At 34.1% G+C, this 72089-nt stretch overlaps 1 protein-coding gene across 1 annotated transcript; it reads right to left on the bottom strand.

Annotated features, from left to right (window-relative positions):
- Positions 1 to 57458: 57458 nt before the first annotated feature.
- LOC123667421 lies at positions 57459 to 58994 on the bottom strand. Its single transcript, XM_045601324.1, has one exon. It carries the CDS (start codon positions 58992 to 58994, stop codon positions 57459 to 57461), a length of 1536 nt encoding a protein of 511 aa, XP_045457280.1.
- Positions 58995 to 72089: the final 13095 nt, after the last annotated feature.

Genomic DNA, 72089 nt, shown 5'->3' with positions numbered 1-72089 from the left:
TTCGTTTCAAGCTAATAAGGCATCACAATTTCATACGATGTCAAATAGCGGCTTCCCGTAATAAAGATGTGTAGCATTCAAGGCACGTGCAAACAGATCCCGAGAGGCACGTGTTTGACTCATGCTTGACGTTTTGAAACTAGGTTAACTTTGATTTCGGAACCTTCGGGGATGAGAGATGTGCCAAGGTTGCGTTTGATGTAAATACTATTTATTTAATCTATCGATTTTTCTTACAATAGAAAATTTTATAAGTTTATATAAAACAATTTTAAATTAATAGTATTTAGTATTATTTGATTGTAAAAAAAATCTAAATTGGCCTAAAGTCTCGTCCTTGTCACCAGGAAGAGGATTATTCCCAACAGTTTTTTTTAATATAAATTAAAAATTCGGGGGTTTAAGACAGACTGAAATTTTGAAGCAATATGTTAAGCAGTACTCATATCATTAAAAGAGTATATTTTATTCACGAAAAATATTAAATACAAAGTACCCTATAACTAATAGCACGACTCAGGTATATGCATAGATCAGATAAGATATTCAGGTCGGAGTGAATGCCAGGCACATGCTGAATACGTGAACCTATAGAACTAACGATGATACTTGCAGTTCTCGTATAAAGTTCGTTGTTGATGAAAGGGAATTCCAAATATTCAATGGTTTCCTATCATATCTTAGTTTCTGAAAACAAGTTGAGAGTTCCGTATAATTCAACGTATAGAGATATATAACTTTATTCTTCTTCAGCTGTACTTCGTGTATCAAGATTAACAAAATTACTATTATTTATTTGTAGTAACTTATTCTTAGAAGATGATACTAAAATAATAGTGTAAAAGAACACAACCTAGCAAGATATTACATAAGCAAGGATTCCTACTATAAACCTCATCGCTCTTGCCACTAAATTAAACTTAAACAATTTTTCTTCATACTCCACGTTATCTCCGGAAATATCTCAGCTGGAATAATATATTACTGAGTTGCTCGCCAGGTCGCGGCTTAGGTAAATGTACTTATATTATTTAAAAAAATAACTAATATTTAATTGCATAGAATAAGTAGAACATAAGGAACGTAATATGTCAAGTCGCCTATTATTATATTATCTTTTCATCTATACAAATAAATAAAAATTGGAGCGTCTGTTTGTAATATTAAAATAACCGTTTTTTACTTAATTAATAAATATACTTATATATCTAACATAATTTATAATGTTTTGTCTGTCTGTCTGTCTGTTTGTACTGGCTAATCTCTGAAATGGCTGGACCGATTTTGACTGGACTTTCACTGGCAGATAGCTGATGTAAAAAGGAGTAACTTAGGCTACTTTTATTGTAGAAATTATTTATTTTATAACTCTGCAAACTGAACAGTAACTTTTTTGTAAAGTTCCAGGCGGACGAAGTCGCGGGACAGCTAGCCTTATTATATAAAATTCTCGTGTCGCGGTGTGTTTGCGCTTACATGAATATGAATAATTGATTAAATTACTGCTAGATTATTTCGACCTCCATTTTGTTGGCTTCGATTTTCTCTTGCAAGTAAAGTGACGCCCTGGGCAGGAACGGTGTTACCAGTTGAAAAAAACTAATTTCCTGTGTTGCAACTTTGTATAATAAAACTTTTAACTTAAAATATGTATAATAAAAATCTTTATATTAGTGACAGCCTAAACACGGTGTTTGTTGCCAAACTCCTCCGAAATGGCTGGACCGATTTTTATGAAATTTTGTGTTCATATATAGTAGGTCTGAGAATAGGCTAATATCGATTTTTAACCCCTAAGTGATAAGGGGGGGAGGGATTAAGGAGGTTAATAACATATATGGCAAAAAAAACGTTTGCATGGTCAGCTAGTTTTTTAGAAAATTTAGAAGATTCATTCTATCTAACACTTTCAAGATGCACTCAATATTATAGGTTAGCTGCAGAAGATATTAAAGCATAGTGAAATATCTGTGGTCGATGTCTCGTTAAAATATCTGTGGTAGCTGGATCATATGTGGATCATAACTATGTTAACATCAATGTAATAATAATAATACACTTTATTGTACACCAAAAACAGAAATAATACATAGCAAAGATAGAAAAATATTAACAATATATTCATTAGGTACAAAGCACTCAATAGCACTCAATATAAGTAAATACAATAAAATCCATATCTATTTTATTAAAGATTTATTAATATTAAGCTATTACCTACTTACTTTAAAGGAACTCTGTCTTTATAAAGATTGGACGTTCAATGCGGTTTAATGTAGAAATAGAACTTTGATGAAAACTATATAGTATTAGCCTTTTTAATGAAATCAATATTGTGAACTGTTTGTGACGTAGTTCAAAATTGGTATTTTCCTTAGAAATATTATCGTCTAGTTTACCCTCAAAACAATACACATCCTTAAGTTACTGTAAATTCCTTTGTATAAATAAATATACATTTTCTTTATCCAGTTTGTACTTACCGTCAATGCAGGTGCAGCAGCGACTCAACTTTACTCGTATACGGCTTACGATAAACGGGACCTCGGGGCGTCGTTCACAACTGTCGGTAGCCAGTAAACCATCTTCTGTAGATTTATTTACCCACCGAACACAAACTTTAATATACCTTTATATGCCTACATATTATATTGGAAGCAAACACATGCATAACTTTACGAATTAAAAAAGAAAACAGTATAATCATTTTTTGTTATACATTGCAATTGTAGACTAACTCAGCGCATCTTTGGAAATGTATTTATAAATAAGATAAAAAGAAACAGTACGTTTTGGATAATTAGTATTTTTATTTCTGTAAATACGATAACTGGATTCCTTTATATTTTCTCTCAGTGGTTATTCATTAATTACGTAAGGATGATTTTGGCAATTTTGACACCATCCAATCCAATGGAGCGATATGTTCACAGCGCATATTTCCACAAAGTGAATCCGTTCTTATCTCATCGACAGTGTGTTCAAACAATCATTTTACAAATTCCAACAAAACTAAAACTTGATTAGAAGGATATCGCTCTTATCATCTCACTGAGGATAAATGTGTATTAAAGTATTGAAATCTTAGGTCTTGATGACAAATAGAAGCAACTTTATCTATAAAAGTATTTAAGCGTTGGAGTATGACACTCCGGGAAAAATGATCAGATCTGATCAGATATGAACATGCATGAGTCTTCAGTCTGGTCAGATGTGAAAAATTACCGGTTCTGACCACAACTGGCCAGGCATGAACAGATCTGATCAGACATGAACATGTCTGGTCATATCTGATTAGATCTGATAATTTTTTCCCGATACTGTAGCAGTAACATAATTAATGTTCTAGTAATCTTTCGTAAAATTGTTAAACCAAACTCATTGTCGTTATATTTCTCCATATCGAAATATAATATCTTTTCAATTACTGTTTACTTATTTATACAACAATGTACAGTTAAAAAAATATACAGCCTATTTCGTCGACTATAATTGTATTTGACAAATAATAAAATATTCGTAATAAAAATTAAAATATATTTCTCGGCTACAGTTTACATTTGGTCTTAAAAATACAAGAGCAGTTTATTTTACAAAGTGTTGTACTTACATAAACATTTTAACATTAAATTAAAATGTTCCGTTAATTCGATGAAATCTTTTTTCATACAAATTAAATCAAAACCGTTTATGCCGTATAAAAAATTGTAACTATTCGAAATATAAAATCAAAATCAATTTAATTCAAATAGGCCCAAGAGCACCTTATAATCGACATTTTACAAATTATAATTTTGAAGTCATTATTATTATTAAAAACAAGTATATAATATGTTTCTGACCATTATATTTATAACAGTCTTATATTTAATGTAGATAATTTCTTAAGAATATTAGTAACAATAAAAAAAGAAAAGTTTTCCTTTAGTATACGGTTGAATATTTGTATTTTAAGTGACTTCAAAAAAGATGGAGCATCTCAATTCCAATATTTTTTTTTATGTCTGTTAACTCAGAACTTTTGACTGGGTGGACCGATTTCGATATATTTTTTTAATCTAAAGGCGGTTCATGTCATTTGCTCCCATTTAAATTTAATTGAAATCTGACAGGTACTTTAAAATTATACATATTTACTTGATAATGTATTCATCGATCTACGTTGTATTATAATACCTCATAACTTTTTACTAAGTGGATCGATTTCGATAATTCTTAGTTTCATCGAAAGCTGATGCTTTTCATGTAGTCCAATTTAAATTTGATAGAGATTTGCTTCATAATTTTTGAGTTATCGCTAATAATGAGGATTTATTTGACTATTTTTTCGTCGACCTACGTCATATTTAGTAGTCGATGTAATTGAAGTCCATCTTTTTTCGTTTGCGAAGAAACACAATATATTATCCATATAACAATCTTTTAACTAAAACGATACACAATATAGTCTAAAATAATGCACCGGATTCATAGTAAAACCATAAACAAAGTATCATATAAAATATGATATAATAATAATAATAAATAAAAACTTTATTAAAATTTAAAACCAAATTTAATAACCAAACACTTTTTCGAAGAAAAGTTCTTAAATTCAGAGAATGGTTAATAAGATCGTTAATGAGCCGAGTTTTACTATATTAAAAAAAAAAATACTAATTTTCCCTCGAGAATATAATCCGTCGAGCGTGACTTAGTGTTATCACTCCGACTTAGACGGTGTCCTCGTCGACACCTCCGACGAGAACATAAATCTCTCACACGGTAATTAGATCACGTTGCCTCTGATGATCTTTTAAAATTAAATTACCGTATTCTAAATAGAATTTGTATGTCTACTACTTATAAAGTTACTTTCAATTTCTAGTATTGTAATATTATCAAGTTGTACAGAAATTAAAGTTGTTGTTGTTGTTTGTTGTTTGTTGTTTGTTGTTTTTTGTTGTTGTTGTCGTTGTTTAACAACACAACGTCGTGTTAACACACGGGGTATTTTCCGCAACTCGAAGTCTTCGTGCGCCTATTTTGCGTGACTGGCTGTAAACACTATTCGTGCCAGCCCAGGCCGACGCCTTCCTGGAGCGACCTCGGTGTCCCGAGGTGTAGTGCCCTAAAATTAAAGTTTCTCAGTAACATTTATTTTAATCAAGACAGTAAAAACTACTTACGAACTGTCTCCTTTGAAAGTTTCCTGTCCTGTTATCTTCGAAGTTAGGTTTCAGATAAGTAGTTCTTACTTTTCTATCTGATAAACTAAATAAAAGCCATCAAATAAGATATAAAAATCACTTTTGACAATGAGTATTTTTCTTAGTACTACAATGATTTCGTCGTTGGTCACAGCCTTTCATTTTATCAATTTTCTTGTGTGGGTGAAACTTAAGGCATTCAAATCTATGTAATACGAGTCATATGTACGCATTCATTAACGCACGTGTCGTCAAAAAGAACGATAGCTTTTAAGTCGATAAGCGTGGAACTGTCAGAACATTAGCTACAAGTAGTAGCTATGATCAATTACGAGTATGTAAATAAATGATATAACTTAGACCAATTATATAGACCGATATATATTGTATGTATGTATGTATATGTTTATGTATGTAATGTTATATGTAGTTTCATGCATGTAATTATATATATTTAAGTGTATGTATATTTATATTATACATATATTATTTTAAAGTACACCTCTTTGCCGTTTTATTTTTATTCATGTCCTTTTTCAAAAGGTTGTCTGGAAGAAATCGCTCTTTAGCGATAAGACCGCCTTTTGTACATTCCTTTTTTTTGTTATTATTATTATGTCTCGCTTGTTTCTTTATATATATATATATATATATATATATATATATACACACACGTAGATACACATACGTACATCATTATATATATATATATATATATATAATATAATGATGCAAAATACCTGTACGAATACACAGCCACACTAATCTACTCCCCGCATCTAGTTCACACGTAATAATGATACTTTTAGTGGAGCAAATGATCACTATTTCGAGTGATCCGTTACGTGCAGCTGCTGTTGCCACGCTGAGTTTAATGCGATTAATTTAACAATGTATTTAATCTTCTTTTTCCTTTGATTATTTTATGTTTTTTAATAATTAGAAATGAGTTTATTTCAGACATTAATACTGACCAGGATTATAACAATGATTAAAATTAGCCATCAAATGAAAGATGTAAATTTATCCTTGTGCGCGTTATTAAATTGGTTGCTCTGTTTGAATCCAAAATAAGAGATTTAAAGTATAATTCTTTCATTGTTTATTTATGAATCGAAGTTACTGCGTGAATGTAAAGACAATATTTTCAATTAGTTAAATTGTTAAAAGTTGTTTTATGCAATGTGCGTGTAGCTCATACATTCCAACTAGTAACGGATAAATTACACAAAGACACAAATGATCTTGATACTTGCGTGATAAAAACGGAATGTTAAAAAAATAATCCTCATGACTAATATCAAAAAAAAAATTTAATACTAGTGATGAAATTCTTTACAAATTTATCTTCTATAACAAATTTAGTATTTTTTATCTTAAATATGAAAACTTCGTTAAGATTTAAAGTTTCACAATTTACAGAAATTATTTTTTTTTATTTCTTTTTTTTTTGGGACTTTTGTCTACAGAAATTATAATGAACGTCGGTTATGAATTTCGAATAAAACTGACTTTTTATTTAAAATTGATAATCATACATAGCACAAATAACACAGACTATAGCATATAACTATAGCCACAGACAAAATATTAATTTTATCATGATAACTTTATTTTGATATAATTACAACAGACATATTAATACAATTTTTCAAAAAAAAATCCACAGAAAATATTTTAAGATTTTGAAATATCTCTCTAGCTCTGTGAAAGACTAGTAAATGGATACTAATGTTAGTTGTCGATGCTTAGATATCACACAAAAGTACCATTACCTATTTGTATAAAAACGTTGATGAAAGTGGTGCTAAGATATATGGCAGGATATCATCGGCAAAATCGCAATCATATTATGTATAAAAATATCAAAATAGTCACTAAAGTCAAGTAATACAACTGTGAATTTCATGAGCATCTTTCACAATATTTTGACGTCTACCTAATTATTTATTTAAAGAGAAAAATGATGAAAAACTAGTACAAGTATATAGTGATGTTAAATATTTATTTTATTATTTATTTGTACAAAAATCCACAACTACATTTTATGTTTCTTAAAACAATACATTGTTAGTGTTTTCTTTGTATTGCATTAAATATTTTTCAAGCAACACAAATAAAATATAATATTTGGATACTCGAGTGAGTATATGGAATATTTTAAAACTTATAACATTATATGAAACCAAAAAAGCTAAATGATCCTTTCCAAGATTTTTTAAAGCAACAACCATTGATCTGTATATAAAGGAATATATTCCTTTGAGTTTGTATATTTACCTTTTTTATAGCAGTAGTAATATGTATTGTTTTATAAAGAGATTTTTGACATTCCATAATAGTCACATATAAAAGAAATATTTAATTTTAATTTTATGTATATGAATTGGTAAATAACTTTAAATGTCGTTTCGTCGTCTTTTAATGTATATAACATAACCTCATAAACTTTTGTTTTCTTTTGTTTTCTTAAAGGATCGTATTCAGTAACATTCAAGTACGAAATTAAGTTAAAGTTTTCAGACAATTTGTTGCAGTTTCTTGTCGGCGTCAAAAACTTCTTCGTCGCACAATTAACGAAGTGCAACAATGTATACGTTTAACGTTACGCCAACTTTATTTGGCGTAATATTTGTTGGTAATTTGTAGTTAGGAATAAAAAATCGTTGATATTTTTTTTCTTTTATTTATCCATCCTTTGTGATGATAAAGAAATGATTTTGTTTGTTTGAACAAAGTTTCACAAATATTTATCGACGAGCTAATTTTTCAACTCAGATAACATCTAGGTATTTGACGTTTCTCATGGGGAACCGTTTCGCGTAAAATATATTATCTATAAAACACCGAAAGTGCTGAAACGGGAATGACCGAATTTTATAAGAAGTATCGTAAAATTAAATTCTTGCGGGCTGCTCACAAAACTTGGATAATACCGATTTTATAGATTCCTGTTCAACTTTAACGAACACTGAAAATCTTGGAATTACAAAACTCACGTTTATATGAGTCGTTATTCTATACAACTATGACAGATTTATACTACGTTTCAAAACAAAAGCAAAAATTTATAACTAAGTGTTGGTGCTGAGTTTCGGACGTTAAGGTCTTATCCATGCAATATCAATTATTTTCAGTAATGTAAACGCTTGCGTATTTTTAAGAGCGTTTGTTTGTATGTTTGTATAAAACAACTGAGGTAGGGCACAGATGGAAATCTCCTTCTCAAAATATGGAGCAGCCTGACTGACGTAGTAACTCGACCTTATATAGATCACAGCTAAATAATACTGTTATCAAGCAGCGTTATGTTTCTGTTGGTGAGAAGGTGGCCAGAGCTTCTGGGCGGATTTGGGGATAGGGTCGGCAACGCGCTTGCGATGCTTCTACTGTTGCGGACGTCTACTCGTATAAGCTACGCTAATCGCTTACTATCGGACGTCTATAAGCTACGGAAATCGCTTACCAACGGGTGAGCCGTACGCTGGTTTTCCGACATCGTTATGAAAAAAAAACGCCATGACACAAAACAAAAATATTTAGTCTATATATTACAAATTTCTTCTGTTATTATTTGTTGTCAAATCGATAAACCGACAACGAAAACATGCAATGGTATTAGCTCCGTTTATAATTGCATCTCTGACACGCAGCTGGTTTAAGTTTTAGCACAACACAAATATACAATGCAGGCAGAATTTACTGAAAAATGTTCTCTTTGACGTTCGCGGTATTCTATCAACCGCGCTTGTTACGCTGGATTTAGAAACAACTAAAATTGTGTTTTTAATTGTTTCATGCTTCAGTTGGTAAATTGAGAATCTTCTGAATTACCTAATTGAATTAAATTCACAATTTTTGTATGTTTAATTTAAATTCTTAACTTTAAAACATAACGTATGTAGTACGTTTCAAATATTTACCCTGACTATAATTTAAACAAGACATTTTTTTTTATTAATTTCAAGTTAAGTTTTGAAGAATCTGTGAGTGGAAAAGTGGGAGTAGATTTATTGCACACTTAATTAAAACAAATATTAATTTTAGAAACACAATATAATTAAACATAATAATGATCAAATAACACAAATTTACGCTTTACATTGTTTTTAATAAATACTACACAAACATTTCCCCATAGAATATATAACCCTATATTTGTAGTAATTTTACTACTTTATTTTATAAAACACAAAATTATATATTAAACTGAAACAAAATTAAATTTCATTTAAAAACAATTTATTCAAACAACTTATTGAAGCCCTGCTTAATTAGTTTACGTACATAAATAATTTTATATTTGTTGTACATATTGTTGACAAATAAGCACCAATTTGTCAATTAACATAACTACGTACACATTTACATATTTTACTTAAACGAGATATTTTAGTATTCCTCGGATTTTTTTTTAAAACACACCAAAACATTTATAGTAACTTTTATTGTAATAATTGTTAATATTTAGTGTAATTTTTACGCGAATTTCACTAATTATAATGAAACGACTTTTTACAAACATGAAAACATGTGACCATGGTAAAAGTATCCTAAACGTCGGACATGTAAAAAACCTAATATACCGCGATAAAATTCGAAATAGTTGTTACATTATAATGTAGGTATAGCTACAACACAACAGGAACTCGTAAAATAAAAGGATGCTACAGCGATGTAAATCTCTTAAGTAACAAACGTGATCGTCTCTCCCGAACGAGCACATACTAACATACAAAACAAATATTGAACACCCTCGTACGAGGCACCAATTCATTTCCGATTGTTCTCAAAAGTACCTCTGTCCGAATATTTCAGTCAGTAGCGCGTCGAGTTGGACCTCAGTGTCGTTGTTCGCGCGAGGAATTTCAATTAGAAATACATACCTGTGACGAGGACAACGACGGGTGGGAAATGTTTACAGGAATAAATTACAAGCTTGTAAATTAACCAGTGGGAAAGAAGAGAAGAACAGATTGGTAGCTGGTTTGTATTTTAAGTGCATAAAGAACTGTAGTGCCATTTGCAAAATAATTTTAATCCGACAAATTTTAAGCCTATTTCTTAGACAGGCTGTTGCAAACAGCGATTAAAAACAATCCTAATTATACCTATATTAATTGGTTACAAAAAGAAGTAGTCTAACCTGGCTGTGATTAATATTTGATAATTTCCATTTAATTTTTCACGCATTAGTTTGGGTTTTAGTCAATCTGACAATCAAAAATAAACAAAAGCACTTCATCTACGTTTTACAAATTAAAAATTTAAAATGATTATTATATTAAAACAATATTATAAATAAAATTATACTCCAACAACGTACATTTATCCATTTTAAATCGTGACAATATAATCGGCTAATTGTCACAAAAAAAATACATCCTAGAAACTCTTTCAACAATATCAATAAAACAATACTAAATAGGATATATTATAGTTAAATGGAATATCACATTAAATTGACACATTCCAAAAAAAAAGAAAGTAGGTGCAGATAAATTTAAAAAATCTGATTAATAGTAACAAACACAATACCGAACTAATTTAAAATGGGATCAAAACAATATAAATATTTAAAAAAAAATACAGCTGTTTAATTCATATCAACCCCATAAATTAGTTTCCAGGATTGTACATAATAGTCGATATTTATTTATTATTTATTTACATCCCACCTTTAATTGAACTCACCTAAGTCCCATTCACAACATTTTGAACTATAGTTATAAAGATACATAAATAACAAAAAAAAATCGATTTTTCACATAAATTGTCTTTAAAATGACAATATAAAGTTCGTAACATTACGATATAGACACGATCAAAACATTTACACAGTCACTACGATAAACGTCGGCGCGAAACTGACGCGTCAAGCCAAGCGAGCAGCGTTCGCTAGCGTTCGAATTTTAAAATTAAAAATCGAAAAACTTTTCGTTCTGAAAAAAAAAATCCTAGAATTTTATTACGCTAGATAAGTGATTATAAATAATATATTTTATGCTAAAACTACTTACTTAAGAACACCTTTAGATAAAACATACTTCAACTATACTGAACCTATTTAGATGTAGATTACATAAACAACAATACTTTTTTTACAATAATACAATAAAACGATTATTAAGAGACATAAAGTGATGACTTAATTACCAGATAGGAGACAGGATTCTAACACCTCTGTTTTTATCCATCCCCTATTTTTAATTTTATTAAGTTATATTAATTTAAGTTAAGGAATAATAAGGTACTAATAACTATGTTATTATACCAACCCGCCTGCCCAGCGTGGTGACTATGGGCAAAACACATGAGTTCACGTTATTTTTGGCGTAAACTTGTGGAGGCCTATGTCCAGCAGTGGACTGTATAGGCTGTAATGATGAACTATGTTATAGTTTAACTATATAATAGTTTTTTTAATGAGAAGTCCCAAAATTTCTACAGCGACAGAATCCTGTCACTACCTACGAGATGGCGGCAAGATGTTAAACAAAATGGTGCATAATAAACTAATGTAAAGAAATTTCTTAAATAATTATACCTTGAATTTCTATATAAAATACGAAGAAACTTCTTTCCCGACCTAATATTAAACCTGTCTTCAAGAAAAACATACCATACTAATTCCCGTTTCGTGCTAACGAATGTAATTCCTCCTCGGTGAGCACATAATTATAACCCCATTTATAAATATTTAATAGCTGTTTCAGCAAATTCGGTCGCATTATGTCACATTGTGATATAAGAGCCGTATGTTGTGCTTAATTGACATTATCGCGACATGCAGCGTGTTTTTATTTCCATATAATACCATTTAGTTGAAAAAAGTTTTAACGGAAATACGTGACAGCAAATTGTCCCATCTGGTTGTAACCAGACCTTTTTTAATTATTAAAATAACTTCCATGCTGTTGCGGACCTACTCTCTGGTCACTTCAATAAATGCGGAACTCTCTTTGGTCATGTCAATTATGTAGGAAGTAATCAATAACGATGACACTTGGATGTAAAAAATTGTAAAGATTAGTTTTTGGGTTATTTTTTATTTTATTTTCAAACAAAATCATATCATATTTAAATATAATCAAATCATAATATAACATTAATTTTTATTTTTATTTATACAAAATATTATACATATTTACAATTCACAACTTAAGAACTAAATATTTACAGATAGTTTTGGTATAAATCATGTCCGCGTGGAATTGTGGCAAGAATGCTGGCAGCATTTCCCCGTTGAATCGCTATGCCGATTCTCTGGGCAAAAAATGCACCAGCCCTCTTGTCACCAGTGGTGGCAATAAGGCGAGGTGTTATCTCATTTAAAAATTTTTTAGCGCTGCTACTCCAAGGTCCAAGTGTTTCGACTGCAAACGGCACAAAGATGTAATTTGGAATTAGTGACGAATATTTGTGCCATTTAGTCGTTTCAGCTTTTTCCGCTGCGGCTCCCGCTTTTAAGGCTGTTTCCCTGACATGAGACGGAGCAAGTGTGTCAACGCAGGTTGCGTCCCACAAAAGCGCCCGTCCCCTTTCCCAGGGAACCAACGTCAATCCATCAGGTCTCTTGCCATCATTGCGACTAATTCCAGTTGGCTCGATAAGAGCAGGAACGTCGATGGTGGCAAGAGCTCTTTTTATGGTATCGTTTAGGGAACCGTGGCGGGAAAACCTACCTGAACTCTTGTTACAGGAAAGGCCGTGTAGTCCGAAAGAATCGACCTCTTTTCCGCACGGACATCTGTGTTCAAAGCACAGTGGAGCTCCCAACCGGAGACCGAGAGCAATTCTAAAACTTTCATTGTCTAAAAGTGTCCCAAGAGTTTTTGACGGCATTGCGTGTAACCAGTGACCTGACTCTTTATTTGACACAGCTAGAAGCCTGGCACGGTTTTTGTCACTTGTAAGATTTTGCGTCAAACTTATATGAGTATTGTGAACTATTGGTATATCCCAAAGTTTTTGTTTTGTAACGTCCTTCGGGATATCGCCATTAGGACACATTAACTTTCAGTTTTCTATTGCATCTGTAGCATCTGTAATTTGGACTGAATTAGATTTTAAGATGTCAGAACATAAACCCTTGATACTATGCACAGAAGCAAGAAACGCAGGAAGAGCGACACTAGAAATTTTTCTCACGCCGATGCCACCATCTCTAATTGGTAAAGTAGCTTGGGTCCATGAATTTTCATCAAAAGATAAATTTAGAATTTTTTCTAATGAATTTTTTAAAGTGGCATCAAGTTTTTCGGTCATTCCAGGAAATTTCCAAATTGGGCTTGCGCGTAAAATATACATTAATTTTGGGACAAATAGACAATATTTTAATATAGTGTAGGCAATATGAGAATTTAGAGTGCCCAATTTGTCAGTGTTTTCAACAAATATTTTAATTTTATTATCCAAAATTGGCTGTATGCCTTCATCAAAAAGTGGTGCACCAGAAGACAAAGTGTACTTCTTTGAAGTATTTTTAAATTAGGAGCAATTTTATTAAATAATTCCGTTGCCAAATTAATTTTGGAAAGTGATAGAAGATCTGTGAAAAAAAATTCACATTTTGAAAAATTTAATTTGAGACCAATTTTATCAAACTCGTTTTTAATTTTGATTAAGTCTTCAACGACATCGTCCACTTTACCTCCTATGGTTCCATCATCTAGGTACCATATGTTCAATTTTGATTTTAAATTTGAGATACATCTGTGGATACCTAGACTAAAAAGAGCCAGACCTAGTGGGTCTCCTTGCTGAACGCCGACATTAGAAAAAATTGTATTTTCGCCAAAAAGTAGTTTAGATGGTGAACTGTAACATTGCCAAACATAAGGATAAATTTCAGGAAGATGTAATGAAACTTCGTTAAGCAAGGTTGCTCTGTCTAAAGAATTAAAAGCATTCTTTACATCAACTTTCAGCAGAACTTCAGCCTCATTACTTTTTAAAAAATACGAGCCGCGTGAACTGCTGCTTCACAGCCTCCTTTGCTTCCAAAGCCCAATTGTATTGGTTGAAATTTTGTTTTTAGGCTGGAGACTATGTGTCTACATGCCAATTTAGACGCCAGACGGCGAAATGTGGTCCCAATAGCAATCGGACGGATACTACCGTCTTTTTTGTTAAAGGCACATAGTCTTGCACCGTAAATATGAGACAAAAAAGATGAAGATACCTTGCCGGATAACATGAAATTACAAAGATTGGTTATGTCATTCAAGAGAGCCCTGCCAGCGTCACCGGCTGAGACACTCACAAGATCTTTAAGATGTTGTGGTGTGATGCCGTCTATGCCGCTAGCAGAGCCACTTGTGAACGACATAATTGCAGCATAGGTGTCTTCATCTTTAACCTGTAAAACATTATTGAAAATAGGTGGACTTGGAAGCAAGGTCACCGGATTCGGTAAGGGATGCTTTTCGCGTAAGGCTTCTAGCGTTTTATTATCAAAAGGTGCGAGGGTATCACTAGAGAAAAGAATGCGAGCTGCATTCTTAAGATCTCCATCCATTGCTTTATTTTCAATAATTTTACTAGAATCAGAATATAAAGGTCGTGGGTTTTTAGGAATGATAATCGGAATGTCTAACAAGCTATTCTGTTTTAATTTACTTGATAAAGAACCATTTTTGGTTTTATCAACATGTAAAAATTTGTAGGAAAACAAAAAAAGATTTTGCCAGGCCGAATCAGTGTCCGAAATACAATTTTTAATCACAGATGATAGTGATCTAGCTAGAGACATCCTCGCTCCTCTAGGAACTCGTTTAACAAGTGGGATATTTTGGTGACATTTAAAATAAATTTTTCAAATGGAACCGAATTATTATCACTGGTTACGGTTGATGAAGTATCAGTTAAAATAGGTAATGAATGCACTAATGGATCGCTGTGGCAACGGCTGGTGTGAATTTTTAAGCCTTTGCGGCCCCTAAACAACTTTCTGTTAGTGCATTCTGGACAAGTGAAAAGTTCCGGTTGAGATACATTGGTTGTTTTAAAACTAATTGACATAATATCGCACTAAACAATGTACACTTAAATACACACACATAAAGTCACTATAATGGCGTTGCTGCGGCGTCGGCAGCACGGAGACCCGCTGCAGGGGCACCCGGCTGCTTGCCTCAGGCCGCCGTCATCGCTCGGCAACGCCACGCTCAGGAAATCTGAAAAAGAAAAAACGTTAAAGCGGAATCTTGTAATTTATATATAATTCCGATATTGTCGGAATTATTTTATGCAATTTGATGTCAATTTAATAAAGAAATATGATCGAAATAATAAAATATAAAAATAAAATTTAGAGAGAATATTTTTGAAGTTGACATCAAATTGAGACCCTGATAAGTACTTTTACTTTTTTTATAACTATAATCAAATCATATTTTGTAACTGTTTTACTGAAAGGATGAAAGTTTTTTACTACATAATTTCTTCCGTAGTTTCCAAAATTTGGACGTATAGTACACACATACATACACAACACACCAACACACGCACATACGCCCGCATACACGCATCGGGCGTACGAATGCACACATACTCAGCCTAACACACGCTGAATTTGGAATACTGAGCTGCCTAGGTCAGTATTCTTTTACCTAGTTTACCTATTCCTATTTGTCACGAAAAACGTGTTGCAAAAAAATCTTTTTGTTTCAAGAATATTTAAACATTCGGAAACAATCCTTTTTACCCTACCCCCAACAAACCTCCGCTTTTTGACTTTGTGGTTTCACTTTTATTTTAAGGTTAGGCTTTATATTTGAACATCATACATTGGTGCAGTAATATTTATTATTAAAAACATTATTTACATGAATAATTACAGTTTTACAATGAATGTTTACAGCATAGTAGTAAATTTTTAAAAATATGTCAAAACGCGTATGTGAACGCGGTGTTAACGTTATTAAAATGTAAATACATTATTATTTATTACTAGCTGTGCTCGTGACTTCGTCCGTGTGGAATTTAACAAAAAAGTTTTTCACTTCCCAGAATCACAAAATAAATAAATTTTGCTAAAATAAAAGTAGCATAAGTTACTCCTTATTACATCAACTATCAGCCAGTGAAAGTTCCGTCAAAATTGGCCTAGCCGTTTCAGAGATTAGCTGGAACAAACAGAGAGACAGACAGATAGACAAACAGACGGACAAAATTTTTAAATAAATGATATTTTGGTACATGTACCGTGTATACATCCATCTGCATTAATGAAATGCTTGAGACTATGATAGGGCAAAAGATCTGCCCGTGAGATTACGTAACTGCTTCGCGGTAGCATTTACGATAACGAGAAAATATATTTAGAAACGCTTCACTGATAAAAGGTAATGGTATCGTAAATTATTCTAAGTATAAAATCCGGCTGGATAGTGAATATACACTGCTGAACCAATAACTACTTATCAACTGTACCGAGAAATGTTATGTTGGAACCTACATCATATAGCTCCTTTTTAACCTGTTTTGGTAAATCGAAATTCACTTCAGCCTATCGCAGTCCACTGCTGGACATAGGCCTCCCCAAGTTCGCGCCACACATCCCGGTCTTCCGCAATCCTCATCCAGCCTACACCGGCAATCTTACTCGGTCCAACGGGCCGGAGGACGTCCCACACTGCGTTTGCCAAGACGCGGTCTCCACATTAGGACCCCTCTACTCCAACGGCCATCGGTCCTGCGACACAGATGACCAGCCCACTGCCACTTCAACTTGCTAATTCTGTGGGCTATGTCGGTTACTTTCGTTCTCTCGCGGATAGTCTCATTTCTAATCCTGTCTTTGAGAGAGACCCCAAGCATAGCCCGTTCCATTGCACGTTGAGCGACTTTAAACTTGTGGACCAGTCCCTTGGTCAGTGTCCACGTCTCGGCTCCGTATGTTAACACAGGCAGGACGCATTGCTCGAAAACTTTTGTCTTCAAGCATTGCGGAATCTTCGAAGTGAAGACTCGACGGAGTCTGCCAAACGCCGCCCAGCCCAACCGAATCCTCCTATCGGCCTCCTTCTCGAAATCGAAATTGCTTGAGTACAAAGCGACAGCTTTGAATCGCTATAGCATCATTCAGTTGAAAACTTCAAACAACATAAGACGCGTCGAAAACGAGAGGTGAAGAAAAATGGATATCTCAAAACTTATTTCCCTTTATCCCTAAACGTGACATAAATAACGTTACAACAGCCTGTATTTACAAGAGGTTGAAAATAAATGGCTTTCTGAGACACTATTATGTTAGAAAAAATGCAAAGGAAGTTAATAATTATTGAGAATTGACGATGGCAATCGTTATAGCAAAATAACCTCTATGTATATAATATCTAGAATCGCTGCATATTGCTGTTCACGATGATTGGATTTTTAAATATTGGTTGTTAGGACGAAATTTAAATATTTTTGTATATTTTTTAACTTAAGCATGCATGAGATGTACCTGCACTTTATAAAAGAAAATTTGTGTGAATGTCTCGATGTAAAATATTGTCTCTTCAATTTTACAAAACGGATTCATTTTATGTCACATATACGTTAATATGCATCAATATGCTCCTATTGGCGTAAGAAATATGCGTGAATACATTGAAATTTAATTAATCTAGAAAAAAAAACAATTATTTAACTGTAAACATAAACAGCGTTCAAAAAGCAAAACTTTTTTATAATGAGATATTTATGTACGAGACTTCGATTCTGTTATTCAACCAACAAATAAAACATAATTAAGCAATTATCACTGATTAGATACCAACGTAACGTAACTGCTCCATTTTTAATTGAAGTCTCCATCGCTACTCCATTTTTAATTGCAGTCTCCATCGGTATTGACTCCGTAGGGTAATCAAAAAGCGTTCCTGTCGAATGGCTTTGATTTGCGATTCAAAGAGATCTTTTGACTTCAAACTTTTGTTGTTCCATGTTTAAAGCAAATTAAAAGTTAATGAATGTCATTATTATGCCTGTCAAATGACGGATACCAGTCAGATTTAAGCCTTAAACATCAAGTTTTATTTGATAAAATAAAATAAGTTTTAAAGCCAATTAATAAGCCATTCGTTTTTTACCGGGGTTTTATCTAAAAATTGATTATTAAGAAGTAAACTCCAAAAGTCAAGTGTATAATACAGCTATCACTTATACAGCAGGCACAGCAGGAATTTCCTGCTCAAAATATGGAGCAGCCCGACCTAAATAATACTGTTTTCAAGCAGTATTGTGTTCCTGTTGGTGAGTAAGGTGACCAGAGCTCCTTGGGGGTTTGGGATTTGGTCGGCAACGCGCTTGCGATGCTTCTGGTGTTACAGGCGTCTATAAGCTACGGTAATCTCTTACCATCAGGTGAGCCGTACGCTTGTTTGCCAACCTAGTGATAAAAAAAAATTAAAAAATTTTAACTACCATAACATGTATTATATACTTGTTTTGCAGAAGCATAAACAACGACAATATTATGTTAATACTAAAATACATAGTGGCGTGAGGTGTTAAGATAAAGCGTGAAACGATAAAATCCATCGTAAAGTGGCACGAACCTTTAAAAAAAATATGAATGTTACGCTGATATAGTACGGTCATGAAGTAAGAAATTTATGTAAAATCACAAAATAAACCTTCGATTAACCTGGAAATGTAATCCTGAAATTGCCAATGATAAAAAATCCCAATAGTCAACCAATCAAAGCTAGAAAATAAGCAAAAATAAGGAAACCCATCGGTATGTAAATAACAGTCAAGACCTTGTAGAAGTCGAGCGTGTCAGAGAGTTTGTTGTGTCAGTGAGCCAATGAGATCCCTTTCCATAAAACACGGGGACATTACAGTAACAGCACTTGAAACTCCAATAAAAACTCAATAACCGTTGTGCGGAAGAACCTGACTCCACCACACGTGGTCAGGGAAGTTAGACAGTTATCTGACACGGATACTGCACTTTTAGTGTACTTTAATTGTTATTGTTATAGTGATATTATATTCATTAGAGCAATTTAATTAAGCTAATTGAAGTTTCTAGCATTTGAATCCGTAGTAATGGGATCAAATATTTAGTTACATCAGTCTTACAAGGAATTCTATAACAACGTTGTTTATTTGATTTGAAACATTCTATAAGAATATATTATAAAACATTTGAACACTACACTGTACTGTTAACACCACCATACACCACAATAATTGTGTTTACTCACAAACGAAAAAAACCGACTTAAATAACAAAAGTAGTCATCAGATCTCGTTCAAATTTAAATGGACAAGACATACGTCAGCTTTCGATTAAAACAAGAATCATCAGAATTATGTATAAAGAATAAACTGCATGTGTATAATACAGCTCACTACGTTATAGAAGATCTGGCTGTGTAACATTATTTGATCGATAGTTCGAACCGAAGTAGTATTATTGGGTTCCGATAGATGGCGTCACGACAGCGACGCGTACGCTCCGTCACATATATTCACGTCATCAAATATTACTCAAAAAGTACTCATTATATCTCAATAAAATTTAAATAGAACTACAAAACAAACATCAGCTTTCGATTAAAATAAGAATCATCAAAATCGGTATACCCTGTGTAAAGTTATACGGTATAATACAACGTAGATCGACAAAAAAATAGCCAAGCCAATACGCATTATTAGATATAACTCTAAAAGTAATTGTTAAATCTCCGAAAAAGAATCATCGAAATCGGTCCACCCAGTAAAAAGTTCTGAAAAAACTAACACACAAAAAAAAAACAGAGAACCTCCTCCTATTTTGGAAGTTGGTTAAAACATTTCGTATTTTAAAAAAATATCAGAAAAGTGTTACTGTATAATTTTAAGCGTAAGTAGTAATAAAAATTATTTCAACAAAACGAGATAGACGAAAACGTTATAAAACATTTTTGGATATCAAAGAGTCAGAGAATAACGTACAATCTTTCCTCCTCCATCGTTTGAAATAAGAAATATTATCTTATCTTAAATGAGTCTTATATCTTAATTATGTTAAACTTCTCATAGAAACAATTTAAACTTCACTAACAAGCGAACTGGTTTCGATGTTAATGAAAATAAAACACGCATCAGACTACAGCTTCAGAGTTTCATCAAGGACGTGACCCGACACTGTGTAGGACAACAACCTCTCTAATGACTTTGTGAGAGTTTAAACCTTATTAGTATTTATTAATAAGAGCTTTATTCGTATAAAGATTGTGTGATAAAACAATAAAATTTAAATACTAAATTTACAAACAATATGTGATGTGAACCTCTTTAAAATATAACGTCCAGTGGGCAATATAACTGAACTTATCTGGTCAGCGAATATAAAATTTTGAATTATAATCTCCACATCAGTGTCCCCAGTGCAATAAATGCTTCCAACTTGTATGCAACTAGATGGAATAAGAAATAGTTTTGCATGCCTCAGATGGCCTTTACGAGGAACTGATGCAGGTATCGGAGGCATGTCCGTGTACGTATTGTAATAATAATATGTAAATGAAAATACTATATTGCATTTTTACTTATAGCGTATAACGTATTTATTACGTACACAAGTCCTTTTTACAAGATATAAAATTTAAATTGACTTTTTTATTATGTTCTTAATTCGAAGTCACACGTTTTCTCCTTGTCAGTTAAGTACATTATTATATATATGTTATATAATATTATTATTATTAGGATGTTAATCCTGGTGCCGGTCCAAGATCCAACTTCTATTGCGTATTCCTTCACACTCTTCCAATTTTCATTCTAATTCCTATACCGTCTCGCAGCTAGGCTGTGGAATTCATTGTCGTTATCAATTCGCACTTGTACGACTTTATATACTTGAAAAAACTTATCACTCACTATGTGTAACTATCACAATATATTGCCCAGTCCACTTACGTGTATAACAGAGTTTGGACAGAGGTTGGACACTTTTGTTGAGGTTGAAAACCTTTAGCAATAAGCCTTTTCGCCTTTCCGCCATTTCCTTACTGCTGCTATTGGTAATATACTACTCATACGACGCACAATCATCCCCTACTTAAGCTTTACTTAAAAATCATAGATAAAATCGCACGCAATCACATGTGTATTCACACACACACACACAACACACACTCACACACACATACATACACTCACACAAACTCACACACACAACACTTACACTTAGATTTAATTTTAAAGTTTAAAATGCTAAGTCTACTATAGTCTTAGTCATCCGTAAGGGAGGTCATTCCCAATACAAGTGTCTCTGACTACTTACTGGGAAGACTCGGTGATAAATTGTAACAAAGATTATAGAAATAAATTATTTTTATTATTATCATACTGAATGTCACTCCGCCCGCCCAATACATAATAGATACATATATTATAATAACTACTTATATAAATAATATAGTAAATTTACTTATACTTACATATATAAATATAAGCGGGTGGAGGAATACGCCCCGACAGGGAGATCAAACAGCCGGGGGTTAGGGCTGTAGGCTGAGAAACCGGCGGACAATCCTAGCCGAGTCAAGTAACACCGCCTTCTGCATCCTGACTGCGAGCGAACCGTCCCGGATCCCCAGTTGCCTCAGATGGTGAGCGAGGCTAACCGGGATCAAAACATTGGCAGATATTACGATAGGGATTATTTCAGCAGACCCCATACCCCACATGTCGACAATCTCGTGCGCCAGATCCAGATATTTACGTTTTTTCTCAGTCTCGGCTTTCACGAGGTTCTCGTCATGCGGGACGGTGATGTCCACTAAAAATACCCTCGACCGTGCCCTGTCCATCACCACGATATCAGGCTTGTTCGCCAGTATCGTCCTGTCTGTGGCGATAGGCAGGTCCCAGTAGAGCCGGACTCCGTCGCGTTCGAGTACTGGCACCGGTAAGTATTACGGCATATATGGCATATACGGCATATACGGCATCCTCTGTTCCAGGAGACCGTACATAAGAGCAAGCTCTTGGTGGAGAATCTTGGCCACTTGGTTGTGTCTGTGCAAGTACTCAGTATTAGCAAGCGCGGAACAACCCGAAAGCACATGCCTGAGTGACTCACCGGGATGACGACAGGCTCGACAGAAGTCGGGAGTGCCATCCTTCAAGACGTGCTTTCAGTAGTTGTTCGTCTTGACCACCTGATCTTGTATTGCACAGACAAAACCTTCGGTTTCCCCAAAGAGGTCGCCGAATCGCAGCCACTGCACGGAGGCCTTACTGTCCACGTGAGGCGTGTGAAGCGCCTTGTAGAACCGTCCATGCAGTTCCTTCTCCATCCATACGGTCTCCCGGTCAGAGGTGCTCAGTACGACCGGTTTCTGCCAGTTCTCTTTGGCCAAGGCTAGGGGGGTTAGTCCTTTGTCACACATTGAAACGTCGCCATGCAAAGCGCTGTCCCGTCTCGTTTCAAAGTAGGCCCTGAGGCTGCACACCTCGCGGTTATGCATAGTCTTAGCGCTTAACATGCCTCGACCACCACACTTCCGCGGGATGTACAGTCTCATGACCGACGACTTAGGGTGATGCACGCGGTGGTACGTCATAGTTGTGCGGACTCTTCTGTCCAGGGCGTCAAGTTCGGTCTGAGTCCATCTGCGTATGCCAAAGGTGTACAAGAGAGTGGGCATGACCCAAGCGTTATAGGCTCGGACGTTGTTAGCTCCAGACAAGTAGCTCCGAAGAACTTTTGTCAGCCGTCCAAAAAAGATTTCACAAACTGCCTGTTTCATGTCCACTTCCTTCACCCCTATGCATTGTGACATGCCCAGATACCGGTAAGATTCAGCTTCGGAAAGGGTCTTGAATGATGTTAATTCGAGACTAAGCTGCGACGATTGAGTCACCCGCCCCTGTCCACATGCACGACCGCACACTTATCCACTCCAAGCTGCATCCTGATGGAACTGCTGAACTCCGTAGTGATTTTCAGCAGTTCCTGCAGGCGTGCAGCGTTAGGTGCCAGCAATTTGAGGTCGTCCATGTAGAGAAGGTAGGAGACTTTAGTACCTCCTCTCCGAAACTGAAAGCCTGTCCCCGAACGCTCCAGCAGGGTGCTTAGAGTGTTCAAGGACAAGCAGAACCATAGCGAACTCAGGCAATCACCCTGGAAAATACCCCTCCGTATCCTGATTGGGTCATCCGCACCCGTCAGTCGCTCGCCCTGGAGACATAGGATCGTGCTCCATTGCCCCATACATACTCCGAGGAAGTCTCGAACTGCCTGGTCAATCTTGTACAGCTCGAGGACCCTCAGGAGCCATGATTTTTATATCATAATATTATTATCATTATTATTATTAATTGGTAAATTGATAAATAAAAATAGCTTGCAGCGCTAAGTTAGCGTTGTTCGAGTGCGGTCCTCATGCGACAGCGCCCCCGGACGGCATTCGAAACAATTTAGCACTATAGAGCTAGATTTATATTGGTAACCAAGTCTCTAAAAACACAATGCTCTACTTATACTTTTTACAAGCTTTATATTGGTTAAAATAACTTTTCACTGTTTTGTTTCTGTAAAGTAAAAAGAGATTAATGCTAAGCATGGGGGATAACTGAAAGTAACAAAAGATGAAAAGACAAATTTATACCAGTCGGCTTTAAATATTTAGGTTATATTAACAAGGAGAGAAAGAGAAAAAAGTTTGTATTCATTATTTCTTTAACATCAGTTAAATTTTTAAAAAGTTTACATAGTTAATTTTGGACATATCAATAAAAACAATATTTACATGTAGCGTCTGAATTGATTTTTATTTCATTTGGTATATTTTCGAACGTAAACCGCGACGTGTGGTTTGAGAATAAATTAAAAATATGGTCATGTGGCTACACTGGAATTGAAAAACGAATCCATAACAAAAAGAACAGAAACACTTCTAAATCCTACTCTGTATATTTGAGCCGCTGTGTCACTTATAGAATAAATGTGGATACATATAATTCTATAAGTAATGAAAGAATTGTTGATGTTTCTTTTAATTCACACAAAACAATGCAATATCGTTCAATAGTATGGGAATACATCTATACAAATAAATAAAAGTGGAGTGTCTGTTTGTAATATTAAAATAACTATATATACCAAAATAGCATTTTTTTTCAATTTTTGTCTTCCTGTCTGTTTGTTTGTTCCGACTGATCTCTGAAATGGCTGGACCGATTTTGGTGGGGCTTCCACTGGTAGATAATTATTTTTATTCATCAAAAATCATAAGTACAATAAATGAAAAGTACGTGCGTACAAAGTATACATGTCTTAAATGAAACTTCTTTGGCAAACTAATTTTTAAGTCGGACATAAACGTTTCATCCGTAAAAATTTTACCCTCGTGCGCCTTAATAAGTTTCACTTCAATAGCAATAAACGCCTTATTAACAAGTAGAGCGAATATACAGTATCGCACAGCCGTATCTAAATCGAACACCATTTGAAGCAGGCATTTGTGGTTATACAAGTAATTGGTTTTGGTCTGAGTATTTGTCCTTGTAGGTCACACGAAAAGCTATTAATCTCAGTTGCTATGACAAACAGCTGGTAATGATCGTTAGTAGGTGGAGAAATTATCCACTTAAACGAGCGAGGTGGATTTAGTTTTAACCCTTTAACCTACATCAAGAAGATGCCTTTTCCTCGTAGTCTTGACCTTTAGGTGATTTTCTAGTGAAATCAAGTGAATAAACATTGATCAAAATTACATACATAAATATTGATTTTTATATAGAATTTTGTCTGGCCGCATCTAGTTAAACATTTGAAGATCTATGTATTTATTTGTGTTTCGTCGCTTGTCGTTTTTGGTCACTTTTTTTCCGCAGTTACCGATGTTACCATCGATGTAATGCGTTTCTACCCACTTTTTTGCTTTTTGCGACGATATCGTATAATGAACTATTGTATACTACTACTATTGTATATTACTGGCTCGCTTGGCGACAATTATTGTAAACTTATAGCTTTTTAAAAATGTATTCTTTTTAATGTATTTCTTATATAAGTGAATTGTTAATTTTGATGAGAATAAATATCTTTGAACTGAATTATAACCATAATTAACTTGCATTTTGACGCTATTTCTAAAACAGACAGAGCAAGCGAATTAAAGAGTATTGAATGTCAAAGAAAATGCCCTGAGCTATTTAAGGAGTCTCAAATTAAAGTCTGCGAATATAAAGAAAACGGTAGACATTTTTAAATCCAGCGCAGAATATAATACCTACACGACTCTCTTCACCAGATAAATCCGTTTTAGTTTCGTCAACAATGTATTGAAGAATTTTATTAGAAATTCCGCAATAAAATTTGATCATACTATCACTGGAGCGATATTCGTCTTATCGTCTTACAAGCGACCGATATGTGACTATATTCGTACATAAAAATAGTAATATAAGAAGCTAATATCAACTAGGTATAAGTATCACTTGCCCTAGCCTACTTAAGAATTATTATAGTGGTCATATAGATTCGTATAACAGTAGGAAATTATTTATACACACTCCAAATCTCGCTCGACTCCGATGAAATTGACTTTTATCGCGGTTTTGTGCTTCTTAAATCTTTTTTACGGATCTCCAAACGACTATTACGTTCCACTCTTTTGGGACGGCAAAACGGCGCGCCTTAATCTCTGTATATTATGCCCGCTCATTTACTGTAGTCTGCTAGATTCAATGAAAATTTTAATATTTAATTTAAACAAGACTACAAAACTTAAAAATATCTTTAGCACTGTTGTTTAAGACTGTTATTGTATAGTAAACCTTTTATTTATACTTTAACTGTATAAGATTCAAAATCACTCACGTATACTTTTAAAAACAAACAGTTTGAACCATAAATGTTTTACTGTTAAGATTCTGTTTGTTATGATAGAATGTCAACAAGCTGTCTGTCTGTTTTTGTAATCTTAACATTTTTAGAAATGTATTTACGGTCCTTTTTCATTATATTTCATGCAGTATTTGTAGCGAAAACTTAACTCTAAAAGCCTAGAAATGTTCCTGAAACAGACCGTTGAGTTAGTTGGTTGACGTGGTGGCAGGCATGAAATTTCAAGATGATTTTTTTTCTCTTTAAACATTATAATTATACAAATATGTTTTTGAAACTAAACTAACTAAACATTTAAATGAAAATCAAGAGTTTTTTGTCCATGTTGGTCTCCCCATCGACCTCGATTGTAATCTTTAACCTTGAATGAACGTAACTTTTGCAGAAAAGCTTACTTGCCTAAACGTAGTGTAGCTGCGTGACGCATTAAGCTGAATCTTTGATTCTATATATAAAAACCTTTCCATTATCAGCCCGGTTATGATAGCAGCTGAGTTAGATAGCTAAACGTGCACAATGATATAAATATAATTTAAAAATAACGATTACCGTTATCCGCTAACCTAGAGCGGATTAAGGTCCGACCCTTCTCCTACGCAGAGAAAGAGGTCTATACCCAGCGGCGGAATGTTTCAGGCTGAACCGTGATCACTATTAATAAAGCCATAGTCAATAATGAAAATAACAATGAAGACATGATTATAATAACAATTCTATCAAGTTATAATTGAAACGCTGTTGTATATGAAAATAATTTATTTTTATGTTTGCGTAATCGATATCGTTATTAAAAAACCTTTTAATTCTTTCGTACTTTTTAATTTTAATTTTTTAATAGCTCCTCAGTCCGCGCAATTTGAACTTCTATTTTTTATTAACTTTCCCTTCTTAACATTTTAAATTGAATAATTAATTTGGGTTGATTTTGTTTGATTTACTTTATAACGCTAGCCGCTAGCTGCTAGAATTGCCAGCTTAAGACGAGACATAACTTCAAAGTACGTTCAAGGTTCCAAGTAATTTAAGACGTTGTAATTTAAGACGGTTATCTACTTTCTAATATAATAACAATTCAAAAATATAATAATTATAATACCTCATTCTAAAAATAGGAAGGAAATAATCAATACATTTAAAATCGTTCTCTTTTTCAAGGAATTCGGGATAATAAGTATCCAGTGTCGTAGCTCGTAATTTAAATTCTAATTAAGCTCAGTGTAATTTAAATTAATTTTGTTATGAAAGCAAAATCACGCTATTTAAAATATTATCATAAATTAGGTAAGTCATTAAAACAATTACAGACAAAAGTAGAATTATCTATTTGTCATTATAGAAACTCTGACCAATAAATAAATAAAAGAAATCTTACAAAATACAATACTTAGCTCGAAATACTGTACAGATGTCGAGATGAAGAATTTACGTACATATGTAAACAATCAACGGATTGTACTTTTAAATGTAATTGTATAAAGCGACTATAAATATGTCTAGAAAGAACACGAAATAAATCCTGTTTGTGGGATTCGGTGGACGGAAACTCGGCTATGTGTAGGAACTTTTGTGTACCAACATTTTTTATTCTACAATCAAAACAAATGCTGAAACAAAAGTGTATGTATTTCATTTATGTGTGTGTATTATATTTGTATTTAACTTATTTATACGTATATGTTTAGAGAACACTATATATTATTTATTTTTTATTTATTTTTATATTTATTTTTATTATATTGCTATTTGTTGCCACAACTTTACTAATAAGAAAGTCGATGGGTCCGAAATTAAGCACCTAGCAAAGGAATAAAGTTATTTATACTTTTATAACCAGTCAACTTACTTTAAAAGTTATCACGTCTGACCAAAATTTAAACTTAACGCAAGCGAAACCATAAAATATACTTAAAGTTTACCCTAATTATAATCGGTCTAATCATATTTTAAGACTGGAAAATGTTTTGTAGTCATTAAAATGCAAATTTCTTAATTATGAAAATGATACGATCGTGAATAATTTGTGTGGCCTTCATTCGTGTGAATAGTTATGACGGCTGTGAATAAATTTATTAGACCTACTAGCCGTGCTCGCGAATTCGTTCGCGTGAAATTTGCCAAAAAATTTATTGAACAGCTTTCAGAGTTATAATAATAAAAGTAACCTAAATAAATTTCTAAAATAAAACTAGCCTAAGTTATACTTCTTATTGCGTCAGGTATTTGCTAGTGAAAGTTCCGTCAAAATCGGTCCGGCTGTTTCAGAGATTAGCCGGAACAAACAGACAGACAAACAGACAAAATTGTAAAAAATGTTATTTTAGTATATGTACCGTGTACATTTAGTAAAAAGCGGTTATTTTAATATTACAAACAGACACTTCATTTTTATTTATTTTTATAGATTATAGACACGTGGAGAGGCCGTCAACGTGAGGTGGATTTGAAATACAGTCTATATTTTCATCTTTGAACCGTCATCAAACAAAAGAACTTATTTTTTATCGACTTCAAAATAATAAAAAGGATCTCAAGTAGACCCTTTTGAAGTAAAACTTCTTTGCGTACGCTTGACTTGGGGCGTGAGCTGGTGAATGCGTGATGAATGCGTAACGAAAAGTGCGATCGGGCGAGGCGGGCAGAGCAGTATTGCTAAAGAAGTTTTACTTCAGTCGTGTGGTCAAAAGCACACTCGTGTTTTTTCCACGTCGTTTACTTTGTAACTTTTCATACTAAAAGCTGGTGCTTGTCGGCTTTAAAATACACAGGCCGAAGACGGGCAGCAGCGTCGTCGGTGGGACAAAGCCAGCCCTGCGTTCACCGACCCGCCTGCCCAGCGTGGTGATTAAGAGCAAAACACATGAGTTCACGCCATTATTGGTGCGAACTTGGGTCTTATGTTTCTTGTCTTGTAGTTGGAACATTTGCTCAATGTGAAAAATTTTGAAAATTTATCAGACATAAATATTTAATTCATTACATGAGCACATTTTCAAACTTAATGATTTCTAGATAACATGTAATAAACCTAATATAAAAAAGGAACGTATGTCTCCTACAGACGGGTTTGAGTTAAAACAAAAGCTCCTTGACCGTAATCATTATATTTCTAATTTATCTTCATTAATCGTTGTATTTTTAAGTAATTTTAACATTATTCTAGCAAAAGAAATGTTTATGTAACAAGATATTATTTAATTTTAATTTTTAATCTTACAGTGAATTTCAAAAAAAAATCAAAAACCGTAAACGATATATGGTTCATATCTTGATAAACTATCAAAATAAAATTATCGTACATTTGTTCTGCCAGTGCTAACTTTCTAGTCTAAGATACGAACTATATGTGATCTTTACCCATCTGCTTATTGCATTAAAATTAAATAATTATTTTCTTTAGTATGGCAAAAATAAATCGCGAAAGGGTTGGCTGAAAACTTCCTAGCCAGGCTATTTTATATACGGCAACATCGGCAACCGCCATTTAATCCAGTCTTTTAGCAGCATTGTATTCGCAATAAAACAGCGCTTATTTTGTTATAAGATTTATTTATTAACCGACTTAAATAAAAGGAGGAGGTTACTCAATTCGACCGTATATATATAAAATTCTCGTGTCACAATGTTAGTTACAATACTGCTCCGAAACATACATGACTGGACCGATTTTCATGAAATTTTGTACGCATATCGGGTAGGTCTGAGAATCGGCCAATATCTATACGTATTTCATACCCTTAGTGATAAAGGGGGATTAAGAGGGGTTAATAACACAAATCTATATAAATAAAAATGAATGAACTCGAAAATGGATCGACCAATTCGGCTAATTTATTTTTTTGTATATTCCTTAAGATCCACGGAAGGTTTTAATACAAAAAAAAAAAATATATTTTTACAATAAACTTTTGACAGAACTCAGTCTGTCCGGGCAGCTAGTATAAAATAATTTTCATCCATAAGGCATACGGGTGAAGTTCGTCTCTAGTTGGACGTCTCTAGACGGAATAGCCTGCGGTAAACATCGTTAGATAATTCGAATATTCCAGAAATCCTAGGTCGTCCACTCATTAGCCTTCGACTGTTAGTAGTACGGTTGGTTGTACGAAGGAATTTCCTGAACTGTACCATTGTGCAACTATTTGATTGTTCTGTGTAATAGCGACAGTAAATGCCTTACAATGAATTTAAAATTACTTTGATTATGGGCTGACATTTAAAGTAGACAAAACTTTCATCCATTTTTTAATGCGTAAAAAATATTTTATACCTATCTACTCTTGTATATTCAAAATAATTTGCAAACGGGTTGGCTGGAGTAATACTATTTTCTTTTTATTTCATCTAAATTATTTTATTGACTTCAAATCGACTATTGCTGACAATACACATTTATCGGCTTGACTGAAACTAATATATCACATATATCACGGTGTACATAAAACTTACAAATAAAATGGTATCCAGTTTGCGCTATTGAACATAAAAATATTTATTCTATAAAAATAAAACACATATCATAAAAAAAAATCAACATGTAACTTTTACCTTAGAATTAACTCTAGCAAGCAAATCCATTATTTTCTTCCACTAAATATAACTCAGACAATTCCTCTTATTCGAAGACTTTCTCTGAATATATTACCTGCTACACGACAAGCTCAATCTGACCTGTCTAAAATTGTTCGTAGCGAGGAATTTCAATTAAAAATAGGTTTACGGTACAAGGAAGAGGGTAGGCGTTAAATATTTATTGAAATAAATTTTAGCTTTGAACAAATGTTTTCGTAGAAAGGATGTTAATGGCAAAATCATAAAAGATGGAGAATGAAATAAATAAGCAAACAATGCTTGAGACCAATTACTGATATATATTTTAATAGGAATCGAAAAAGGACAATTAACAATATCGCTATTATTAGCCCATATTCATATTAGATCTTCTCCTACATGGGGAAAGAGGCCTATGCCAAGTAGTGGAATATTACAGGCTGAAGCGAATTCATATAACTGTTAAAACCTTTTTTAAATAATATCATATTCTGTAATTTAGCTAACATATAGAACAATATTCATAGTACATAATTCTATGAACGCTTAATTAAATTACACTGGTTACATACAAAAATATAATACGGTTCATTACTTACGTTGACTTTAATCGAAATCAATGAAACAATAAACATTATAATAAATCAATTGTTACCAATAAGATAATAACAACGATAAACAACGCCATAAATTGTAACCTAGATTGTCTTTTCACATTGTTTCTCATGGGGCACGGAACATATTAGCCACATGGCGAGCATTAAATCAAGGTAAAGGCGGCGCGTGTGGCAAATATTAGCGCATAGGTTTTATTAATTGTTACCAGGTATACGACTAACTGGCAATATTTAATCATTGGTTTGCACACGTATCTAATATTATTATCATAAACTAGTAATGCCCGTGTGAATAATTCGCTCTAAATAAGTATGAGTATAATAATTATCACTTTACAAAATTACAAAAAATGTAGAGCAAGCAATTATCTATAAAATGACTAGCTGACCTGGCGAACTTCGTATCACCTTATTCTTTTCTGAATAATAACATAATATATCAAAATAAAATATAGCCTATCTTTTAAGTTGGATCAAACTGCACACGGTGTTCAAATTTGATTAAAATCGGTTAAGTAGTTTAGGAGTCCATTGAGGACAAACATTGTGACACGAGATTTATATATATTAAGATATATAATTTATGTGGAGTAATTGTGTAGTTTTTTTCTAAAAAGAGAGGCAAACATCTTAATCATAGTGTAATAAATATGATGGCAAATAATCGGTTAGTGCACTTAACTCTAACTTACCTCTGATTATAATACAATACTAACAAATACTTACTGGCCACATTATGTAGGTTACATGCAGGCGTAATTAGTTTGGATGTTCTTATTAGCCTTTATTTATTAATTATGTTGTTTATTTATTATACGTACATTTTTCGCAGTCCGACAATTATTTTTTTTCAATTTCACCTAAAACATTTCGATTAATAATTTAACTCTGTGGGTAATCTCCTTTATACTCATCGCCTTTATACTCATCGCCTTTATACTCAGGGTTGTCTGGAAGAAATGGCTAAATAGCCATAAGTCCGCCCATTGCACTTCAAAGTCTGTGTTTAAATGTGTTTATTGTTTAAATGTAGTTGTGGTGTACAATAAAGTCCAAATAAATAAATAAATATACTCCTTTTTTATTCTATTTTTTTCTAGAAAAAAGTTATTAAAGACTAGGACTGTAACTGCTATCCTATAAATTTTATATTACAACAATATTATTACGTGATATTACGCAACATTTTGCTGCATCATGGGCATGCCATTATGATACAGAGCCCATAAAATATTCCTGCATCAATATTTAAACAAGCAACAATATCCCTGTAACAATCTAAAAAGATTTATATTTGTAAATGTAACATCTAGCAATATTGTAGAATATCATATTGAAGAGAATACATTGTTTTGCTAATAAAACTACAGAGTTTTTACTGTTACCTTTACAGTCTTATGGAATCTGAAACGATCTCTGTTTTATTGCTGTTATTTCCAGCATATAAAAAAACCAAAATTTTCTAATTAATTTGCGTATGACAAGTTCGTGATTTCAAAAGTTTCATAATGTAATCATGTCATTTCACTATAGTGTTATATATTGATATATTCACACAAGCTTCAGTACAGCAAAATTTTGTAAATATTGTTACTCTCAATTCAACGTAGATCCAATTACCTGAGAATTCTTATAAAATTCCTAGTCCGTAGTTTGGATCGAGTGACTTTTTTCTTCATCGTGACATGTAAAATATAGCTGTAGTGACATGACTGCAGGCGACGGCATTAAATGTAGTATGAGCGGGACAGCGGCCTCGAGGATAACAAGATGGCGTTACGTGATCTTTCAGGAATGCAAGAACTAGCTTAATGTGGAGTTTTATACTTATGTAAACACAGTTTCTGACAATTTTACTACCCAACATGTGGTGTGTGTATTTTGTTTCACTCATACCATACTACGATAATACATTATATTAACACGTTGCTTTTTCATAATAGACAGACAAATAATCAATCTTTATTAGCAGACTTTTTAGTTTTATGTTCATTGTTATAACGCAGAAAGTAAATTTCACTTTTCAATTTTGTAAACAGTAACTATTGTATTATTTATAATGTATTAAGTTTTTTAATGTTTTCGAACACTTGTAGATGTAGTTTTTAATTTGAATTTAAATTAAAATTTTTGTAGTTTAAAAACGACTGCATTGAAGAATATAGAAGAAAATTATGTAATGAGTATTTATATGTTGTTTTAGACATTTGATACTAAGTGTACGATTTCATAATAACTTGTAGCTATAACATCTTCGCGTATTTATATTGTTTAAGTTCCTATAATAAAAAGTTCAGAATACCTATACAATGTCTAATGTTAACGAAACGTCAATACGTTTTGTTTTTTTTTTTTATGTCACTAGGTCAACAAACAAGCGTACGGCTCACCTGATGGTAAGCGATTACCGTAGCTTATAGACGCCTGCAAAACCAGAAGCATCGCAAGCGCGTTGCCGACCCAATCCCCGATCCCCCCAGGAGCTCTGGTCACCTTACTCACCAACAGGAACACAATACTGCTTGAAAACAGTATTATTTTGCTGTGATCTTCTGTAAGGTCGAGGTACTACCCCAGTCGGGCTGCTCCATATTTTGAGCAGGAAATTCCTTTTGTTTCGTAGACATTAAAGCTGTAATTGAAACTTAGACAAGTTAAATTTGTTCGTTTGAAAACAAACGTGTAACAAGTCAAGATACTTTAAATTTTAACCTGAGACGCCGGTACAGTTTACAAGTTTGAAAACTCAGACAGTTCCTAACGGAGATAATTATACGTACATCTGATCTGAATATCAGTTATCACAAAAGGAACAAAACAGTATAATGTTCTAATTATTACTTACATGATTACAAATGGTTGAAAACGTCTTGGCGCGCTAATCAAGGCTATTCTATATATTCTACAGATAAAGTAAATATATGTAATTTAATTCTTAATAAGACGCCAATTTATGAACTATATTCCTTTGTGGCCACTTTACTGGGCCGTTTATTAATATAATTATTTAATCTAGGGATTAAATCGTTGCGCAAGCTCGATTAGTTTCCACACATCGACCGCCTAAACGTTTAAAACAAACTATCAGAGTACTTTGTCCCAAGGGCGAAACGGTAACATTAATGATGGAAAACATTTCCATCGAAATAGCTCCCTTGATAATGGCTTCACTTGGCTGGATAAATCTCTCCAAAACCTGTAGTTTTTTTTAACAAATAACTTCGAATAATGTATGTACATAAATCCTTTATTTATCCTTCATTTCATCATATTCCTTATTGATTCAAGCCTCATACATTTACTGACGGTGACGACAGCTCCGGTGTAATGGTGCGTGTGCCGTGTCGGCGGCGCCTAAACACTAACGGTCGCGGATTCGATTCCCGCTCGGAGTGGATTTGTGTTTATACAATTATTTATTTCCGGTTTGGTTGTGAGTCCTCGTGGGTCTCCTCGCCGTGCCTTGGAGTGTACGTTAAGCTGTCAGTCCCAGTTGTTATCATAAATACCTGATCGTTACTCCATAGTAGGTAATATTATATCCGCCAACCCGCATTGGAGCAGCGTGGTGGTTAGGTTAGGTTATTAAGCTCAAAAGGTAAATACTAAACATTATTTTCGTTAAACTTTTTCTGTCATCCCTACCTACGTATGAATAATCATCGCTGCTAATAACGCAAGGTCTTGTCAAAGGATGCAATATAAGCGCCATGTTTGGTGTCGGATGAGAATCTATTGACACTTCCTTTAACATAAATAAATTACTTGCATACTTGTCTTCAACATCAGTAACTTAAGAAATGTAAATGAATTCCTTAATGTTCTTCCTAACATGTAATTTTCGCTTGTCATGTAAGATTATGGCGAGTGTGGGTCTCTTGAAAACAACATTATCGATTATGCGTGATTTATTTGTTTCATATAAAAGGTTCTATGGTTCAATGGGATATTGGAAAAAGAAAGATGGACAAAAACCATTATTATATCTTTTAACTTCTTACTGGTTTCTAGATCTTTCTTTTTGTATTGCAATACTTTTTGATAAGGTTTAAAAAAATCTCAAATAATGATTTGATAAATTTATATCATCAATAAAAAATAGAACTTTAATTTCTGGTTCAATACGTTTTTACGTAAAGAAATATAAATCGTTTCCCAATAATTTCAAAGGATGACGACATTAGAATGAGGACATTATTTTTTAGTAAATACTTTATTTTTCAACCCACTGCTACATGACGACGCATTGGCGCAGCGGTCACAGAACTGGCTGTTGTGCTGGCGGTTGCGGGCTCGATCTCCGCTCACTACAAACGTACGTATTCTGTCTGGTATCTGGTGTCTGGTGTCGGGTCTGGACGTTTTTTCTTGTGTATTGTGTCTATTGTGTGTGTTTCCGGACCCCCGAAACAAGGAAAATTCTACTGAGGGCTGATGAGTGATAGGCGTTTATTTATTCATTGGTGCCTAACGTTATAAAATATATCATTGATCGCTTCGTTTCACTAAAGAAATAAAAGATTGGAAATAGAAAGACCACAATTGTCATCGTTGTCATTGTTTTCAAAACTTCGCTTGATCGAATATATTTTATTATTTAACTTTAGAACAAGTTGTAATTGGAGCACATATACTATGTCACGTGACCCACATAATTACAATCTTGTAGCACGACCACAGTCTCAGATTGGTCGTATAATCGTTGTACCATGAATGGCATCCCTTATTGCTGTGTGGTTTGGAACTTCTTGGCAATATTCGTACGCGGTCCTTGTTCGCCTTTAATCTTGGCATTATCGAGTGCATTTCACGCGTTAGCCTTTTTAATTGACGGTGACTGCTCCGTTACATTTTAATTATTAAAGTTAATGACGTTAATGAAGCAACAGGTAATGTTGAAATCAAAATTGAATTAATGTTTTTTGTACACAAAACAAATCGCAAACTCTAATAATATAAGATATGTTTAAATATTGTCAATTTATATCATTGCACGTTGACGATGTGTATATAATTATTACTAATTTCACTGTGTATTTATATTATTTTATACCCGTTTATGTAGTTCCTAAGTGAAAACAGAAATTTCTTAGTAAAATCAGTCAGTCAGTCAGTCAGTTCAGCCTATTGCAGTCTACTGCTGCATATAGGCCTCCCCAAGTAAGCACCAAACATCCCAGTTTTCCGCAATCATCATCCAGCCTACATCGTCAATCTTACGTAGATCTTTGGTCCAGCGGATCGGAGGACGTCCCACACTGCGTTTGCCAAGACGTGGTCCACTCCAGAACACGTCTACTCCAACGGCCATCGGTCCTGCGACACAGATGACCAGCCCACTGCCACTTCAACTTGCTAATTCTGTGAGCTATGTCGGTTACTTTCGTTTTCTCGTGCATAGTCTCATTTCTAAGCCTATCTTTGAGAGAAACCCCAAGCATAGCCCGTTCCATTACACGTTGAGCGACAAAAAAGAAAAATAACTAAAAAAGTAAACTAATTAGTGGTTCAGTCAATTTATTAAATTGAAATTTTAAAAAATATGCTAAAAATAACCAAGAAATAAGGTACCTATATTTATAATTATACCATCAGTATTATGTTGCACCTAGGTACATTTTATCAGTATGAAGGAAGGGTAATGATTGTTTCTAATGAATTACTAAGCATTTAGCTTCCGTTGGCTAGATAAATTGAATCACAGTTCAATGAATGAGGATGAATGAGGCCCATTCTGATGAATATTCAACTACTATGTTAAATATATTGCTTTTCGTATACGAATAAGTGATTAGTTCAAGAGTAATTTATTAATTTCGGAAACTTAATTTGTTGAATAATGGACAATTTTTTATAACTAGGTCGGCTAACAAGTGTACGGCTCATTTTATAGTAAGCAATTACCGTAGCTTATAGACGCCTGCAGTAAAAGAAGCATCGCAAGCGCGTTACCGTCCTTATGCCGAATTCCCCACAGCAGATGATCAGCCCCAGCAGAGATCTGATCACGTTAGTCGCTAACAGGAACAGAACTGCTTGAAAACAGTATTATTTTGCCGTCGGGTTGCTCCATATTTTGAGCAGGATATTTTGTGCTGTGCCCTACCAAAAAAAAAACTAAAATTATTTTTATGGTGTACAGTAGATTTACCGATCCGATTAAGACATTTAAGACATTCGAAAACGCGGGACACGCTAGTTCTACACAATATCGCGCATTCACACTGTCGTACAAGGAAGTGAGAAATAAAGACAATCTCAGATGTAACATAAAAGAGGTTTATGGGAAAGTAGTAGCTAGCGGAAAATAAGGAATCCTGTAGATACTTCCGTAGCAAGATTATATTACTGCTGCAATATATTTTGTACATTTACTTTTCGTAGTAGACAGAGAAAAACTTTTAACGAAGTTAAAAGTAATCTTGGTCTTTGAACCCGAATACTTTTTTCTACTTAGTTTATACGTATTTTGAATTTCGAAATAATAAAAATTTACTTTAGTAATGTACTCTGTCTAGTGACAGACTAATTAATCATCACAAGTCATTATAGCAAGGGACAGCGGGACGTATTTAACTAGATTAACTGATAACGCATTGCTTAGTACGTTCATTATTTTTTTCTGTGATGAGATATTCCTCTGTTTAAAACGGAAATGACAAATTTTTCTATTATTATTATTATTCTTCGTTTTAACCTGAAGAAGAAGAAGGAGAAGACAAATTGAATAAAGCACATGAGCTGTTAAAAGAAACGAATAAACGAAAACAAAAAATGTATAATTGAACAGAACCGAAGTTTAACTAAGTCTTATATCGTATAGTTTTACGTTGCGTTACGTTTTAGTTAGCAGTTTTAGTTGGCGACCGGCCATGTTGTTGTTCACAGCGAACAGCGAGATGAACAAGTCGCAGCTCATGACTATCAAGCACATAGAGCTGTGTTTGTAGAATTTAAACACGATCGGCGTGCCAAAGATCAATAACTTACCTTAATTACTACACAAATTCTTTAGATATTTTTTTTTATTATACGCTATTAGTAATTCACTATGAAACCATTTTGATACTATTTTGAATAAAAACCATTATACATGATATATCAAAATAATCATTATCAAATTATCGATCAATCTGTCTATTTGAAATTACTGTAATAGTAAAAACGAGTGTGCTTTAGACCACACAACTAAAGTAAAACTTTTTTACCAATAGGCCTGCACAATAGGACTGTACTGTGTCTTATTAGATATACGAAACGCTACTAGTTATGAAAGAATGAGTGAAAGAAAATGTATGCTCGCACCTCTCTCTCTTGCTCCGTTCACAGCTTACCACAGTTCACAGTTCACCAGCTTACTCTCCGAGTCAAGTGTGCGTAAAGAATTTTTACTTCAATAATTTCAGTTCAGATAGACTAGTTCTGAAGCTGCGAAACAAATCACAAACATACGAGTACATTACACTTCTACGACATTCTTTTATCTGCGGTTTAAATCGGTTTCGCACCGTATTTGACATGTTGCCTTTTAACGTTAGCGATACTGCCGCTGTGCACTCAGAAGCGTCGTTGTTCTTTACTTTTTTCTTTTGTCAGCTTTCGGGCGCACTGTAATTGACAAGATCGGTCATTTTGATTTCAGAACACAATCAGGGCTGTCACCTACAGCTTCTCGAATGTATTTAAAAGGCTGGATACGAATTCTATAGCGGATGATAAGAAATTCAGCGGAATTAAAAGTTAAATCACTAGTTGTCACTTGTGAACAAAATAAAGGAACGAGAGAAAAATATTAGAATGCAAATAATTTTTAGTTTTTTTTTTTAGTGATAACATATTTTATAAAAGAAATTAATCAAAGATATCGAAATATTTAAATAATCACACATTAATTATCTCTTGATAAAGTTGTATAAATGTAATGTAAATGTAAAATGAAAATGCATTGATATGAAAATTTTCTCATATTTTCTTTGCGATGCTGAAAATGAGAAAAATATTTTATGAAAAGGTTTCTGTTGTGGATCGACAATCTGAATCGTCAATGTTGATGACAAATAATAAGAGAAAGGTGGCGTTTATTTTTCATTGCTTATGTATTACATATACAAATATTTGTTCCGGATTTATTTTAACGCTGATAATAAGAGACAGGTTACTAAATTACGAACTTATTACTCGGTCTGAATGTGGGATCAAATAGCCACAGTAACTAGCTACTACGAAGCGGTCGCCAACGCTAGTATGGGTCACACAGGTGACCACTGAGAATCTGATAATGTCATATCAAATGAATAATCAAGGCGCACTAAATGAATGAATGAATATTTATTTTATAACACAAGATAAAATAATATTGATGACACTGATAATAAAATAATGTGATTATTTGAATAAATCAGAATGTTTTGATTGAAAATAATCCTTTAAACAACATTAAGAAGAAAAATAATATAATTGTATTTCCTCGCCGAGGGAGTTGTGCACACATCGACACACTCCGAGAATGTTCGAACACAACTGTGTTGTGTGAGTATGAAACGTTCTGAAGTAAGTAAATAACGTAATGCTTTTTAAGGAACCTTTTTTCTATATTTTAATATACATACCTACTGACAAAAAACTACTATATATATATGTGAGTGTAATATATCTGTGTTAATAAAATTAAGTCTATTAAAAAACTTTGTTGTCTGTAAAGTCGATTTACGGGCGATAGTTTTACGTGATAACGTCATAAAGACACATTAATAAAAATTGCATACTTTTATGAATTGAATTGCATTATTGTCACTGAATTATTTCGAACTGCTAGCTCTGACGTCACACGAGAAGAGATATAAATGTGACAAGCCAACGCTTGGGCCGATCGTGCCTCTATCGCTTGTTCCGCGCTCTCACTTGCGTGCTGAGGCTCAGGCGGAACGTGACACTTTTTCGTGCGTACAGCCAGTGTCCATCAATTTATCAGACGTCAAAAAAATATTTCAGCGAAATGAAACGTTTTTTGCCTAAACAACAGCATTATAAATTTCTCTGTGCTTCAATAATCACATACAAATTCATAATGTACAAATGAAAACATTTTTCTGCCCATATAACTATGCTGTTCTAACAGTGTTGTGAATATTTTAACAACAATGACCGTCACACTTGCATCAGATTGATTGATGTATAAATTCATCGTTACAAGCGGTTCTGTTTCCACTATTCCAAAAGTAATGAAAAATACAATATGTATTAGAAATTACACCGAAGTTGTGGAAATGGAATAAATAATTTGAATGAATACTGACCAATTGTACCTCGTATATATTTATATCAAATTTGTTATATTGTCACGCTTGTAGGATCGCGTACGCACCGTGCGAAAGAGACAGATATAAATTTCACGAATCGTATGTGTAGTGTGATGTCATATCGATATCGTACACACGCTCACAGAGGACACAAAGGCAAAACATACGTATGCACGAGTCAGTATTAGTTAATTTTACATATATGTATGTGTGATTACTATTCTCTTCAGACGAAGCTTTCATAGAGTTTGGTCCAAGTTTACGTAAAGACAATTTGTTCATCTGTTATGTATTCATCTTAACCAATGGGTGTTTAAGATAAAACAGTCTTACAACTTTCAGATCAAAACTTATCAGTTTGTGAAGAGAAAACGTTAAAAGGAACCTCAAGTTAATTTAAAAATATCTTTTCCACGATACTTTAGGTTGTACAAAGGGCAGGATTCAGTTAGACTTTAAGTAATAAGATTCGAAAAGTTTCATAAATTAGAAAATACGAATAAGTTACTTAATAAAGTTTAAAAATAATATAATACAACTAGCTGTGCCTGCGACTTCGTTCGCGTGGAATCTAACAAAAAAGTTAATTTTTAGTTCGCAGAGTTGTAAAATAAATTTCTAGAATAAAAGCAGCATAATAAAAATAAATAACGTAAGCAAATGTAATGTTGATTTTTCACTCTCGCACGTTGATTCTTTAGATATTCTAAAAGCTTTTAAGAGTCTTAATATTAAAAAAAAAACAAATGATCTGTGGGGCATTTCAGTTAAATTAATTAGTTCTATCATTGATGACCTCGCTCCGTACTTAGCTTTAACTTTTAACAACGCTATTAAGGTGGGGTCTTTTCCAGATTTGCTAAAATGTAGTAAAGTTTTACCACTTTTTAAAAAGGGAAGTCGAAGTGATCCCAGTAATTATAGACCCATTTCAATCCGCTAAATCAGCTATGCTAAATCAGCTTCTTTTCCATTTTAAACTTAATGGAATTTTTCACAGTGAACAATATGGTTTCACTAGAGGTCGCTCTACGACAGATGCTGGTGTGGCACTTCTCAAACATATATATGACGCTTGGGAGAGATCACAAAATGCTATTGGTATATTTTGTGAACTATCAAAGGCATTCGATTGCGTGGACCACGGGATCAGGAAAAATAGTCATGAGAAAGTTTCAATTTTAGTATTTATTGAAAACTACATATATTTTTATTTCAAAATACGAACTGTAATTTCGTCTAAGCAAAATAAAATCATTATTTTAAACTTATTTATTGTTTATGATATTTTAATAGTTTCAGAATTATTATTAAAGTCATTCGGTCGGTCAGGAAGTAAATAACTTGGACGTATAGCGAATAATTGAAAAACTATAACAGTAAAACTTTCTGTGGACTCTTGATTCTCTCATACGAGTTCTATAGTAAACTAAAATCGTTATTAAAGTTTTGAAATTTATTGCTGCCCGCGATTGCCCCGCTATGCCCGCGAATTAAAAAAAAAAATATATTATTGTTCAGTACGCAGTTACAAAAAAAATTAATTTCTAAAATAAAAGTAGCCTACGTTACTCCTTGTTACATCAGCTATATGCCAGTGAAAGTCCCGTCAAAATCGGTCCAGCCGTTTCAGAGATTAGCCGGAACAAACAGACGACAGATAGACAGACAGACAAACATTTTAAAAATGTTATTTTGGTATATGTGCCGTGCATACATCCATATGCATTTAGTAAAGAGCGATTATTTTAATATTACAAACAGACACTCCAATTTTATTTATTTGTAGAATAGATTTAAATCAATGACTCACAAATAATATTTTTTTTTAATTTAAATAAATTAAAAAATAAATATGTGGAGGCCTATGTCCAGTAGTGGACTGCGAAAGGCAGCTGTGATTGATCGACTGATAGATTTAAATCTCTCAGAGAGAAAATAGTACGTATTTCAATAACACACGTAAGGCACACACGCTCACACATAATTTCGTTAAGCCCGAGCGCCCTGTCTGTTTATAGTAACGGGTAGCAATAATTCTAGTCATGGAGATCAATTCCTTGCTAATCGAATTAAACTTACATTTATTGCAACTTCACGTGAACGCAATGATTCAACGTTTTAATTAACTTTAAAAGACTACTAATGTGTAGGACAGAGATTTTAATCTTACTATGAAAGATAATAATTAACAGCATTAAATGTGTACTTATGTCATGTGAAGATCAAGGTGACATTGTTTTGAATAATTGAATTTAGTCCAACCCGCGACGTGACATCAAACCGATGTGATTTGAAGCAGGAAACGAATTTGTAACCATCGGCGTTCATTAAACAGCAACATTAACATCTAGCGCTTCATCGGAATGTTTATCATGTCGGCCATCTATTAAATGCAAAATTATTTATAATCATTATAATGAAACAACTGTTTCGGATTTTATCGCGGTTTTATTAAGTTTTTTAGATGCCCAACGTTTCGGATACTTTACAGCAACTAAGGTCACAGCCACGGGAGGTATTATAACAATTATTTGTCTTATTCGTTTGAATAAGAACTTACCTAATTTATTTGTATAGAATTCCTACGAAAATCTTAAACATTGTTTCTTGTTAAATAGTCTCAATCAGCTTTAATTATAACTTAGAAAGTTAATTGTTATTTATTACCGAAAGAGAAAATTCGTTAAAACTTGATAGATAAATAATGGTAACTTCGTGTAATGTATTCGAAGCGTATCAAACTATTTTTTTTTTAATTCGAATAAAGAATATTGTTACGATAACCATCACAGCAAAAATACAGTCGCAGTTTACTTTTCCGCCGAAGATTAGATTTATTTGATTTAAGCCCCGGGCGTAATTAAACCCGATCAAGATAACACATATAAAATCATTTCCATTTTTCTTTCTAGAAACTTCAGCATGTTACTCGATTATCAACTTTACTTAACGCTAGCTAAAGAAAGTTGGACAGTTGACTAACATTGACAATGAACATTCATACAGTTTTAACATTCGTGTAGTGTTTACGTTGAAGTTACTTAAATGTATCAACTTGAAATGTTTAATTACAATACTAAGTTGTGCAATTACTTAACAGAATTTTTTATTTTGCATCAAATTAATTGGATCAAATTGTCGTTTGAAATAAATTCGCTGCATCAATATTTATGTCGGTGTTGAGTATTTAGCGTTTTAAATATCTTAAAGATACTAAATAGGTCTTATCTTCTAGCACCCAAAACTAGAGGAGTAGGATACAAAATTAATTTCACTAAATATCAATTACAGAAAGGACACGATGTTCTCGAAAATTCGGTGTACAAATTTAACTAGACGGTGGGCGAAATCGCCGCCGTATAATTTGACAAGCGACAGATGCGGTGTGTCCATTTTACGGACACTAGGAATGTAATGAAACATTGATATAATGAGAAAATTGAGTTTATCGATAAATAAATTCATTTAGTTTGATAAACTAGAAAATCAAACACGATATTTTACTTTCAATTTATGGTATCTGCGTTAAATAAACATCGGTCTTTAATAATGTTTGTTAGGTTACCGTCCCCGGCACACAATAGCTATTTCGAGCGTTCACCTTACTAACAAGCGAATTAGATGTGAGATTAATAGTAACAAGATCCATTTCATCCTCAGATGAGACGCTTCATAATATCATAGAACACAAAGGAAGCGGTGTGTACCCCGTGTAGTTCATTATACTCTCATGTTCTCATTAGACATACACGGTTAATGGAGAAATTATATTCTAACTGTAACCTTCCTTTGAATATTATTTTTTTTTGACGCAAAATATTTTATACATCTGGATGGTGAGACAATTAAAGTGAGGCAAAAAATTTCTAATATCGTTTTTTATAACTACAATAATATTTATAGTATAATTTGATTGGTTGCTATCCGATAACTGATTAAATATTCTGAATTTATTAGTTTTAGTGAACCCTAACATTGTTTGATATTATTATTTCATGATTCTTTCGTAAAGACCTACACTCTACATAATGCCAATTGTGTGAAATCTATATTATTTATGTTTTGGGGATATTATTGTGTTGGCTAACTGAGCTCTATGAATAAATACGTAATAGAATATTTTTCATTTATAATAAGATTTGACATGACGTTAGCTATGTAATGTAACGATTTGAGTGCTGTGTTAGATTTGATGACGCCACTGTTTTATCAGTTATGGACCTGCCGATGTAAATTTGATTCTAGACAATGTTTATTCAATAAATAAAATAAATATGAGGAACAAATGTCCAGTCACGGGGTAAAGACCGTTTCTTATTTCGAACAAAAAATAGTAAATACAGCGGATAAGTTAAGAAGACATTTAGTTGCTATATACACATAGACACAAGTCTTAGAATTTCTTCAACATATTTGTGAAGGATTCCTCCCAAGCACTTTATTTACCACTTAACGCGATACGCTTATCTTGGTATTGTGATAGTCAGAGATACACAATTAAATAAATGTATAATATATATAATAAATAAATAATGTTGCTGGTACGAAGAAGGTATTTAATAACAACTAATTAAAGAACAATTATTTATTTATGTATTTACTTATAAGGGATAGTACACAGCACAGAAAAAAAAATAAAACAAACAAGAATGAAATATAATCAAAAAGGCCAATTACGACCATCCATCCGTTTAAAATTTAAATTAACAAACGTAAAATATTAAACCTATAAATATTATAACAATGAAGTAGTGGTCTAAGACGCCTTATTCCATGACACGTAAATAATTACTAGAGGTGTGACCTTACGATTAGTGCTGTAATACACTCATAACAATCCTTTGTTAAAACCTTTTTGGGGATGATATGAAGAATCACGTCGGGGTCACCAGTTTGGGGATGGTGTGAAGAATCACGTCGGAGTCACCAGTGTAGGAATATATAGCTTGTAAGATAAATAAAATATTCAACTCACTTGGTATCTCGTATATTAACTCCACCACAAGATATAAACAATTATGATGGAAGGAGAGAGAGCCACTAGCACAAATACAGTGTACAGTCTATAATAAATAAAAAAGGCGAAAACGAAATAATACAAATCTTTCTTAAGGATCTAAAACATTTTTTTAGTTGCTAAAGAATGACATAAACATCTTGTTAACATGGTTACGTACTTTACGTATACACAGAATATATATATAAGTAAAAATAAAGATATGTGCCCACATCTTAGTTACTTTAAATACTTCAAATTTTTACCATATTATCCATAATATTACAGTTACATACCATATTATCCATAATATTACAGTTACATAATATTACAGTTAGTTACAGCCATGGATTGTACCTGTTGCGCTGGCGGTTGCGGGTTCGATCCCCGCACATGACAAACATTTGTATTGGCGATACGGGTGTTTGCCGTGGTCTGGGTGCTTGTGCAGTCCTTCTGGGTCTCCCCACCATGCCTCGGAGAGCACGTTAAACCGTCGGTCCCGGTTGATATCATGAACACCTGATAGCGATCGTTACTCATAGTAGGGAATATATCCGCCAACCCGCATTGGAGCAGCGTGGTGGATTAAGCTCTGATCCTTCTCCTACATGGGGAAAGAGGCCTTTGCCCAGTAGTGGGATATTACAGAAAGCGATCCATTATATTAAGAAATCTCATGAACATATATTGTTTTCTTACGTTTACGCGAATTTCACTCATTATAATGAAACAACTTCTTTTATTTATTTTATCGCAGTTTATTCAGTTTTTTAAATGTCTGACGTTACGGATATTTTACAGCAACCATAGTCACGGAAGAGCTGAGGTGTCAGACGTCCTAACGTTACAAAGTTATTCGAAACTACCCTACGATACCTCAATATTTTAATTAGTTCTTTCTGCGCAGAAAGTCGCATCATAAAGCTAGCCCTGCGGTCACCAACCCGCCTGCCCAACGTGGTGACTATGGGCAACACACATGAGTTCACACATTTTTGGCGCGAACTTGTGGAGGCCTATATCCAGCAGTGGACTGCAATAGGCTGAAATGATGACGCAGAAAGTGCTAACTGAGTGTAACGTCCAACGTCCGAAATCCGATAATGATGTTTTCATTATAATCATATGAACATAATTTAGTTATGTAACTAAAATTAAGCAATTTAGCGTAGCAACACACATTTGAATTATATTACATGGAAAATGGGTGGCGACAATATGTCATAATTATTTGTATGATAAAACCTGTATTTTAAATTTAAATTTAATATTTAATTTTACCCAAATAAAACATGGACTATTTCAAGAAAGTCTCTAATGCTACTACCTTCTCAAAAGCAATTTCCATAACAATTTCAATTTCATCAATCAATCGACAGTTGCTACGTCAAAAAAATCACATTAATTATAACAATTTAAGCGAGACGTTTCAAATTCAGATCGTTACAATTTTCATGAAATCGTCGTACCGAAAGACAATCATATCGCAATTTCAAGGTTCCTCCATCGTTTGGTTAATTAGTTTTCCTTTCATTTCTTTGCCATTATCGCGAAGAAATTTTGCCAGAATTTTGATTCATGACGGAATATTTGAGATTGAAATATCAGAATTTAGTATTGAAGATGTTACTGTGGTGAGAGTGTATTATTTATAGGATAAGTAATAAAACTAATAAATAAATATCTTATAACATACACACACGGTCGTCTGTTCCTACGATAAGTAACTTATTGCTTGTTATAGGTAACAGTTGGCAGGGCAACTAGAAACTGCGCCAACGAGTAAGTCAAACGATAATTATTAAGATTTATCAATACCTTAGACACTGTCACAGCACTGGTTTGTGACTGTTGTGCTGGCGGTTGCGGGTTCGATCACCGCACATGACATACATTTGTATTGGACATACATGTGTTTGATGTAATCTGGGTGTTTGTGCCTCGTGGGTCTCTCCACCCTTTGTTTTGGTATCATAGAGAAACCCATTTACGGGTGATGCAGGACCGGGTTCCCATCCCGGCCCGATACTGGCACAGGGGCGTTACGCTCGGCAGTGACAAGTCCCCTCGAAGGACTGTCGTCAAATCGCGAAGCAACGCCGCCCATCTCGGGCACATCGCAAGGGTGTGCTGGGCAGACTCCACCGCCGCGCCACAATCGTGACATCCAGTCGTCGGGTCTCTCCACCCTGCCTCGGCAAGCACGTTAATCCGTCGGTCCCGGTTGTTATCATGCACGCCTGATAGCGACTGTTACTCATAGTAGGGAATATATCCGCCAACCCGCATTGGAGCAGCGTGATGGATTAAGCTCAGATCCTTCTCCTATATAAGTTGCGTAAGAGCGGTCATTGAGCAGGATCATATTATTATTTTGTCCGAAATAAAAATCAGTGTTTTTTGTTACTTATACTATTCAGTTTTCAATAACTTCGGTATATTTATTTTTTTCATCCTTATGTGACTTGTTGGTGTATGCTTGAGTGTAAATTTGTGAACTTTTGTGCTTTTTAAAGTGATTTTAAGTGCAACAACTTGTTATGATTTTTGTATGACATTGATTTAAATTTGAAGTTATACCCTCTTCTTCTTCAATTAAAAGTTATTCTTGTACGTGGTATTACATAGTGATATTATAATTCGCTGCATTACTGAACTGCTGCCGCGGTGTATTGGTCACAGCTACGGTTTTTTACTACACATCTTTCATCGAGCGGAACTGGGTTCAAATCCTCCGGTCTAGTCGCTGTATTCATTTGTTTGAATTTAAAATTTATTTCCAAAAAATTATAATTTTCAAGTCAATATTTGAATTTAAAATGAAATTTGCTTGCTGCAAGTCACCGACAGGTGGAGCCACAAATACCATTACATGTACAAAATGCAAATTGAATTACCATATTCAATGTCTCCAGGCCTCTGGTTTTAAGAAAGATGGCAAATTGGAGACACGAAAACACTGGCTTTGTCCGGAGTGTTCACTAACCGGGTCGCGAAAAGATAATAGCGACAACACACCAGTCCGAGGAGTTACCAATCTCTCGAGGTCGGATGAAGATAATTGCATGGATAATAATAATGTAACTTTAAGGCGAGATGGTACGTGTTCCAAGAACATGATGTTAGATTCCACTTGTAGTACGGAACACGATGAATCGTTCTTAATTGAATTGATACGATCTGTTGTTTCATCAGAAAATTCAATTTTAAAAGATGATTTTAAAAACTCTATGATTCCTTTGCAAGAGGAACTAAAATCTTTACGCGAAGAGTTTTTAAGTATGAAGGAATATTTTGAGTTTATTAATTCTAGTTTTGATAATTTTAATAAAAGAATTGAGGGTTGTGAAAAAGACGTCCAAAAATTAAATAAACAATGTTCGGGACTGGGTGAAATCACGTCATCTATAACTACTCTGAAGGAGGAAAACAACGTTCGTGAACAATGGGCTCGCAGATCAAATGTGGAGATCTATGGCATTCCTGAGAAACAAAATGAGAACCTACTTTCCATCTTACAAGATATATCAGAAAAAACTAAATGTAAATTTAATCCTAATACGGATATCGATTTTGTAACAAGAGTTGCATCGAAAAATAAGGATATGAAAAAGACTAAACCTATAATTGTCAAATTCTTATGTCGTTGGAAAAAGGATGATTTTTTGTCTCGGGTACGGAAATTAAATCTGAAATGTAGCGACTTGGGTTTTATTGGAAATAGTAATTCCATTTATTTCAATGATCACCTGACAAGTGTAAACAAAGCCCTATTACAGTCTGTTAAAAGAATTGCCAAGGAAAAAAACTATGAGTTCGTTTGGATCAAAAATTGTAGTATAATGGTTAGACGGTCAAGTACTAGTGCAGTGTTACATATAGGACGAGAGAGCGATTTAAAAAAGATTGTTTAAGAGCTACTTGTATTTTTTATAGCTTACTGGCACATGTTTACATACATAATATTTTACGGCATATTGTTGTTGCTATTGTTTGCATTGTTTTCTGTTTTTGCATACACTTTGGCGCTTTATATCTATTATGTAGAAATTTTATAGTGCTCCTTTTTATAATATATGATAACTGTAATTATAATTTTCTTGATTGGTTTTTGTGCGTACTTATGTTTGTATGTGCGTATACTTACGCGTTGTCGTGTGTTTATTTATGCATTTATATTGGAATTTGTGGGAGTGTGTGTTTGTTTGGAGGTGTATTTTCTGCTTACTCGTCGATTTGCTATTTTATGAAGTATAATGCATTGTTAATTTCCACCTATTACTATGGATAGTAGCTTGAAAGTTTATTATCAGAATGTACGTGGGCTACGAACAAAAACTAATACTTTCTACAAAAACTTACTTCAGGTTGACTATGACGTTATTTGCTTGAGTGAGACATGGCTGCATGAGAACATATTTTGTGCTGAGCTTTTTGATTCACGATATTCTGTCTATAGATGTGATCGTAATTATTCTAAGTGTGGTAATGTATTGGGGGGCGGCGTATTGATTGCACTTAAATCCAATTTTTTAACTCGTTCATCTTCCACGTATATTGATACGTGTTCAGCAGAAATTATCAAAGTCTCGATTTTTATAATGCGGCGCCATGTACTAAACTTCTGCACATTTTATGTTGTTACTTTCCACAAAATTCAATGCATTATGACACACTTTGTGATTTTTTTGACAGAATTTCAGAAGTACTTAGTAATAGGAGATTTTAATATCCCATCAGCTCAATGGATTGAAGTGGACGGTGATTCACACTTAAGTATGGTGGGCGAAGGGGATAAATTTGCATATAGCTTGTCGAACTTTCTAAATTTTTCAAATTTAAAACAATTTAATAGAATACGTAATAGTCACGGTAGGCTTCTTGACTTAATATTTACTGATATGGATTGCTATGTTTGTTCTTGTACTCTTCCACTAGTGGGGGAGGATAATTATCACCCTGCGCTTCATGTCAATTTGCAAAATTGTATTTTCAAAGAGCTACAGCCTTCGTGTAGAACTATACGTTTATTTCATGCAGCGGATTATGAAAGAATAAATGAGGCTCTTGCTACTGTTGATTGGCATGATATTTTAAGCGATTTTGATGTTGCCGCAGCTGTGGATACCTTTTATCAAACAATAAATAAAATAGTTTCAGATTTGGTTCCAACTAAAATTAAATATACGAATGGCTTTCCATGTTGGTACTCTAAACCACTAATAAAAATTGTTCGTGAGAAATTAAAGTATCACAGGAAATGGAAGAAGTACAATAGTTTAGCGGATTATAACCAATTTAGTCTTTTGAGAGAACGTCAAAAATCAATTCAATTGAAATGCTACGAAAGTTACATTTGCTTATCAGAGTTGAAAATTAAAAAAAAACAGTAAATACTTTTGGTCCTTCATTAAGACGAAAAAATCTTCAAATTCCATACCAAATCATATAACGTATAACGAGAAATCTGTTACTGAGGGGAACGAAATGTGTATTTTATTTAATCCGCCTGCCCAGCGTGGTGACTATGGGCAAAACACATGAGTTCACGTTATTTTTGGCGTAAACTTATGGAGGCCTATGTCCAGCAGTGGACTGTGATAGGCTGTAATGATTTTATTTAATGAATACTTTAAGTCGGTGTACAATTCTGCGGAACTTATTACCGATAGTTCTATGTACAGCGATTCTTCTGATCCTATTTTGAAAAACAAGCCCACTTTACCCATTCACATTTCTATTGGTACGATTTCTCTATCAACTCAAATTATTGAGATATACCTGAAAAAGTTGGACATTTATAAAAGCCAAGGTCCTGATGGTTTACCCCCTTTGTTTTTGAAAATGTGCAGTAAACAACTTTCTTATCCCTTATTTTTATTATTTTCCAAATCACTCAACCAAGGTGAAATGCCAAAAGTATGGAAGAAGTCGCTTGTTACTCCAATTTTTAAATCCGGTGATATATATAATGTTAAAGATTATAGGCCAATTTCAAAGTTGTCTACTATTGCTAAGCTCTTCGAGAAGATTATATTTGATAACATCTTTCCTGCTTTACGTACTATACTTGCTCCCCAGCAACATGGTTTTATAAGTAAAAAATCAACCGACACTAATCTCTGTGAATTTGTACATCACGTATCGAATGCTATGGATCAAGGTTACCAGGTGGATGCCGTGTATACTGACTACTCTAAAGCTTTTGACAAAATATCTCACGATCTTCTTATTATTAAACTCGAGGAAGTGGGTATACACGGTGACCTCCTACGTTGGTTGTCCTCTTATCTACGTGATAGAAGCCAAGCTGTTGCGATCAGAGGTTTTTGTTCAACATTTGTCCCAGTTACGTCAGGTGTCCCCCAGGGCTCTCACCTCGGACCTCTTCTTTTTAACTGTTTGTTAATGATATTCGTTACGTTTTTAAATATTCATCAATACTTCTCTACGCAGATGATATGAAAATCTATAAGAATATAACCAACTATAACGACTGCGTGCAACTACAGATTGATTTGGACGAACTTTGCAAATATTGCGTTGTAAATCATCTACTTCTCAACATTAAGAAATGTAACATTATTTCATACTCGCGTAAGAAAACACCAGTTATATTTAATTACAACTTAAATGGAAATGTTTTGAGTCGTGTCTCCGAGGTGAGAGATCTAGGTGTACATCTTGATAGCAAATTAACTTTCAAACCACATGTAGATACCATTGTTGCAAAGGCCTTTCGTACTCTCGGCTTTGTTCTGAGGGCTAGTAGGGATTTTAAAAACATGGATACTCTAATTACTTTATACAACTCCTTAGTACGTCCAATTTTGGAATATAGTTCAGTCATATGGAACCCTCAATATAAAATATACGTTAATGAAATAGAAAAGATCCAACGTAAATTTAAGAAAATTCTTACTATTAGATTCACAAATTTAGATGCGCGCCTTGTTTCGCTCGAACAGCGTCGTATGGAGAAGGACCAGATATTCTTGTATAAGTTGCTTAACAATATGATTGATTCACCGATTCTTTTAAGTAACTTAAACTTTAGATGCCCCAGTTATTCTTCGCGCTGTAAGTCCACTTTTAACATTCCCCTTACGAGAACTAGATACGCCAAAAACAATTTTATTTCTCGTTCATGTGCTCGATATAATGAAGTGTATGCAGAAATAGATTATTTTTCAGCTCCATTGAGATTGGTTAAAAAAAGAATCAAAGCCCTCTCTAAATGTTAGTGTTCTAAATTTCTAATGTATCATTTTTGAGAATAACATTATAAGATAATTATTGTTTTTTATTTTTTGTTTTTGTGATTGTCTAATTAAATTGTTTTTATTTTGTGTTGTAACTCTGACTGATAAAAAAAAAAAAAAAAGAAACTAAAACTTTAACTGATCAATGTTTGTATTTTGCAATGCCATATAAATAATAATATTTGTGAATTATCGATTACAATTTTTTAATCGATTTTAATTATATATAAATATGCCTAATTGTATTCAATCAATAGTTGGTATAATATAGTTTTGTAATTTTGTATAATTTAATTTGTTATCTTTTAATTGTTTATTATTTAATTGATGATTGTATTAAACTTTTCTATTTGTTTTTGTTTGTCTTAATTGTTTATTTTAGTGTTGCTTGAATTATTTATATTTTATATTTCTGTATGTGATTTATCGATTATTTCTTGTTAATGTGTTCTTTTTGCTCATTTATGAATTATTTACTGTTGGAAACTTTGCTGGTTTGAGTATTGGCTGTATGAATTTATTAATTTACTGTATTATTGTACTGTATGTTTCCTAAATAAAATAAAATAAAATAAAATATGGGGAAAGAGGCCTATACCCAGCAGTGAGATATTACAGGCTAAGCGTTAATACTGAACTGAAGGTTTCTTGTTAAAAATCATAAGCAGTTCATAGTCTTATATATCTCAAAGAGCAATAAAGAAATTAATGTCAACTACAGATTCAACAGTGACTACGTACAAAGTAATCTATAATAATAATAATATATATAAAAGCGAAAGGTCACTCACTCATCACGAAATCTCCGAAACTATAACACCTACAAACTTGAAATTTGGCAGGTAGGCTCCTTATAAGACGTGGGCATCCGCTAAGAACGGATTTTACGAAACTCGACCCCTAAGGGGGTAAAACGGGGGTTGCAATTTTGTATGAAAGTCCTATGTTTTTGAAGTAAGAGACTTGAAATTTAAAATGTATGCTCTATAGATGATGAAAAAGTGTCCAAATAATGTATCTTTAGAAATCAACTCCTTTTTGGTGCTAAAACGGGGGATAGTAGGTTGACTCACTCATCGCGAAACCTCCGAAACTATGACACCTAAAAACTTGAAATTTGGCAAATACGCTCATTATAGGTCTTAGACATCCGCTAAGAACGGATTTTATGAAATTCGACCCCTAAGGGGATAAAACGGGGGTTGGAAGTTTGTATGAAAGTCTCATGTTTTTGAAGTAAGAGACTTGAAATTTAAAACGTGTGCTCTATAGATGATGAGAAGGAGTCTAAATAATGTATCTTTAGAAATCAACTCCCTTATGGGGTTAAAACAGGGGATGATAGGTTGACTCCCTCATCACGAAATCTCCGGAACTATAACAGCTACAAACTTGAAATTTGATAGATAATTTTTCCTTATAGAGTGTAGACATCTGTTAAGAACGGATTTTACGAAACTCGACTCCTAAGGGGGTAAAACGGGGGTTGGAAGTTTGTATGAAAGTCCTATGTTTTTGAAGTAAGAGACTTGAAATTTAAAATTTATGCTCTATAGATGGTAAAAAGGTGACGAAATAATGTATCTTTAGAAAGCAACTCCCTTTTGGGGTTAAAACGGGGGATGGTAGATTGACTCACTCATCACGAAATCTCGGGAACTATAGCACCTACAAACTTGAAATTTGGCAGGTAGGTTTCTTATAGGGCGTAAACAGCTACGAACTAATTTTACGAAAATCGACCCCTAAGGGGGGATCGATCCAAAAAACGGGGGTCGGAAGTTTGTATGAAAGTCTTATGTTTTTGAAGTAAGAGACTTGAAATGTACAATATATGCTCTATAGATGGTGAGGAGGTGTCCAAAAAATGCATCGTAATCTATATATCTATATAAAAGAGAAAGGTCACTAACTGACTCATCACGAGAACTGAAAAACCGCTGGATGGTCTGTCCATCCAGGTTGGACAAAGATAAAATTTGGCAGGGAGGTATAGTCAGCAGACGTCCGCTAAGAACGGATTTTACGATATTCCACCGCTAAGGAGGTTTAATTGGGGTTGATAGTTTGTATGAAACTTAAACAGCCTGAAAATAAAACTAAAAATGTGGTGTATAGAGGTTTTATAAAAATAACTATTAAATTATACTAAATTGTGCCTTTTAAAAAGTTACTCAGTTTGATAAGCGTTTCAAGTGACTGAAATAAAAAAATAATTTGCGTTAAACATTTTAATAGTAATGCATATCTTCATAACCACGCGGACGTAGTCGCGGGCAACAGTAAGTGTAATATAAAACAAAGTCCCCAAAAGTGTATGTGATCGATTCGCTCAAAATCTACTAACGGATTTTCACGCGATTTCACCATTCGAGAAAGGGCTCCACCATTGGCAAGAGGAAGGTTTACGGAACGGCTAAGCCGATTTTGATGAGAGTTTCACTGGAAGTTTGCCGGGAAAACTTTGTGATACACTAATTTCATCGCGGGCGAAGCCGCGGGCACAGCTAGTTTATTATAAGCATAAAGTCGCTTAAATTATACAAAAAAAGTAATTAAATCATTTCTAATTACAAATAAAACACTTAATAATAAAAAAGTTGATAACTAAATACCTTTTGAAAGAAAATAACTTGTTTCCAGAAAACAAAAAATGGATTATAATATCATTAATGAGCATTTTTGTTATATAATAATCCCGTTTTTACAACAACAAAAAAATATTAAACCTAATCCGGGCGTAACTTTGAGAAATTGCTCGACTTAGACGGTTTTCCTCCTCCGCACCTTTAATGAGAACACAAATCTCTTGCACGATATTTTTTTGGTTAAATTACTTTTACCTACTTAATTTTTAATATTGTTACCTTTGAAAATATAATTATTCAGCCTGTAATATCCCACTGCTGAGACCTCTTACTCCATGTAGGAGAAGGATCGGATAATACATCGGCTTAGTACACCACGCTACTCTGCGGGCTGGCGATTGCCGACTGTGATTAACGATCGCTATCAGGTATCTATGACAACAACCGGGACCGACAGTTTACGTGCTCTCCGAGGCACGATGGGGTAAACCACAAGGACAGACAACAAGACAGGAAGGAAATCTTTGTTCAACTACAAATATCCATTCCGAGCGGGAATCGTACCAGCAATAGCCAGTGTGAAAGCGCCCATGCGGTGCACGCATCACTACGCCAGAGCGATGTCGATGAGACATTTTTTTTTTTTTTATGTCAGATAGGCAGGCATTTGACCACAATCTCACCTGATGTTAAGTGACGATGCGGTCGAAGGTGGAGCATGCCTGCCTAATAACAGCCTATTCACTCTGGCCTTGAAGGCACCCAGATTGTATCGTTCGGGAAACACGGACGCGGGCAACGAGTTCCATTCCTTAGCTGTGCGCATCAGGAAAGTGGTGCCAAAGCGTTTTGTGCGCGTAGGTGGCATATCAATGACATAAGGATGGAACGATCGACCGCGCCTAGTGTCCCGATGGCGGAAGGTTGTTGGGGGAATTAGATCATGTAATTCCTTCGCACACTCACCGAAATATATTTTGTAGAACACCGACAGACGAGCCACCCTACGCCAATGATCGAGACTCTGCAACTTGGTGTCTGTCAGAGTAGGGTCACCTATGAGTCTCTTAGCTCGTTTTTCCACCGAGTCCAAAGTTGCCAGTTGGTATTTGGCGGATCCATCCCAAAGATGGCAGCAATACTCCATACAAGACCGAACTTGTGCTTGATATAGTTGAAGCAACTGTTCTGGAGTGAAGTATCGCCTAACCTTAGAGAGAATACCTAGTTTTTTTGCTGCAGTTTTTGCTTTGGACTCGATGTGTTGCCCAAAGTTCAGATTGGGCGATAGCTCTACACCGAGGAGCTGTAGGGAGTCGGTAATTTTCACAGAATCATCCCGGAAAGTCGGAGTCAGGTGTAAAGGGCTCCGTTTAGAGGAGAACACACACGCCTGTGTTTTTGTAGCGTTGAACGTGACCAGATTGGCATCGCCCCATTCGGAGACTGCCTTGAGGGCGACGTTCAAGCGGCTGACCATATCCTCTCGACAAGACTGGATAACATCCTTACTAGCCCTTGCTTTCGAGAAGTATCTGTCCGTCACTGTGCTGTCGTCAGCATACCCAAAGGTACCGGGGACGAGCAGATCGTTAATGTGCAGTAGGAAGAGGGTAGCGGACAAGACTGATCCCTGAGGAACACCGGCGTTGATAGCCTTTTGGTCCGACGAGTACCCGTCAAGGACAACTTGTATTGAACGTTCGCTCAGGAAGTCAGAAATCCAAGTGCAAAGGCCAGGTGGAATACCATATGAAGGGAGCTTGCTTATAAGGCTCGCGTGCCAAACCCTGTCAAAGGCCTTCGAGATATCGAGAGACACGGCAAGTGCTTCGCCGTGTTTGTCAATGGCCTCACTCCATATATGTGTGGCATACACTAGAAGGTCCCCAGTCGAACGGTGCTGGCGGAAACCGTACTGCCGGTCGCTGAGGAGATCGTTACCTTCCAAGTGGGCCAAGAGTTTGTTGTTTAGTGTACGTTCCATAGTCTTACAGAGTATGGACGTGACCGAGATGGGACGGTAATTGACAGGGTCTGCACGACTACCTTTTTTGGGCACAGGCTGCACGTTGGCAAGCTTCCAAGACTTCGGCACTTTGCTAGTCTTAACAGACGGTACACAGGCGGTACAGGCGTGTGAGAGGTGGAGACAACTCAGGGGCACAGGTACGCAGGACTATCGCTGGTATACCGTCCGGTCCGCTGGCCTTGTTCACGTCTAGAGTTTGCAGGATTTTAAGGATCTCTTTTTGGCGTATGCGTACTTCTGCCATAATGCAGTCAGCACGAGTTGAGATTGGTGGAGCTTTTCCTGCAACATCCAGACGAGAGTTCTCAGCAAAAAGAGATGCAAACAAATCCGCTTTCTCTTTTGCAGAATGGGCCAGTGATCCATCAGTCCTCAGCAATGGTGGAAGTGACGGCCGACAAAAGTTAGATTCAACGGCTTTTGCCAGGGACCAAAACGCTTTGCTCCCAGAAGGGTAAGAAGCTAGTTTGGCCCCAATGCGGCTGATATGGTTGAATCTAGCCCTGCGTAACGCCCTTTTACATGCCTTGGCAGCTTGGTTAAAAGCTTTCTTCAAATTCCGAGAATTAGGAGACTTGCGCGCTCGAGCTTCAGCCCATGCAGTGTATGCCGACCGCTTTTTGACTTCTGCACGATAGCATTCCGCATCAAACCATGGGCGAGCTTTTCCATTCGTCGCTACGTCAGAGTATGGTATAAAATATTCCATACCCTGGCGTATAACCGCGGTAATGGCTTCAGCGCAGCTCGACGGATCATCAGAAGAAAAGCATACCTCTCGCCAAGGATAGGACGAGAAAAAGTGACGCATCTCATCCCAATCCGCTGCCTTGTAGCGCCAGACCCGTCTTGGGCCACATGGGGCTTCTTCGGGTGGGGAACAGACGGATACAGATTTTACCAGACAGTGGTCAGAAGTACCCAGTGGTGCAGAAACTGTTATTGAGTAACTGTCCGGATCAGTTGTTAAAAATAGGTCTAAGCAGTTGGCGGTATGAAAGTCTACGTCTGGTACCCTGGTAGCACAATTAACAAGCTGGGTGAGGTCTAGCGTCAAGGCTAGTTTACGCACTTCTCTCCCAGCATGGTCGGTCACCTGGTATGGGTATAGCCACTCCTGGTGGTGGGCGTTGAAGTCCCCCAGGATGGCTAACTGTGCCGAAGGGTAACGCTCTCGAGCCTTATCCGCCGTTAGGGTGAGATGGTCACATAACTGAGTTGTTTCCACGTCTCCACTGTGCGAACGGTAGACACAGGCATACAGGATTTTCTCCTGTCCTGTGTCCACCAGAACCCATAGGATGGAGTAACTGGATGTCTCAAGGTGCTTAAGACGCTTGATGCAAATGTCATCACGGACGCACACACAGACTCCGGCACGAGGTATGAACCTGTGCTCCAGAGAATACCCGGGGTAGCTGAGGTACGCCGTGTCAGCCGGACATCTGATCTGCGTCTCAGTGAGGAACAGCAGCTGCGGTTTTTCTGTTTCTAGGCGGTGATGGACAGATTCGAGATTGGAGTGCAGACCTCGGATGTTAGAGAGGTGCACTTTCAATGGGAGGACGTGCAGCCGCTGTGTATACCTTCTTTTACTATTGTGTGCTTTCATGGAGAGCGAATAGGTTCTGGGGAACGCGACTGGACGAGGCGGCATCCTACCTACCAGGTGTCAGACTCAACACCGCCGCACGGAGGGGGCCTGACGCGGAGACCGCGGGGACGCCCGAGCCCCCCCAGAATGGCTACCTGGTCCTCCCTTCCGGTCGCCAACCGGCAAGGTAGAACATTCTGGGATTTTTCGTCAGGTGGCGGGGCAGCCTTTCACAGGTGGCTATCCTGCTACTTGGGCCCCCAACTTCCTACGGTCGGCCAGCGGCGGCACCGTGCCTCGGATCCCGCTACCCTCCGAAGCCAGGCACCCGATGCGGCAGTGATGAGCAGACAGAATCGGTCACATAGAGTGCCACAACTACCCATACACATCCCCCAAATGGCTGCTCTGGGACCCGCCCCGGAACACAGCGATTGCCGTTTGGCGGCGCGACTTTACCCAGAGGGTGGTAATCAAGCCACGGCCGAAGCCTACCACCTCAAGAATTTTGTCGGCTCTTACGACAGGCCTTCTTGCCGGGCCGTAGGAAATCGTATTCTACTGCCCGTCCCTACACGGGGAAAAAACGAAAAGACTCTTAGAATATACAATATCATCAGATTAATAAAATTCGTCTCTAGTTCGTAACTGCTACTATTATATCAAGTCAAATGAGAATAACAGAAAATATAAATAAAAGTAAATAAACATCCTCATTAGATCCATTTGACTAATGAGTTTGTTGTGATGATTGATTAGTTCATTAATCTATCAATAATCACTGATTGGTGATCAATCCTCGCATTGACAAAGTTTTCATATCATTCCTTTTAATTTGACTTAACTACACGTCATTAATATTCTAATTAAATACGAGTAAACAAACCGTGTGAGCTTAATGGCTTAATATATTAAAGATTCATTATCTGTTACTTAATTGTATACCACACATATATATTCAGTTTTTTTTTTTTACTTTTGTTAAAATTAAGTTTATTTAAAGTAATTAATATAGTATATCAAATATAGAATTCTAAAAACAATCATATAGAGAACATCTTTCTTGATATTACAAAATGATTTCCTAGCAATGAAAATGACTATAACGCGAGTGCATTATGATAAATGTTCACCATAGCCATTTAGATGTCGATTTGTGCACTCTATTTGACATCTGGACAACAATTTGCTGTTGATTTATTGTCCTGTGTAACTGTGTAATTTCCTCTTTTGTGTCCTTTTATAAAATTCATATTAATTGAGGTAGGGTACAGCACGAAATATCCCGCTCTAAATCTGGAGCAGCCAAACTAGGTAAGTACCTTTGACCTTACAGATCACAGCTAAATAATATTGCTTTCGAGTAGTGTTAAGTTAGGGATTTAGGGTAAGCTCGGTGACGCGCTTGAGATGCTTGGGGTATTGCAAGCATCTACTCGTAACTATAAGCTACGGTAATCGCTTACTTCTAGTTGTAATAAAAAAATCTCCTTTGATGTCTTCTGAAATGAATATCACTTTTGGGTATCATGAGCTTCGGTCCGCTGGGTTGATTTTCACTACACATAACTATATATAACAAGAAAACAAATGTGAAATATATAAGAGTTTATTTATTGTAAATCGTAAAATCTCGTCCGACTCCATTGGAATTGACTTTTATCGCGGTTTGTGCTTCTTAAATCTTTTTTACGAATCTCTAAACAGTCGTAATGTTCCTTTGGGTAAGAGTAATGGCGGCGGCTGAATTCGTATATTTTACTTACTAATTAAGTGAAATGCGTATTGTAAGAGGTTTGAAAGTATTAGGTTTCCTTTAGGGTAATTAAAAATAATTATCTTATATATTACCTATAAACAATTTAGTAAAGGGGGATGAAAATGATTTGAGCCGTAACTGTATAAACAATTTTTTTTTATAAATCTATACAAATAAATGGAGATCCGGTTTTTTTGTTCGGTTATAGTGTGAAAACTATACTACTTTCATTAAAGGTTTCCTGGAAGAGATCACTATAGGCGACAAGCTTTGCATACACTATTTGTTTTTGTATCTAATGGTTCTAAAATGTATCTTCTTTTTTGTATGCAATAAAGTTTTAATAAATAAAATAAAATAAATAAAACTGCTGAAGCGATCGGAATAATACTTATGCCATAAGATCCAGTGAGTTTCGAAGTAGGTTTTAAGTATGTTTTAGTATATAATATGTTGGTGATTACTTATCGCGTAAAAAAAATATGGAACGACAGATGTCGCTAGTAAAATATATACGACTATCATCTATTTATTTCTCTGATTTTCGCTATGATTGTAATTTATTTGAATTTTCATTCGAAACAGTTGATCGACAAACGGTTGCGCAAGTGACGTATTTTTCGTTATTCTAGGATAAGAGATAGCTAATGCATTTTAGGAGTTCTAAAATAAGTGTATATCAAAATCGAAAACTAAGTTAACTAACCAAGAACATTTAAAATTATTGTTCCAATTTTGTTATTTCATAGATGTAGGTACTTGTAATTTTTTAGTATTTGTGTGGACGAGGTACGAAAGATCATCATTTTTATGTTCGAGGTTATAACATTTTTTTATGAGAAATCTTTTATAAAATATATGACAAATCATAATCCGAAAAATAAATAAAAAACGAGTGTGCTTTAGACCAGACGACTGAAGTAAAACTTACGGAATTTTTTAATAATAATTTTCGTAACTTACGGAATGTATCTCTCTGTCTTTCCATCTTCACTAACTTATATCTCCCTCTCAACTTCCGTTCCCCTCGCCTGGTCACACTTTTCGCAACGCTCTCGTCACGCATTTACTAGCTTACTCCCCAAAAAGTCAAGCTTGCGTAAAGAAGTTTTACTTCAATCAAAAATTAAAATTTAAAGAGATTTTATCGAATTTTAAGGTTAGAGAACTTAATTGTTTTATTACATCTCAGCTCTATACGTTACGTGAAATGAAAAGTTTTGTAAACAAAAGATTCTCAATACAATCGTCACTTTAACGACAATTTATTTACTAGAATGAAAACTTTTCACAGCGTCGAATAACGAGTTAAAAGCATATTGAAAACTCTTTGAATAGCAAATTCTAAGAATTAAGCTTTTAAACAAAATAATTGCTCGGTAAAATATTTATTGAATTAAGCTACATGAAAATTCGTTAATTACGTGTAGTTGACGTCGTTTGGAAGAGATAATTATTTACTTAGCAATAAAATTACCTTTGTAGTTTTGTTATTCTTTTCATTTGATTTTCATTGATCTTTCTGCCGTATTACATATCATTTGTATTTACACTTAGTATGTGGGCGTAGGTCAAATATGTACTCGTATCTCGTATATATATATATATATATATATATATATATATATATATATATATATATAGCTAAATACTGTTTTCAAGCAGTGTTGTATTCCTGTTGGTGAGTAAGAGTCAGCAACGCGCTTGCGATGGGTCTGGTTTTGCAGACGTCTATAAGCCACGGTAATCGCTTACCACCAGGTGTGCTTGTGTTCCTACCTAGTTGTATAAAAAAAACACATCCCAATAATATGAATCGACAATTATGTTTCTCAGTGAAATTTATTATTCTCTTCCTATAACTTAAATTATTGTTTTTTCTTTCAAGATTACCTATCAAATTACCTTTACCATAATGAATTACACGTCAAGTTAAGACTCCACTGTTCCCATTGTGGGAAGAAATTTTAATTAGAAGTGTTATTTAGCGTAAAATTCAATAATTTCATTCATTCACAATTCATAAATTCATTCACAATTCATTCATTTGCACATTTGTACTTTGTATTTGGTTTCATGTGAGAGATTTAACAAATAAAAGTTTTATTTTATTATTGTTTATCATATTCATAGATTTAAAAGGTAATATCACTTTAAAGACGAGTTTTCAAGTTGTTCAGTAAAGTTACTTGAATGATGTATGTTTATTATTTTTGGAACGAAGTTCCTTACGGCAGGCTTGACATTTGGTTGGGCGACCGAACTGAAAAAAATGTGATACTAAAACCGTAAGAAAAATATATAACGGAAGTGACGTAATATCAGTCACACGACTGTATAATATGACGTTTGTAAAACTAAAATATTACTAGTGAACTTTTTTTTAATTTAATAATAATATTTTAATTAATGTTGATGCTGTGATAAGCAATATTTTTAATCAACTTAAGTAACATCCAGGTTAAGAAATTAAGAGTAATAAGAAAGTATAACCAATAAAGCGCATTTTAAATTTTTAAACGTTTCAATACCTGTTTTGTGTGAGTAAATCTGAATAACGCCGCCAGAAGTCGATTATCATCAATAACATACCACGAGGTACCCAATAACCCTAATGACGTACGTCGAGACATCCAATCATCTTCCTATATAATCCCACTCATGATATTACAATACTCGTCATCTTCAATATGCTCGACAGCGTAGCGTTCGAAATATATTCGAAGAATTTAAAAATGCAACGCCAGACTTTCGTGGAAACTTATCGTTTTTTTATTAATTGTATACGTTTGTATTTTATATAGTTATTAAAATTTCCTTAACGTCATGCTATATTTAGAATGTTGTAAATAATATTTACTAATATTAGAGTTCTATATAGACGGTTAAGTTTGCCAATAAAGTGTCATAACTTATGTAAAATAAAACACTTTTAGAATGCTTATACAACAGTTCGTTAAATGATTTTAATAAAAACTGTTTAAAAGTCAAACTTCATGTATATTTTACAAATCACCCGTAAGTTAAAATATAAACTACATAATTTTCAAACAAAAGCTATTCATATTATAATTCAATAAAAATGTCAGGCACCCTCCTAAGCTACGCGTTATTCACAACGCCACACTGCAAATTACGAATTTGTGTAATTCGCAACGAACGGCCTCACTTACTGCGGTTTTTATTATTATTTTCGAGGTTGTGCCTCGTAATAACGTTGTAATCATATATGAAATTCTGATTCTTTACAGATTTTTAGATTGACAGAAAACACGTTTCCTGTGACAGGCAAAAGGGGGGCATTGTTCATCAGATCGTAAACGTCAAACTTTATATTAAAATATTTGCATCTTTTTTTCTATTTCATTATTATTTTTATTTAAAAGCAAATAATAATAAGGTTATTTTTACTATTTCTTTATATATTCAAACATACTTATACAAAAATATGTTTTGGCCCATCTTACTGTAATAGACTATGACAGACATCAGACGATAAAAGAATCTTTAGAAACGTAAATATACTGAAATATATATAAAAAGTAAATATAAATATATATATGAAACATATTAAAAATTGTGTTAAATCTTGAATGAATGAATCACATTATTATTTCTGTAATCTATTATATTGCTATAACAAGATAAATAAGTTAATTATGTTTAAATTGTTTTAATAAAAATCTTAAGTTAAGTTTGGAATAGTATACCCAACACTGCAAGGGTAAACAAAACAATACCTAAAGTCCTTTGAAAACTAAGCCGGCTAAGCCCACAATTTGCAAAGTGATTTGCGGTGATAACGCTACAAAGCTGTGGAACGGCAAACCAATGTCAAGTGCTTATAAAAATTTTGCGTTACACTCCCAGAGAAAAATAAAGGAGGTGAGAACTCCAAAAAATGTAGCTAAACTTAGATTATTTATCTTATTCAGTTGCATAGTGGAGTGTATTTCAGTACGGACCGTTGAGTCGCTCGCGTGGATTTGCAGTAATGCATCTATAATGTCAGCCTCGGTACAAACTGTCGAACTTGCATCAATAATTTTGTAGCACTTCAACGGGTTGTATGTAAAACAAAGTTTTCTCATGAATGTATATCGGTTTTTTTTTTTAATTTAAATTTTGAAATAAATTAATAATAGCTTCTATACAGGACCACTTCAAGTAATAAGTATAACTATAAAAAACAACGTTAACATATTTTTATGTATTTTGAATTGATTGTCGCGTATACAGACAAAAAATATATTTGCTTCTTTACATAATAATAATGATACGCGTTGGCACAACTGTTACAGCCATGGATTGTACCTGTTGCGCTGGCGGTTGCGGGTTCGATCCCCGCACATACAAACATTTGTATTAGCCATACAGGTGTTTGCCGTGGTCTGGGTGTTTGTGCAGTCTTTTGTGGGTCTCTTGTGAGTCTCCACACCGTGCCTCGGAGAGTACTATAAGGCGTCGGTTCCGGTTGTTATGATGTACACCTGATAGCGATCGTTACTCGTAGTAACGATATATCCGGCAACGTGCAGCGTGCCATAGAGCAGCGTGGTGGATTAAGCTCTGATCCATCTCTTACATGGGGAAAAAGTCCTAGCAGTGGGATTACAGGCTGAAGCATAGCGTTGAAAATAGAAATATACAGTATTTATATTAAAAAGCCCACATTCAAACGTCTGCACTTATTTACACGCGGGAGTTGAGAGACGATTCCATTTATTTTTTAATATTTCAGCCGCAGCAGCGGCAGTATAACAGCCTTACACGAGCAACATAGTTGTCACATTAATATCCCTTACAGAATTAAACTTAGCCGTTTAATGGCCAGTTTCAATACTCTATCTATCTCTAAATTTGCTTACTAGAGATAGAATTTTGACGTTAACTCCATATAAATTGTGTCAAAAATCTATCGCTAGTAAGCAAATTTAGAGATAGATAGAGTATTGAAACTGGCCATTAGTCAGTAAAAAGTTCCGCTAAGTTATATTGGTGAACAATTTTCCCCAATTAGCTCAGTGGACAGATACTATTTCAACTCTGTCTTGCAATGTTCGTTACTGACTTGTCACAAAATTTTACCTAGTGATGTAAAACAAATTATCTAATGAGAAAATCTTTCATAACTTTTGCACTTTTTTTTAAACATTTGGGAGATGTTTTATACGATTTGTTATTTTCTCAAACATTTGCCTTAAGTGTCGTCTATAAGCATAATTTTCAATGATGTGATATCGACCGACCATCGACGGTAGGCAATTAGAAGTAAGTGGTTCTGATATTCGACAGAACTAACCTTACAGCAGTCACTGCAGTCAAAATTATTTAATTTCTATCACTATTAGTGTATTAATTTATTCATTCTCAAACGGCCAGCTTAATCACGTGACCTGATGTTATAAAAATTAGAATACATTTCAATCACCGAGCACTACAGCCACACTATACTTAATTTCGTAGTTTGGCACTGTTGGAAGCCATTAATCTGAATGAATGAATACTTAATTTTGACATTGACATTTTGCAATAAGCTGGTGAAATCTGTCAACTGTTGTTTAATGCAAACGTCAGAAAGTAAGTAGTTTAATAAATTTTATCAGTTTCACTACAGCAGGTTCACAAACTAAATTATCCGGTGAACGACCGCGCGCAGAGGTAATTGAAGCGACGATACCGGGAGGCTACCTCGAGAGTAAACAGAATGTTTCAGTTTTTATTCAGTTATAAAACTAAGGCGTGTCTACCTTATATATGAACTATTAGTAGGAATTAAATTTAAATAATTATTATTTACGATATAAAAATAAATATTTACTACGCAGGATAAGATGCGTATTTTGCGCGTTTATGTCTAAGGATTTGTAAATCTACTCGTACGTCTGAGTTCCTCTGACATAAATGTTTGAGAGAAAATTTCTTTGTTGTCAATGGCAGGTTCTACTTATACGAGAAAATGGCTTTACACTTTTATCATTAAACTTTCTTATTTAAGGTAACAATATTGATATTTCCGATTAAATTTTAGTATTGATTTTGTTTTTAATTTTAACTATTGTAATTTTGAATTTTAGTATTTATTTTTATTTTAAATTTTTATTATTGTAATATTGATTGAATTTTAGTATTGAATTTGGTGATGATTTTAATTTTGGGTTTGATTGAATTTTAGTATATTCATTTTGATTTTGGTGTGATTTTGATTTGGTATAATTTGTTTTGTCACAATTGTTAAAACTAACATAGTTTAGGAAAAAAATGTAACTAACAAAAATATGGACATATGTCTGAATTAAATTATTATTATAATTATAACCAATGGTTTTGAAAGTAAGAATATTAAAACAATATCGGAGCTTTACACATTTGTTACCAAAATACAAATCAATGTAATTACAAATGCTACCACGTAGTCCAAAGGTGTACTGTATTTTGACTTATCTTTTAAATATATGTAAAATAAAACTTAGTTTGACGCCTTTTTTAATAATTAACTTACAACGAACAGCGCGACATCAAACAGAATGATAAACTACGATTGAGTAAATAAACAAGAACAATAATTGATTTGAGAGCCTTTAAAACTATTCTGGAGTAAAAAAAAATATACTTTTACAGGTACACATATCATTATCGTCATCATCATCATCATCATCATCTCCCTGCCCTTATCCCACATATGTGAGGTCGGCAAAGCATGTTTTCCTCTTCCGTTCCTCTCTATTATTCGTCACTTCAACGCTTACTTCTTTCTTTTTTGTGTCCTCACTCAGGAATACATATAAAATCAAGAATTCTCTTACAAAGGTTTTAAAGTCGACAAAACACAAGTAAATGAACTTGATAAAAGTTTCCGTTCCATCGAAATAGGTTTTTCCCGGAAATTTCGTTCAATTATATCTATCAAAGGTTTATCACTGATGAAGATATTGAAACCTCAATTTAATTTTGAGGATCCTTTTATATTGAAAAGTAAGTTTATTAAATTTTCTTCGTTAAATCTGTGAAATCTGCTCTTCCTTAACAATATTTTCAGTTCTTCTTCAACGCCACTCTGCATAAGTATTAAATTAATATTTGCATAAAATATTCATACTTTCTTGATTTAAGGAACTTTCCTCCAAAAAGTCACTTGTATTACATTGATCGCTGACAACTTACGGCATATTATTTAAGTTAATTTAATTTTTCAACCAATAAATCAAAACTGATGAGTGAAGATAAGTGTGTGTTTATTGAAATAAATAAATAAATTATATTAAAGTAGGTACATCATTTTTTACCGCCTATTTTTGTATAAAAACTTCTGAAATTTATATAATAATACTTTGCGTGATATTGGATCCTTTACTAAACTAAAAAAAAAACTTTTTAACAAAAAATTAAATCGCCGAAAAAACTGAAAAGCAAAAAATATTAAACCTTTTTTTAATTAACGTTAGTAGTACTAACTTCTTGAAGTAATGAAACTCTATCTAAGGATATATTTTTGTAAATAGTTGAGTTTTTAATCAACCTTAATAACTAAGTTCTTAAACTAATGTAAGTAAAGCTAAGTAATTTTAAAATTGTATCAGTTGTTACCTATATATTTCTCACATATATAATTTATTTTTTTAACGCTTGTCATGTATAATTCAAAGAATTTCTATAAATGTGCTAGACGGTAGCTTTACTGTCTATCCTATTCCTATAAATAGGACGCACATACTTTTTCTGCCTTGTTGGTAAAGCGCTTATACTGCATTCTACTCGCAATTTATTCCAGCAAATATTTCAAGTCAGTCACTTTAGTCTATCTAGTAAAATAATGTACTTTTCATTTAAATTCCTTTTCGCGAACATCTACAGCAAAATTCGAAACTTGACATGAACTCGGTAAAATATTAGTATCGAGGTATTTCAGCAACTTGAAAATGAAAGAAGGATACACTAATTTTAAAACTGTCCGAATTACATTCAGTAAACAAAAATAATAGAATCCTTACGTAAAGGTCGTCTAAACTTATAAATCTATTTAAACAATGTGAAATTTTCCAAATACAAATTATCTGTAATCTATCTGTTATTATTAATATCGTAAATCTGCATCATTTGTAACGTAATTAAAAGGATACGCTTTAACACATTACAGCCTATACAATCCACTGCAGGACATAGGCCTCCACAAGTTTACGCCAAAAATAACGTGAACTCATGTGTTTTGCCCATAGTCACCACGCTGGGCAGGCGGGTTGGTGACCGCAGTACTGGCTTTTTCGCACCTAAGACGCTGCTGCTGTCTTCGGCCTGTGTGTTTCAAAGCCAGCAGTTGGATGGTTATCCCGCCACCGGTCGGCTTCTTAAGTTCCAAGGTGGTTGTGGAACCTTGTTATCCCTTAGTCGTCTCTTACGACACCCACGGGAAGAGAGGGGGTGGCTAAATTATTTAGTGCCGTAGCCACACAGCACTACGCTTTAAGTTTAACATAAATTTATCTATGTTTTATACACTGTAACTTTACCTGTTTACCTGTCACGATATCGGCGGCAGAAATTATTTTTTCTGGTAAGTGCTGTAGGAAAATAAATTTATTTGTAATAAAAAGGTTTGACAATATGTTTATGGAATTAAAAACTTTTTGAGATAGTGAGACAAAATACTGAGCCAGCAAACATCCTAATATTGTCTACCCATCAAGAAAGTGACAAGCAGAGTTTGTAAGCTCATTTCAATATACTTTTTTTTCTCTTAGCGCTAATAAATATGGCCTGTTACAAATTACACAGTTGGGTACGAAAGGATAGATAAGGAAATATTTTATTGTAGGGATTTGTAACTAAGCTAAGATTAACATTTGTTGCGGCTAATCTTTACTCTTTTATTTTATGCTATCCTGGTACTGTGGGGTAGTAATTCGCATTTATTTTTAAGGATTTTTTTCTTTTTATGCTACGAAGTTTTATTGTAAATGTTTAATATTCATTGACTAATACAAATAACACACGTTATTCTACAATACCCACGATACCAAGTACGCAGTGTGTCGTACCTACATTTTTTTTTATTGCTCTTATATGAAATCTCATTTTGAAGATAAATTACATTACATTTTTACTGTGGGTAGTCACAGAAATAAGAAGCAATTTTAGTGTGCTCCTAAATTTTATTTACTTTATATAGTTTATTTACATTTTTTTGGCAAGATTATGTGTTGATTGTTTGTGTAACTCACCGATACTCATTATCTTAATAAATTTTCCTGTCAAATTATTATCAAGAATCACTTCTTCTTTTTACCGCATTATTTTACTATGGATTCATACAACCTAGAAGCTCTGGGTAAGCTGTTTGAAACACGTATGCAGGAGTATGAAAGGAAACTACAGAAGGTAGCAGAAGGATCATCTGTGCATACTGATGTTACCATGCTGTCCCAGGATTTTTATGATTTTAAATCGATGATCTGGCAATTATTTAATAATATAAAATCACAATTAGAATCTCTCTCGCTAGGACTTGATAGACATGAGATGATCATGAGGAAAAAGGTCCTTCTCTTCCACGGCATTGAAGAAAAACATAATGAAAAGCTTCCTGAGGTAATATACCAGGTAATAGCCGAACAATTAAAACTGCCTGATATTTCAAAGAGCGATCTTCAAGTCTGTCATCGTCTTGGTGTCTCTGCGCAAGCTAAATCAAGACCTGTCTTAGTCAGGTTCACTGCCCTTGATCCCAGGCAGGCAGTTTGGGATGCTAAGACATTACTTAAAGACACTGGTATCACCATTTCGGAGTTTTTAACCAAAACTAGACATCAGATTTTCCTATTGGCTCGTAAACATTTCGGAATCAAAAATTGTTGGTCAACTGAGGGAAGGATAGTTATTAATCTTCCCGACAAAGCACGACGTAAAATCGAAACCATGGCCTCCCTTCAAGATATTATCTCCAAATTTCCAGTTGGTAGCGGCGATACTAATGTTCCTATTGTTCCTGTGCATGTATCTGACTCTAAAAGTGCTAAAACAACTAGATCCAATCGACGTAAATAGTGTGCTTATACGGTGTTTGTGTCGTCATTACTTGTTAGATATTTTTTTATTTGTATTACAGGGTCGGTATTTAGAAATTATATATGAAGTACTTTAAAATCCAAACATTGTTTAAGTCGGTGGTTTAAATTTTACTATGTATTTAATTTATACTTTGTTTTGGATTTTTATTTCTATATGTTGACATGAGTGGTCGACATTCGACTACTGTCAGTACGCCTGTTGGCATTGTTTTGTTTTACCTTTTTTTTTTAAATAGGGACACTGACCGTCCTATATATTAATTTTTTATTTTTCTTTCTTGCAATTATTGATAATATAAGTCTACTTGTAATATTTCCTATTATTATACTGCTACTTTTCTTTTATATTTTAATTATTATTATGTTTTATTTTTTATTTTGTTCATGTAAATTAAAGTACCAAGTTGTAATATTTCCTAATACTCTGTACTGCTACGCATTATGGTTCAGCTATATTTGTAACTTTTCTTTTATATTTTATTTGTTTGTTATTTTTTTTTAATTTTATTTTTTTTTAACTTTGTTCATATATATTTGTTTTGAGTATAATTAATGCTGTAATTGTTCCTAATATTATAGCTGCTAGGTATTATGATTTAGCTATATTTGTAACTTTTCTCTTTATATATATATATATATATATATATATTTTTTAATTTTGTTATTGTAAAATTGTTTTGAGTATAATTAATGCTTTTTCCATCTGATGCTGATCTTAGTTTATTTTAGGTAATTATTTTTAATGTGTTTTATTTTATCCTCTCTTGCATGAGTGGTGAGTTATTACATTACTGTTGTGCTTTGAGTTGTAATAAAGTAGATTTTTTATTTATTATTCTTATTGTATATTTATTATATATAATTTTACGTGTTGTTAATCATATATTATTCGTCCCAATACGTTATATATGGATACTAATTATATATACGATCTTGATGATAGTTTTTTCTCATGTTCTTCATCCAGCAGTTTTAAAAGTGTAAACAGTATATCTTCTTCGCCTTATACATTATGTGATCAACTATCGTCGGTATTCTGTGATTATCGCTCTTTTCTAAATGTAGTGCATATTAATGCACAAAGTGTTCCCAGCCATTATTCAGATATACTGGCATCCTTCAGTAGTGATTCTATTGATGCGATCTTAATTTCAGAATCATTTTTAAAACCATCGCTCCTATCTAAGCAATTCGCAATACCAGGATATGTACTGATTCGCAATGACAGAGTTGGTAAGGGGGGCGGAGGGGTGGCTATCTATCTTCGTTCTGAAATTAAGTATACGGTCG

The sequence above is a fragment of the Melitaea cinxia genome, chromosome 28 (assembly GCF_905220565.1).
Source record: "Melitaea cinxia chromosome 28, ilMelCinx1.1, whole genome shotgun sequence".
NCBI lineage: Eukaryota > Metazoa > Arthropoda > Insecta > Lepidoptera > Nymphalidae > Melitaea > Melitaea cinxia.
The sequence above is the reverse complement of the archived record's forward strand: the minus strand, read 5'-3'. Positions and strand labels throughout refer to the sequence as shown.

Excerpts from the sequence above, each read along its gene's own strand:
- LOC123667421 (XM_045601324.1), bottom strand. The coding sequence starts at position 58,994 with ATGAAAGCACACAATAGTAAAAGAAGGTATACACAGCGGCTGCACGTC.